At 62.5% G+C, this 56,831-nt stretch overlaps 3 protein-coding genes across 9 annotated transcripts; 2 read left to right on the top strand and 1 right to left on the bottom strand.

Moving 5' to 3' along the window:
• Positions 1-5,729: 5,729 nt before the first annotated feature.
• On the top strand, positions 5,730-23,744 carry GLB1L (galactosidase beta 1 like). 4 transcript variants are annotated; one of them, XM_074966981.1, is made up of 17 exons: positions 5,730-5,775; positions 6,213-6,284; positions 6,904-7,076; positions 7,777-7,927; positions 9,239-9,299; positions 9,658-9,752; positions 16,959-17,139; positions 18,196-18,254; positions 18,616-18,737; positions 19,619-19,659; positions 20,760-20,878; positions 21,232-21,306; positions 21,382-21,471; positions 21,651-21,764; positions 22,228-22,359; positions 22,588-22,803; positions 23,053-23,744. In XM_074966981.1, the coding sequence occupies exons 2-17, from the start codon at positions 6,231-6,233 to the stop codon at positions 23,278-23,280; spliced, it is 1,911 nt and encodes a 636-aa protein (XP_074823082.1). In that variant the 5' UTR covers positions 5,730-5,775; positions 6,213-6,230; the 3' UTR covers positions 23,281-23,744. The 4 variants fall into 4 exon arrangements, with proteins under 4 accessions (XP_074823082.1, XP_074823084.1, XP_074823083.1 ...); XM_074966982.1 differs by lacking the exon at positions 5,730-5,775 and having other exon boundaries at positions 6,150-6,284; positions 21,385-21,471; XM_074966983.1 differs by lacking the exons at positions 5,730-5,775; positions 21,651-21,764 and having other exon boundaries at positions 6,149-6,284.
• A 939-nt stretch (positions 23,745-24,683) lies between these two features.
• Positions 24,684-37,975, bottom strand: ANKZF1 (ankyrin repeat and zinc finger peptidyl tRNA hydrolase 1). Of its 2 annotated transcripts, none has more exons than XM_074966980.1 (16): positions 36,699-36,838; positions 35,009-35,151; positions 34,429-34,538; positions 33,625-33,727; positions 31,923-32,113; positions 31,252-31,367; positions 30,530-30,683; positions 28,901-29,123; positions 28,440-28,541; positions 27,903-28,061; positions 27,475-27,600; positions 26,256-26,580; positions 25,751-25,862; positions 25,242-25,376; positions 25,044-25,114; positions 24,684-24,866 (listed from the first exon to the last, which is right to left on the bottom strand). In XM_074966980.1, exons 2-16 carry the CDS (start codon positions 35,133-35,135, stop codon positions 24,746-24,748), a joined length of 2,175 nt encoding a protein of 724 aa, XP_074823081.1. In that variant the 5' UTR covers positions 35,136-35,151; positions 36,699-36,838; the 3' UTR covers positions 24,684-24,745. The 2 variants fall into 2 exon arrangements, with proteins under 2 accessions (XP_074823081.1, XP_074823080.1); XM_074966979.1 differs by lacking the exon at positions 36,699-36,838 and adding an exon at positions 37,960-37,975 and having other exon boundaries at positions 24,685-24,866.
• Positions 37,976-38,164: 189 nt separating this feature from the next.
• Positions 38,165-53,632, top strand: ATG9A (autophagy related 9A). Of its 3 annotated transcripts, XM_074966978.1 has the most exons (15): positions 38,165-38,238; positions 39,402-39,523; positions 39,916-39,959; positions 40,590-40,654; positions 41,068-41,229; positions 42,908-43,049; positions 44,139-44,887; positions 45,434-45,587; positions 46,028-46,207; positions 46,842-47,087; positions 47,476-47,693; positions 48,376-48,493; positions 48,967-49,189; positions 49,764-49,906; positions 50,586-53,632. In XM_074966978.1, exons 2-15 carry the CDS (start codon positions 39,421-39,423, stop codon positions 50,589-50,591), a joined length of 2,553 nt encoding a protein of 850 aa, XP_074823079.1. In that variant the 5' UTR covers positions 38,165-38,238; positions 39,402-39,420; the 3' UTR covers positions 50,592-53,632. The 3 variants fall into 3 exon arrangements, with proteins under 3 accessions (XP_074823079.1, XP_074823076.1, XP_074823078.1); XM_074966975.1 differs by lacking the exons at positions 38,165-38,238; positions 39,402-39,523; positions 39,916-39,959 and having other exon boundaries at positions 40,522-40,654; XM_074966977.1 differs by lacking the exons at positions 38,165-38,238; positions 39,402-39,523; positions 39,916-39,959 and having other exon boundaries at positions 40,522-40,654; positions 44,166-44,887.
• Positions 53,633-56,831: the final 3,199 nt, after the last annotated feature.

The raw sequence follows: 56,831 nt of genomic DNA on the forward strand, positions 1-56,831 counted from the left end.
ATGTCATTTAGATAAATGGGGGGTGGGGGTTTTCACATCTCTGAACGCTACAGCTTCACTCTAAGACCATACTACATTGCTTGGTGTTGGTTAGGTTTTCTTAGTGACCGTAAGAGCCAGAAAGTTTGTTTGTTTTGTTTTTAAATAAAATCTGGAATTTGGCAGGATCTCAGTCTGCTATGAGGACCTAATAATACATTACATAGGCCCAGTCTGGCCTGGCTACCCCAAACCTAGATCATACTTTTTTTTATATATGGGGTCGGCAACAACCTTTGGCCCATGGCCCGTCAGGGTAATCCGCTGGCGGGCCACAAGACAGTTTATTTACCGGACAGGCCGCGTGCCAAAAGTTGTTGCCGACCCCATTTTTTCAAAAATATATAATTGGATTTATTTTTGCGGGGCCAGGGCCCCCCTTTGCCTGAGGCCCTGGGCTGCAGCCCCTAGAGCCCCTGCATTAATCCGGCCTGATGTCAGTGTCCTCACAGAGACCAACATCTTCAGTGTTGAGGCCCTGACTAGCCAGCACCGTCTGAGCTGGAGCGGGCACTGTGTGCGCACGCCTGATGTACGCTTACCGGAACGACGGCTGTACGCCCAGCTCACCAAAGGAGAAAGGAAACGAGGAGGCCCAAAAACCCGCTATAAAGATAAACTTCACGAGACGTGGCATCGACACCACATACTGGGAGACAGCAGCCCAGGAGAGGGGTAACTGGCAAAGACTTGTCAGGGAGGGAACGTCCACCTTTGAGGAAAATCGCCTTGCCCCGGTCATGCCAGAAAAATGCCAGAAAAGAAAGGAAAGACAACAGTCACACAGCAATCACGGCCCGACCCTGTCTTCTAACACCACCTGCAGTGTCCGCCCACGAGCCTGCGGCCCAGGGATTGGACTCCTCAGTCCCCAAAGGACCCATAAAAAATAAAACCTGAGACAGAGACCCTCCTCGACCTCGAGGGATTGCCGACGACCATCGGCCCCCTCTCTTCCACAATCCCTGGAGTCCCTCCCAGTCCCAGGTGTTCTTATAGTTAACGAAAAGGAGGCAGAGGGGATGCAGAAACCCTCCCTGTCTGCCTTTGGCTCCAAACACCAGAGAGGCCTTTCGGGGAGGTGGGTGTTAGCCCTTTTGAATTCAGATCTCTTTTCTATGGCCTCAATTCCCTCCCCTGGGAAGGGAAATTCCCCCATGCTGCCAGGGAATCATTTACCTGCAGCAAAATAAGCTAGAAGACAGTGGGATCTGAGCCAAGTGCAGGGTCACCAGCCCCTAGCACTGACGAAATCCTCAGTCAGGCCCCCAAAATCTGGAGCATGGCTTAAAGATCACGAGATTGTTGTTAACAACGATCAACCTTGGGTTCTTTCTGTTTGTCTCCTGGTTTCTGAGCCATCGTGTGTGTGTGTGGGGGGGGGCATGTTTCTAAGCTTTTCTCCCCATTCAGGAGGGCTAGAAACATACTTATTTTTCAAATGGAAGCTGAGATTCTCCCATCATCACCTGACAAATTAGAGGATTGGGCCAAAAGAAATCTGGTGATGTTCAACAAGGACAAATGCAGAGTCCTGCACTTAGGACGGAAGAATCCCATGCACCGCTACAGACTAGGGACCAAATGGCTTGGCAGCAGTTCTGCAGAAAAGGACCTAGGGGTGACAGTGGACGAGAAGCTGGATATGAGTCAACAGTGTGCCCTTGTTGCCAAGAAGGCCAATGGCATTTTGGGATGTATAAGTAGGGGCATTGCCAGCAGATCGAGGGACGTGATCGTTCCCCTCTAGTCGACATTGGTGAGGCCTCATCTGGAGTACTGTGTCCAGTTTTGGGCCCCACACTACAAGAAGGATGTGGAAAAACTAGAAAGATTCCAGCGGAGGGCAACAAAAATGATTAGGGGACTGGAACACATGACTTATGAGGAGAGGCTGAGGGGACTGGGATCGTTTAGTCTGCAGAAGAGAAGAGTAATGGGGGATTTGATAGCTGCTTTCAACACCTGAAGGGGGGTTCCAAAGAGGATGGAGCTCGGCTGTTCTCAGTGGTGGCAGATGACAGAACGAGGAGCAATGGTCTCAAGTTGCAGTGGGGGAGGTCTAGGTTGGATATTAGGAAACAGTATTTCACTAGGAGGATGGTGATGCACTGGAATGGGTTCCCTAGGGAGGTGGTGGAATCTCCATCCTCAGAGGTTTTTAAGGCCCGGCTTGACAAAGCCCTGGCTGGGATGATTTAGTTGGGGTTGGTCCTGCTTTGAGCAGGGGGTTGGACTAGATACCTCCTGAGGTCTCTTCCAGCCCTGAGAGTCTGTGATTCTATGACTCTGAGAGCTGGGACTTTAAGAAAAACAACGACTGTTGCAAGACTCCTGCTAAAATCAGGAGAGTTGGCAGCCTGCAAGTGTCACCTCCTGCCCAGAGGAGCTCGGGGGACTCGTCGCATGAGTGAGGCCAGCTAGTGAGAGCCGATGGCACCGCAGGCCCCAGCGTAGAACCCTCTGTGTGAATACGGCGGCACCTGTCAGGCCTGCGGCACCCAAAGGGCCTGGCTCTCACATGAGCTCCCATTAGTGAGAATGGAATTACACCCACCTGTGCCGGGGAGGTCCTGAGAGCCCCGCCGGCGCTGCTCGTGTGCGGACGGGCCTGTCCCAGCCGAGCTGGGATTCTCCTCTCCTTGCTGGGGATGGCCACAGCCCCAGGTGCCTATTTCAGCCAGGCTCCGCTCTTGCCCCGCATGGGGCTGCAGCCAGTGGCCTTCTGAACATCACCAACTGGCTGCCTTCAGCGGCCTCCGGCTCTGCACCCGCACTGCCCTGGCTGGGCAGAGAGCTGTTTGCTGATGGAGGGGGAGGGGGAGGGGGAGGGGAGGGGGAGGGCAGCAGCCTGGCTCTGCACAATCAGGGCCGTGCATCAGCCCAAGGTGCTCTCCCAGGGGTGGCCCTATGTGGGGAGCCACTCTCTGCTGTGGCTTCATGACGGCAGGAGAGCTGTGTGCGAGGCTGGGAGGGGGCAGCTGCCGGGAGGGGTGTGAAAGGTGGGCTACCGGGATGCAAGGAGAATGCCTATTGTGTCAACATTCAGCATCTCTGGTCTCTGCTCCAGAAGGACCCTGCTCCCCCACCTCCTTCCCATCCCTTACAGTTCAGTGAGCAGCCGGCCTGTGCTTCACCGCAGGGCAGACCCCTCACAGTGGCAGCGTGCCCCACTCTGGCTGCGCATGTCTCCTGAAGGGCGCGTAAATTCGGTCTGGAGCCCCAGCCTTTTGCCAGCCCGCCCCGAGGCGCTGGGGCCCTGGAAGCAGAATGGTGGGTTACTTGCTGGTGAGAGCCAGCTCTCGGGGCCGGTTTTGGCGCCGTGGTTTAACCGCGTCCCAGACAGCAGCACGTTCCAGGCAAACGACGCAGGAGCGAAGAAGGGCGAGGCTGGCAGAGCGGGCAGTCCCGGCCATGGGCCCCACCGGCGATCGGCACTGCGGTAGCGCCCGCACACCCACCAGGAGCGTATGGTGCTCGGTGGCCAGCTGCCCCTGGCCTTGCCGCGGAGCCGGTCGCTACTTTCCAAAGGGAGCGCGAGGGAGGGGCGGGGGAGGGAGCAAAGGGGGGCAGAGACGGGCACAGAGCAATGTCCTGGGGGGATGGGAAGCTGCCCCGGCTGCGCCCTCATTGTGAGCTGTCATGGAACATGGTGATGTCCTGCTCTGGGGGGCGCCGGGGCCAAGGCAGCAGGCAGCGTCCAATGGAGTCATGGGCCTCCCGCTCTCCAGGGAGCTGGCCTCGACCTGGTGATAACGGGGCAGCTCAGCTGGCCAAGGGGCTGCCCTGCCCCAGCCGCTGGGACACAGGACTCCAGCGAGGGCAGCTGGGCTTCACCGGGCACTGCCCCAGAGGGACGAGTGTGCCTAGCGGGCACTGCCTGTGGCTGGCACCCGGTCAGCAGCCCTGCTCCTTGGGATGGTCCCGGGGGATGCCCAGCGGAGGGACCCCCCTCTCCGTCTGCCCCCAGCACAGACCCCCCTAGAGATTGCTGCTCCCCTGTCCCCCCTGTCTGCCCCCAGCACAGACCCCCCTAGAAATCGCAGCTCCCCAGGGCCCCCGTCTGCCCCCAGCACAGATCCCCCCTAGAAATCGCAGCTCCCCAGGGCCCCCGTCTGCCCCCAGCACAGACCCCCCCCAAGATCACTGCTCCCCTGTCCCCCATCTGCCCCCAGCACAGATACCCCCCTCCGAGATCTCTGCTCCCCTGGGCTCCCGTCTGCCCCCAGCACAGACCCCCCCAAGATCACTGCTCCCCTGTCCCCCCATCTGCCCCCAGCACAGATACCCCCCTCCGAGATCTCTGCTCCCCTGTGCTCCCGTCTGCCCCCAGCACAGACCCCCCCCACAAAATCGCTGCTCCCCTGGGCCCCTGTCTGCCCCCAGCACAGCCCCCCTAGAGATTGCTGCTCCCCTGTCCCCCCATCTGCCCCCAGCACAGACCCCCCCGCAGTGATCGCTGCTCCCCTGGGCCCCCCATTAGCCCCCATCACTGACCCCCTAGAGATCACTGCTCCCCTGGGCCCCCCCGTCTGCCCCAGCACCAACCCCCCAGAGACCTCTGCTCCCCCTGTCCCCCCCGTCTGCCCCCAGAACAGACACCCCCCCGCAAGATCACTGCTCTTCTGGCCCCCCATCTTCCCCCAGCACGGACCCCTCCCCAGAGATCTCTGCTCCCCTAGGCCCCCCATTAACCCCCAGCACAGACCCCCCTAGAGATTGCTGCTCCCCTGTCCCTCCCCATCTGCCCCCAGCACAGACCTCCCCCCAAAGATCGCTGCTCCCCGGACCCCTGTCTGCCCCCAGCACAGACCCCCCCGAAGATTGCTGCTCCCCTGGGCCCCTGTCTACCCCCAGCACAGGCCCCACCCCCAGAGATCAGGGGGGAGGGATAGCTCAGTGGTTTGAGCATTGGCCTGCTAAACCCAGGGTTGTGAGTTCAATCCCTGAGGGGGCCATTTAGGGATCTGGGGCAAAAATTGGGGATTGGTCCTGCTTTGAGCAGGGGGTGGGACTAGATGACCTCCTGAGGTCCCTTCCAACCCTGAGATTCTATGGTCCCTGGGCCCCCGTCTGCCACCAGCACAGGCCCCCCCCCCCGAGATCTCTGCTCCCCTGGGCCCCCCATTAACCCCCAGCACTGACCCCCTAGAGATTGCTACTCCCCTGGGCCCCCGTCTGCCCCCAGCACAGACCCCCCCCCCAGAGATCTCTGCTTCCCTGGGCCCCCCCATTAGCCCCCAGCGCAGACCCTGATGCTGGGGCCCTTCCCTCGGTTGGAGTCACCGGGGGCCCTGGTGCCGCAGCTGCGGGCCGGGGTCCCCGGCTCTCCTGGCTCTGGCCTGGCCAGTGCCGTGCGCAGATGGGACCCTCGGGTGCTGTCCGCACTGCGGGGCTCGCTGGAGGCGGAACTCCAGCGGTGCCTGGGCCGAGCCCGGCTCCGTCCGCACACGCAGGGCACGGCCCCAGCTCTCAGTGACTGCCCCGGCTGAGCCCAGCGGCCTGGCTCTGGCGCGGTGCGAGGACAAGGAACGGCCAGGGGCTGCCCCCGGGGAGGCCTCTCGTCCAGTGGCTCTCAGCCCGGGGTGCACGGGGGGGGACACCAAGGGGTCTGTTCTGGGGGGACACCAACCCCGCTGGGGATGTGCCGAGTTTCCCAGCAGGCTCCAGACAAGCCCTAGCGAAGTCGGTGCAAACGGACCCTTCTTGCCGCCAGGCTGGGTCGCAGGGCTCTGGGTAGGACGGACCCCCGGCCCCGGGAGGACCATCGCCCGCTTCCAATCGATTCCTTGCCCCGGGGCACTGCGCTGGGGTCCTCGTGTCTGGTTTTGTCAGCAAGTCGTTTCTACGTGAGGCGAAACGTGGGGTCCGCAAGACACAGGCGGCCCCTGCCAGGGGGCCAGGGTCTGGCCAGGCTGAGAGCCGGGGCGCTGGGCCCGGCTGGCACCGGGGGGGGCTGCTGTGGGGGTCGCTGGGGTCCAGGCTCGTGGGGGTGCGATGCTGGGGCTGGGGCGCTGCACAGAGCCCAGGACGGGGGAGCTCGGGGGCAGGGGGCGGTCGGGGGGGGTCCCTTTGCCGCCCCCCCCCGTGGGGCTGGTGTCCCTGGGAAGGGGCCTGTCTAGGGCCGGGAGGGGCCGAGCCCGGTCATGTGACGGCTCCTGCTTCCTTCCCAGCTGCGGGGGGCTGTGACCATGGGGCCCGGGCGCCGACTCCTGCTGCTGGCCGCGGCGCTCCTGCCGCTGGAGGTGAGTCGGGCCGAGCCGAGCCGGGCCGGGCCGAGAGCCCGGGGGCGCTGGATCCCCTTTGACAGAGCAGCTAAAAATCCTGAGACCCGAGCCTGGGTCTGTCTCCCCGCCCCACCCCCCGGGCTCTGGCGCCCCCCCCCGGCTGTCGCGCCCCCCCCGCCCCTCTTGGGGCTCGGCCCCGCCCCCGCCGGGGGCCCTTGGGGGCTCCGGGACTCGGAGCACTCCGCGCCCCCTGCCACTCCGGCCCCCAACCCGCCCGAGCCGGGGGCGGCAGCGGCCCGGGTGCCACAGTGGGGGGCGGGGGGGTGGCCCATGGCCAGTGCTGGGTAAATCCCGTGGCCATCGCCCAGCTCCGGCACCTGGCTGCGCCCCCCAGGCTAACCTGCCGGGCGTCGCGGAGAGCAGCCCCCCCCCCGGCTCGTCCCTGCCTTGACCCCCCAGCCATGGGGCAGCAAGAGGTGCCTGCACCTTCCCTTGGATCCGCCCCCCCAGGGCGCCCCCACCTTCCCTTCGATCCTGCCCCCCACTTTCCCTTCGATCCTGCCCCCCAGGGCGCCCCCCAGGGTGAGGCCAGCACCCCGGGTAGGGCAGCGTGTGCTCACAGCCCCCGTGGGGCCAGGCCTGCGCCGGCGCCCGCTCCTTCCAGGTGGATTACACCCACGACTGCTTCCGCAAGGACGGCGCCCCCTTCCGCTACGTCTCGGGCAGTGTCCACTACGCCCGCGTCCCGCGCCCCACCTGGCGCGACCGGCTCCGGAAGATGTACATGAGCGGCCTCAACGCCGTGCAGGTGTAGGTGACCCGCGTGCTCCGGCCGGGCCGACGGGGTTCCCACGGGGCGGGCTGCCCCCAGGGCCGGTCCTGCCGGGGCCACTCGCCCGCCCACGGGCTCTCCAGGTCACAGCTCTCGCCCGGGGGTCCCCGGTTCCTGCCCCAAAACCAGAGCCTCGTGTGGGGCCGAAGTGATCTCCGGTCCCTGAGCCTGGGGCTCGGATCCCAGCCCCGCCCCTGCAGCGTCCGGCGCAGCAGCCATGGCCCCCGGCGGCTGGTGACGGTGGCTCTGCGCTGGCTGGTGCGATGGCCAGGCCGGCTCACAGGAGACACGTGTCCCCCCCCCCACCCCAGCGCGGCCAGTCGGCCCTCTGGCATCCGAAGAGTTAATGCACCGATAACTGGGTCAGGGCCCTCGGTCCTGTGCCACACCCGGGACCCACACGTGTCGTTAGGGATCTCTCTGCCGTGCTGGGGTGCTCGGCCTTCTACCACGGGCTGAGCCCCCCCCGCCCGAGGGTGAGCAGACCCCAGCAGCTGTGCCCCCCCCAGGGAGTACAGACCCCGGTAGCTGTGCCCCCCACCCCGAGGGCGAGCAGACCCCAGCGGCTGTGCCCCCCCCAGGGAGTACAGACCCCGGCAGCTGTGCCCCCCCCCCCCCCCCGAGGGTGAGCAGACCCCGGCGGCCGCTCCCCTCACTGATCCTGACTCTCTTCCCCAGCTACGTCCCCTGGAATTACCACGAGCCACTGCCCGGGGTCTATGACTTCTCTGGGGACCGAGACCTGGGAAGCTTCCTGGACCTGACGGCAGAGCTGGGCCTCCTGGTGATCCTGCGGCCCGGGCCCTACATCTGCGCCGAGTGGGAGATGGTGAGGCCTGGGCAGGGGCTGCTCTGCCCTGAGTCTGACCCCAGCCCCTGTGTTCCCGGCCCAGCCTCCCACCCCACCCTGGCCCAGCCCCCAGCACCGCACCCCGGTCCAGCCCAGCCCCCTCCTCCCCCACATCCGGCCCAGCCCCCAGTGCCCCACCCCAGTCCGGCCCAGACCCCTCCTCCCCCCCATCCAGCGCAGCCCCCCACCCCAGTCCGGCACAGACCCCTCCTCCCCCGCATCCAGCCCAGCCCCCAGCACCCCACCCCGGTCCGGCCCAGACCCCTCCTCCCCCCCCATCTGGCCCAGCGCCCCACCCCGGTCCGGCCCAGACCCCTCCTCCCCCGCATCCGGCCCAGCCCCCAGCGCCCCACCCCGGTCCGGCCCAGACCCCTCCTCCCCCCCATCCGGCCCAGCCCCCAGCGCCCCACCCCGGTCTGGCCCAGACTCCTCCTCCCCCCCATCCGTCCCAGCCCCCAGCGCCCCACCCCGGTCCGGCCCAGCCCCCTCCTCCCCCCCCATCCGTCCCAGCCCCCAGCGCCCCACCCCGGTCCGGCCCAGACCCCTCCTCCCCCCCCATCTGGCCCAGCGCCCCACCCCGGTCCGGCCCAGACCCCTCCTCCCCCGCATCCGGCCCAGCCCCCAGCGCCCCACCCCGGTCCGGCCCAGACCCCTCCTCCCCCCCATCCGGCCCAGCCCCCAGCGCCCCACCCCGGTCTGGCCCAGACTCCTCCTCCCCCCCATCCGTCCCAGCCCCCAGCGCCCCACCCCGGTCCGGCCCAGCCCCCTCCTCCCCCCCCATCCGTCCCAGCCCCCAGCGCCCCACCCCGGTCTGGCCCAGACTCCTCCTCCCCCCATCCGTCCCAGCCCCCAGCGCCCCACCCCGGTCCGGCTCAGATCCCTGCTTGAGCTGAATTCAGGCCAATGTGGGGAAGCTCATCACAGAGGCACCTCGGAGACCCGCATGCGCCAACCAGTCTGGGAGCAGAGAATACGCGGCGTGGATGCCAGACGGGGCAGATGGAGCCGGGAACATCAGAGCGACCCCTTCCATCTGTGTGCTCACGAACGCCCCACACACGGCTCTGCTATTCCCTGCCCTGGGCTCTCCCCCCCCCACACCTCCGCTGGTGCCCCTCACTCCCGACCCACAGCCCCCTCCTAGCTCTGCTGCCGCCCGTGAGTTCTGACCCCTTCGTGGTGGGTCTGTGACGCAGGCCAATGAGACCTTCCTGCGCCTTCCACTTGGCCCAGAACCGCCATGTGTCTGGGGACTTACGAGTCTCTTTCTCCTCCGGGCTGTTTCTCTAGGGTGGCCTCCCTGCCTGGCTGCTGTGGAAACCAGACATTGTCCTTCGCTCCTCTGACCCAGGTAAGGGGCATCCCTTGGGGACCAGCCCACCGGGCTCCTGCCCTCAGCCACGCAGGGCCACTTAGTTGGTGCCAGGACGCTGTGGGGCTCTTGCGTTTACCTGCTAGGCCTCTCCCCATCCTTGGAGCCCCGAATGCAGAGCAGCTGGGCTCCTTCTCTTCCCCCTCCCTCCCCGCCGCCCCCTGGAGACGGGGGTCAGCCTCTCACCCCTGGGCGAGCCAGGAAAGGCTGGCAGGCTCTGCCAGTGCCCTGTGCCCTCCCCACAAACCACAGTGGGCTCCTGGCTCTCACACGAACCCTGCACCTGCCAGTGCAGTCAGAGATGGGCGCTGAGCCCAGCTGCTGTCTCTGCTCCCAGATTACCTGCAGGCCGTGGATTCCTGGCTGGACGTCCTGCTGCCCAGGATCAAGCCCCGGTTGTACCAGAATGGAGGGAACATCATCAGCATCCAGGTGGGGTGGGGTGGGGGGCTCAGGGTCCCTTCCCTGGCTCACTGCTTCTTTCCAAGCCTATCCCAGCAACCCAGAGCCCTCTGTGCTGTCCCCCCCGGAGCCCCCTGCCTAACCCTCCCACTAGAGTCTCCTACCCCTGCAACCCCCATTGCCCTGGAGTCCTCTTCCCATCACTCCTGTCCCCCACAGAGCCCCCTGACATGCCCCCGTAACCCTCACCCCACAGAGCCCCCTGCCCCAGTTGTTACCTGCACAAAATTCTCTGTTACTTGCACTCTCTAGGACATCCCACCTCTACCTAGTTCCTAGGGCTCAAGGCGTAACCCAGTTGATTTTAGCACCCCAACCCTTTCCCAGTTCCTAGGGCTCCCGGCAAAAGGCACCTAACTTTACCCCTCCATGGGCTCCGGGCTCTACTCCAGGCTCAGAGCAAACACCCATTCCCTGTGGACTCAGGGCTTAATCTTTTGTGGGTTTACGGGGTCTTTTACCAGTGAAAGAGCCTCACACAGTAATAGCCTCTTGACCTCTGTTTATTAACAGTCACCAAAACAGAACGCACAGGCTACACATACAACCCCCACCACTCCCAATAAGACAGATGAACTTTTCTTGATGGCCAGTCAGGATCAGGTCCGTCTGGGGGACTCCAGTTTCTGCCCAGTGTCATTGGCAGAGTGTTGAGGTCTGGCAGCTCTGGGGCTCTGTCCTGGAGTTGGTTCCCAAGAACTTCCTTTTGGACCCCAGTTTATATAGTGAAACTTGAATCTCACTTAGCTGTACCTTAACCAGTCATTTTACTAAAATTTTACTAACCAAGCCTAACATTGTAACAAAATTCTCTAACCAGTCCTACCCCACCACCTTAATTAATTTACACCTAGCAAAGTTAACTATGTAACAGACAGAAACAATAGGGAAGTGGGGACCATGCAGATAAAACAAGACATGAGGATTTCGCAACCCCAACTACTGAGAAGTGATTTCTTGCCAGACAGGATGCTATCAAACTACGTTGTCTTTAACCAGCTTAAGATCTGTTTCTTTATCCGGTGAGGGTGCATGCTATTCGGACGAGGTCTCCTTCTTATCAGCCCGATATTACATTGTTTTAAGGTCATTAGATGGAATGTGAGGATGTGACTTCCTGCTTCTCAGCGAACGGCTGCTGCTCTCCTAACATGGCTGCAGACAAAGGCCTCAGGCCTCACAACATGGCTACAGGAAAAGGCCTGAGGCCTTACAGTCCCTTCCTTAATGACGCTTTTACCAAAGCTGCCGTTACTATCCCATGAGTCTGACACTGCAGGCCAGCCTCCTGTGTTCTTCCAACCGTTTTCCTCCTCCAGCAAGCCAAAGCCACTGTGCTCACTAATAAAGCCAATTGGATTCCAATGATCACCACAATGGGGTGAACCGTAGAATATCAGGGTTGGAAGGGACCTCTTGAGGTGTCTAGTCCAACCCCCTGCTCAAAGCAGGACCAATCCCCAACTAAATCATCCCAGCCAGGGCTTTGTCAAGCCGGGCCTTAAAAACCTCTAAGGAAGGAGATCCCACCACCTCTCTAGGTAACGCATTCCAGTGCTTGACCACCCTCCTGGTGAAATAGTGTTTCCTAATATCCAACCTAGACCTCCCCCACTGCAACTTGAGACCATTACTCCTCGTTCTGTCATCCGCCACCACTGAGAACAGCCGAGCTCCATCCTCTTTGGAACCCCCTTCAGGTAGTTGAAAGTGATACAATTGTGGTTTAAACTTCAAAGTAGTTCACAGTCCATACTGATACGTAGTGTTCACAGTCACAACTTTTAACCTTTGTAATGTTGCAAAAACCTCCCTTAACTAAATAAGTCATAAAATACAATTCATTATTGTCTACTCCTGCCATTGGACAATGACTTCTAACACAAACACATCCCCTTCCTGCATATACAACAGCTGGCTTTTCTTCGGTGAATATATCAGACATGCAGCTTGGGTTCCTTTGTCTTTAACATAGACACGTCCATCTCTTTCTTGTAAATTTTGATCCTCACACACACACACCACGTTTTCATGGGCTGCCCGCTGAAACATGTCAATGGGTTTCCGCTGTTGGGTTTCTTTATGTGCCCAGGGATGGGGATATTTTGTTAGCCGGGTTCCCACAGGTACCACTGGATAAACACCAGTAACGAGAGGGGAGTAGAGTTACTGTATATGCTCATAGAACCCTTTGATCTTTATTTAGGGTAAAGTTCACCAATTTCCATCATGCCGTTAATTGTCTCTCCCCTTCTGTAACGTTTTCCCACAACAATTTTTATTTCCGAATTTCCTCGCATGCCTTCCCAGATTATCTGAATGACCAAGTGCTGACTTATTTCCTGGGCCCGCGTACAGGCGAATGCTCAGGACACGTTTCCTTGTACTGAGTCCATAGTCCCTGCCAACAATAACGAATCCTTTTCCCCTCGCTGTTGCCACACTGGCAGTATTTTGGAAAATCATTGTTGCCCCATCCCTCTATGTCAGCAGCACCCAGCACTCCAACTCCTAATCCAGTTCCACCCAAAGCAGTTTCCAATACAGCCCTTGGGAGCCTAGGCTACCCACCCCTCCTGGCTGCCAGGCAAATCCGGTAACCTTCAGTGGTTCACACTGAGGAAATGTTGGGGCAGTTCTACCTTCACTGGGCCTTTACCGTACTGCCCCTTCTAGTAATCAGGGAAGGTGTGGCAATGGCCTTCCTTCCCTTCCTTCCAACTTTATACAACACCCAGGTGCATTCAGCTGGGCTTGCGTGCTGGAAGTTGATTAAGGCATGCCGATTATTACTGATTTTCAGGGGCGGCGGGTCGCATAGGCTGGGGGAGGCTCAGCCTCCCAAAACAGCCAGGCGTGACCCCACTGCTTGCCGTGACCGCTCCCTGGGCTCCAGTTCTCTGGCTTCTTGAGCCCCCCAGTGCTCCAGTGGTGGGGCTGGGGCCACGCGCTGTCTGCCTTCCCGCGCTCCAGGGCAAGGGGGGCTGGGGCCACATGCCGCTCTCCCTCCTGGCGCTCCTTTGGGGTTGGGGGGCTCGTCATGGGACTGGGCCAGTAGCCACGGTGTGGGGGGTGGGGCTCTGGCAGGGTGTGGAAGGGGCGGGGCTGGGGGTTCGCCTCCCCCCGCTGTGGGTTCATGTGCCCCTGGTAACCAGTGGTTTCACATACTTTTCTTTCCCTTGGTAATTTCACTTTGAGCTTAAAATGTTTTATGTCCATCCTTCCGTTCCCACCAACAGATAAACCTTGTGTCTGAGGCATATTCTGCCTTTAAACGTGCCTTTACCACCTGGGGATGTTTCCCTGTTCACCTCTGCCATTCTGCAATACTGGTTTCTGTGAATACAGTTCAAATCCTTATTAATCCTATTCTGCCTAATGCAGTATTTAAAAAAAAAACAAAAAAACACAATACACAGCAATGCTAGCACAAGACAAACAACAACACAACACAAAATATAAAGCACAAAACACGCTATCCGCCGTGGCAGTGGATCCGCGGTATTCTGGGTTGCTCTTCAGCTGGTAGCAGCTTTCCCTGAAGTTCTGAAAGACAAAGAACATTTTTCTACCCCCTTTGGGGGGCGGCAGATTATGGCTTAAAATATCTCTTCCTTTTACACATCTCCTTGCGGATTGCAGGCAAAACAGAGGAATTACCCCACATTCTTTCCTTTGGTTTTGTTCTATAGGCAGGCCAGGATTTAATGGCATCTACCTTTTAAGGGTTTAGGGTGAATTATCTCACTGTTCAGTCATTAAATTCATGAGGTGGTGTGCCTCAGTTTCCCTTTCCATACAGCAAACCAAGTTTGTAATCGATTTTTGTTAGGTTGCTTTTTTGCTGTGCTAAGTGTTAAGTTTATTCCCAGGTCATAGCTGAGAAGCATCATTATCATAATGCTTTTTTCTTCCTTTTTTTTTTTTTTTTTTTTAAAAAAAACACGAGGTGTGTTTCCAATTACCATTTCTAGCAGACTTAAAAGTTTTTTCCCAAAAAATCATATACATTGTTACAGGGTTACTCGTTAACATTACATTTATCCCAGTGTTTAATATTAACAATAACATTTGCATCAAATGTATTACAAGTGGGCATTTAAACATATCTTGTTATGCCTCTTACTTAGACAATTTGTCAGTGAGGCCAGTGTGTTCAATGTCCTCTTGAATCTTTGCATAGGCTTTAATTTAATTATATCCTTGGGATTTAGGTGAATTACACGGTAGGGGGATCATGCATGTCAGCAGACCCCTTTTGTATCCGTCTGTAGATTTCAGCACTGTGCATACACACACACACACACACACACACACACACACAAAATTCTACTTAGGGTTAACCTGTCCCTCTTATTCTCGGGCTTGACTCCTTTTTCCTTCCTTCCTTTCCAAAGGGTCATAATTTGAGCCTTTCGGTTTCAGGTAGTTTGTTTGCTGACCAGGTATGTCCTTTATCTGTGGCTCCTTTGTGCTGCCATTTATGGGCAGTTCTCTCCTTCCTCTATCAGTTAGGTAATTTGCATCAACACAGACGCTTTCTGGCTTGCTTTTGGCTCCAAAGCCATCAGCAGCTCAGAGACTCTGTCTTAAAAGAGACACAATTAACTTCCACCAGAGTTTTGATTACTTTCCACTTTCAGCTCCTGCTTCCAAAAGACACACAGTGATCTGAAAAAGAAAACACAACTGTCAAGGCTGATTCCCCACTCTGGCACTTCGAGTGCAGAAGGTGGGGGCCTGCAAGGATTCTAAAAATTAATGCTGGCCGCTCCAGGCTTGTATTAACTCCCAAGGTTACAGCTTCTCTCTGGCCTTGGCTTGGTAAACGCTGCCACCACCCAAATGCAAAAAAACCCCTTTGAACCCAGGAAGGAGCACTTGGGAATTCCTCCCTGTGGGGTACCCTCAAGCCCTTTCACCCCCCTCCAGGGAAGAGCTGAGAAAGAAAACAAAGGAAATTAGCTGTGGCTATCAGCTACTCAAACAGCATAGGTACAAACCTCTTAGGACACCAAAAATCCAACACTGTTCTTAAAAAGGTAAATTTTATTAGAAACCAAAAGGAAAAAAATACATCTGGAACTTAGGCTTTTTGCTAGAACTTAAAAGAAACAATTACAAAAATTAAGCACCCAAAATAGCTTTCTTGGGGGTTCAGCTTAAAGGTTACAAGCAAACTAAGGCTTCTGGGGTTAGCCCAGAGGAGATCCACAAGCCAAAATAAAATAAAAAAACCTAATCGCGGCTATTTAAACATGCCCTGTCCAATAATTTCTTCTAGGTATGGAAGATGCATTTTTATACCTGGTTCAAGCCTTACACAGCATTCCTGCTGCCCTCTGTTGCCCTCTTTCCCGGAGAGACACAACACACAAACCAAGGGAAGTTCCCCCCCCCCGCCCCCCATTTTAAAAAGTTCTAGCCCTCCCATTGGCTCTTTTGGTCCGGTGCTCACTCCTTTTCCTTTACCTGGGGAACTTTGTTAACACTTTACAGGTTAAGCAAGCAGAGAACAGCCACCAAGAGGGACTTTTTAGCTAACTGGCTGGCTGGGTGTCCATAAAAGGAAACTACCCCCCCCCCCCGCCCCTTCATTTATCACAACAACCTATTGTGGCTCCTTTTGGAGCCCTAATAGGATTTTAATTAAGTAGCATGTTTTGTTTGTATTTCTTTACCCCTTCTACAATAGACACTGCACGTGTCCTGGGGAAAATGCACCTTCAGTGAGCTGTAGCTCATGAAAGCTTATGCTCAAATTGGTTAGTCTCTAAGGTGCCACAAGTCCTCCTTTTCTTTTTGCGAATACAGACTAACACGGCTGCTACTCTGAAACCTTCCTTCCCTAGTTTAACTTCTAGAACGTTAGCCATACCAATTTTTACATACAGTGTAACTGTTTCTTTTGAGCTCACAGAGTTTTCGTGTGCCCTTATCACAGGGACAGTCTGGTTACGCAGAGCCACCTGATCAGTGTTCCTGACGTTGCTTCTTTGTGCACCTCACCTCTGCTGTCGCTCCAGAGGGCACCGTCTGTTCGTTAACAAGAAAAAGTTAGAATCTCTCTCCATTCTCCCGGTTCTGGCTGCCCCTTACTACAGCCCCGACTTTGGTCTATAAAAAAATACTGAACTTTATAAAGCATTGGGGTGTCTTAAGGGTTAAATGCTAACTACCAAAGCCGAACACCACTAGTTACCTGTGTCTGGCAAAAAGCCTCCCTCAGTTTTGCAGCTTTGAATGAAAGATTCAAATGGATTTTTAGTGGTATTATTTAAAACAAACAAACAAACAAACAAAAAACCAATTCATCTTAAACCTACAAAACAGGGTTTTACAAACCAGGAATGTTGTAAAATACACGTTTACACAATATATTTACACCCCCCCACACAGATATGTACCTACAGTCTCTTTTTCCTTAGCAGCCCTTGCACTGCTTTAATTTTCACACAGCTGTGCAGCCTTTTATACACTTGGGGCAGGTAAATTCCAATAGAAACCCCTTCTTCTTTTAGCAAATTTGACTAAATTGTCGATAGTCCAATTATTTAAATCAGATTGTCTCTTTGCCTGGATTATTTACAGACATTTCTTTGGAAAAGGGCCCATTTTTCCTTCAGAATCGCTGCAAAGAAACCAAGAATTCTCTTTCTGTAACACTTTCCCATCTTTCAGCTGTTCAGTTCCCTCCAGCCTCTGCATAGTTAACTTCTCACTCTCTGTCCTTACATCACTTGTTCATCTCCCAAAATGACACCTTCATCAACTCAGATTTCACCATTCCAAGTATTGTCCCAGGGATCTGAAATCCCCATGCCTGGACTTACTCCTTCCCTTACTCCTGCCACTATGCCCCTCAGGGCTCCTAACCTGTTTTCCAATCTCTTTATCTGTTGCCTGCCTGCTTGTCTGGGCCTGATCCTGCTTTCCTCGCTGAACTGCTCCTGCCCATGGGCACAGGCCCTTGTCCCACTACCCATTTAGCAAGGAGGGTGGGCTCCTCAACTAGCCCCCACCCCTCCTGGTCCCTTTTCTTTGTTCCCTTTCTCTCGTGTTGCTCTGGGGGGGTCATTCTGCCAGGTAGGTGGCGACCCTTTCTGACAGCAGGCACGGGGGGGGGCAGCCCAGGGTCCCGCAGTGCCCCCCCCTCACGGCTGCCCGGCCCCGCAGGTGGAGAACGAATACGGGAGCTACTCCGCCTGCGACTACGACTACCTGCGTCACCTGCTGGCCGCCTTCCGCGCCCGGCTGGGGCCCGACGTGCTGCTCTTCACCACCGACGGCAACAGCGCCCCCGAGCTGCGCTGCGGCACCCTGCAGGGGCTCTACGCCACCGTGGACTTCGGGCCAGGTGCCCCTGGGCGGGGGTGGGGCAGGACGGTGGGGGGCTGGCTCGGACGGGGGGCAGGACAGTGGAGGGCTTGCCTCAGACGGGGCAGGACCGCAGGGGGAGCTGGCTCAGACGGGGGCAGGATGGCAGGGGAGCTGGTTCGGATGGGGGGCAGGACAGAGTGGGGGCAGGACGGTGCGGGGAGCTGGCTCAGATGGGGGCAGGACGGTGGAGGGAGCTGGCTCGGATGGGAGGCAGGACAGAGTCGGGGCAGGACAGTGCGGGGAGCTGGCTCAGATGGGGGCAGGACGGCGGGGGGAGCTGGCTTGGATAGGGGGCAGGACAGAGTGGGGGCAGGACGGCGGGGGGAGCTGGCTTGGATGGGGGGCAGGACAGAGTGGGGGCAGGACAGCAGGGGGAGCTGGCTCAGATGGGGGCAGGACGGCGGGGGGAGCTGGCTTGGATAGGGGGCAGGACAGAGTGGGGGCAGGACAGCAGGGGGAGCTGGCTCAGATGGGGGCAGGACGGCGGGGGGAGCTGGCTTGGATAGGGGGCAGGACAGAGTGGGGGCAGGACAGCAGGGGGAGCTGGCTCAGACGGGGGCAGGATGGCAGGGGAGCTGGTTCGGATGGGGGGCAGGACAGAGTGGGGGCAGGACGGTGCGGGGAGCTGGCTCAGATGGGGGCAGGACGGTGGAGGGAGCTGGCTCGGATGGGAGGCAGGACAGAGTCGGGGCAGGACAGTGCGGGGAGCTGGCTCAGATGGGGGCAGGACGGCGGGGGGAGCTGGCTTGGATAGGGGGCAGGACAGAGTGGGGGCAGGACGGCGGGGGGAGCTGGCTTGGATGGGGGGCAGGACAGAGTGGGGGCAGGACAGCAGGGGGAGCTGGCTCAGATGGGGGCAGGACGGTGGGGGGAGCTGGCTCGGATGGGGGCAGGACAGAGTGGGGGCAGGACGGTGCGGGGAGCTGGCTCGGATGCGGGGCAAGATGATGGGGGGTATAAGGGAGGGGGGCTGGCAGACAAGCCCGATGGGGGCCCAGAGCCCTGCACTGACCTGCCCCCTTCTGTCCCCCAGGCCCCAATGTCACGGCCGCTTTTGCCCCTCAGCGACTCTATGAACCCAAGGGACCTCTGGTGAGAGTGGGCCCCGTGGGCAGGGGGGGCGGGTGCTGCCTCGGCCTTTGTGGGTTGTAGGAGTTGGGGGTTGGTTGTGGCAGGAGCTCTGTGTTCAGAAGGGCTCTGGGGGATGTTGCTCTGGGGCATGGGGAGGCTCTGTGGGGCATGGGGGGGGCTCTGTGGGGCACAGGGGGCCTGGGCAGGGGGCTCTGGACTCCCTTGTCTCAGAAGCGACTCCTGCAGGCTCAGTGCTGGGGGGCGGGGAGTGGGGGGGCGGCCCGGTGCCTGGAGCGACTCCCTCTGGTGGCTGCTGGGAGCTGGGGGCTTGGGGGGCCCTGGCTGGCTGCCAGGGCTGTGGGTAACGGCCCGTCTGCCCCAGGTGAACTCGGAGTACTACACGGGCTGGCTGGACTACTGGGGAGAGCCGCATGCCAGCAGCAGCCCCGCGCAGGTGGCTCAGGGTCTCCAGGACATGCTGCAGCTGGGAGCCAACGTCAACATGTGACTGTCCGGCCGCGGGGGGGGGGGGGGGGGGGCTGGGCCGGGGGGGGGGCCTGGGCGGGGCAGAGGAACCCCTGGCCGTGGGGCACCTGCTGCCGGATCCCAGCGGGCCCCCAAGGCTCGGGGGTTCCTCTGCCCCAGGCTGCCTGGGGAGGTTCTGCCGGGTCCGTGTCGTGCCAGGGCTGTGTCGTGCGGGAGGGAGGGGGATTGGTGCTGCCGGCGCTGGAGGGCCAGGGCCACCCTCTGCTGGGGTCTGGCCAGCCCCGCAGGAGCCGCCCTCGGCAGCAGGGTGCGGCTGGCCCTGCCCCAGGGAGCCCCGTGCGGCTGGTTCCTTTGTCCCTGGTTCCCCATCTCCGCGCCACCCCCAGCACCCAGGGGTCCCCGGGCTGAGCCAGGTGCCAGCCCTGCCATGCGGGTCGGTGCCGCGGCCCTGGCACGATTCTGGGCCACGCTGCACTCCCTGCACGGGGACTGGTAGCAAAGGGCCCCAGGGGCTTCCCCTTCCCTGCTCCAGGCAGGAGGCCCCAGTGCAGCCCTGGGTCAATGCAACCTGCCCTCTCCTTCCTGCCTCCCCTCCCCTCCCCTCCCCCCTGGGTCTCTCTCGGTCCCTCTCCCCCCTCCTGGGGTCTCTCTCTGTCCCATGCTCCCCAGGGGCTCTGGCCCTTTCCCTTGGGCAGTAGCCGGTTTACACGGCTGGCTGCATTTGGTGATTTCCAGCCCATGGTGCTGGCTGGGTCCCTCTTTGGGAATTGGGGGGTCAGGAAGGAGGGAGGTGATGGGGGGTAGCTGAAGGGAGGGTGGCGGCCCAGCCCTCGGGCCTGTCTGGGCTAGCTGGTGGGGCCACGCTGGGCGCTGATGGCCCCCTCTGGGTTATCACGTAGGTACATGTTCCAGGGAGGCACCAACTTTGGCTACTGGAGCGGTGAGTCCCCCCCGCCCCTGCCCCTGGGGAGCAGAGGAGCCAGGGAGGGCACATGGCTGGGGGGGCTGTCCCGGCATCCCCAGGCGATGCTCTGGGACTGCTCCCTACGAAGCCAGGCAGGACTCTGGGGACGTCTCCTCTCGGGGAGCAGCCTGTCTGCAGGACACACAGCTCACCCGGCTTCCACCTTCCTGGGTCTGACCTCGGAGCCTTCAGCCTCCTCTGCCCCTCCGTGCGCTTCCCCCAGCGAGTCCGCCCAGGTGGGGTCCTGGGGGAGCCAGAGGGTCCTGCCCCCCAACTCCACAGTCAGACGGGACTCTCAGCCAGCCAGTAACACAGAAAGTTTATTAGACGACAGGAACATGGTCTAACACAGAGCTTGTAGGTGCAGAGAACAGGACCCCTCAGCCGGGTCCATGTTGGGGGGCAGTGAGCCAGACAACCCCGTCTGCCCTTCACTCCATGTCTCCAGCCAGCCCCAAACTGAAACTCCCTCCAGCCCCTCCTCCTCTGGGCTTTGTCCCTTTCCTGGGCCAGGAGGGCACCGGATTCCTTTGTTCTCCAGCCCTTTAGTTCTCACCTTGCAGGGGGGAAGGGCCAGGCCATCAGTGACCAGGAGACAGAGTGTCGGCCATTTATGGACCCTGGCCCTTTGCTCTGCAACAATTACACCCCCCTAACCCACCCCCTAGAGATGTAAGAAATGCCTAGGGGAAACTGAGGCACCCCACCGTATTCAGAGGAAACATTAAGAACAGTCCCACTTCGTCACAGCGGCTGCCTGGCGGGTCCCTGCAGGGCTGTGGTACCTAGGCATTGGCCCATCCTACTGGGGCCTGGTGCAGCGAGCCCCTTCTCTGCCCTGTAGCCCATGCCAGCACCGGCCCTCATCCTCCAGTAACGTGCCAGGCCATGGTCCATGTGGTTTCCTTGCCACGGGCCAGGCCCCATTCCCATGGGGCTCCCGGAGCCCAGTGGCCCCTGGCCCTTGCCCCCGTCTCCCTCGGCTTGCCAGGCTCCGAGCCAGTGGGGGCACGGCAGGGCCCAGGAACGGGCACCGTTGGGGCCCAGCCGTGGCTCACTGCGCCTGCCTTGGCCAGGTGCCGACTACAAGGGCCAATACAAGCCAGTCACCACCAGCTACGACTACGATGCGCCGCTCTCGGAGGCCGGCGACCCCACCGAGAAGCTGTTTGCCATCCGGACGGTCATCAGCAAGGTACCGAGCCCAGCGGGCCGGCAGGGAACCAGCCCTCGCCACCGCCAGGCACCTGGCAGAGCCCCGGGCACAGCGCAAAGCCGGTGCGGCTGCCTGTGTCTGGGGGCAGGGCTCTGTCCTGCCAGCACCAGCGGTGCCCGCACCGTAACGCCCTGCTCTCTGCGGGGACAGCTGGGGGCGAGGGTGGCTCGCAGGGCGGGGGGGGCGCCCCCAGCGCGCACCCTGGGTTGATGACTCTGAGCCCAAAGAGCCAGGCATGGCTCCGGCCCCCTGCCCCACTTCCATGGCATCAGGAGGGGGCACCGTGCCCCTGACCCAGCCTGGCCGGCTCCTAATGGGGTTTTGCTGTTCAGTTCCAGCCCCTGCCTGAGGGTCCGATGCCGCCCGCCACCCCCAAGTACGCCTACGGCTCCGTGGCCCTGCGGAAGGTGAGCGGCTGCCCTGGGAGCTCCCCCCCACCCGGCCCCAGGAGGCGGCCACCCACCCACTCTCCTCTCTTGCAGCAGGGCGAGGTGCTGGAGCTGCTGGACGTGCTGTGCCCCAGCGGGCCCATCCGGAGCCAGTTCCCCCTCACCTTCGAGGCCGTGAAGCAGGTGAGGGGGCAGGGGTGGGCACGGGGTCCTGGCGCCAGGCTCCTCGCCTCTGCCAAGGCTCTACCTGGGAAGGAAGGAGCTGGGCCTGCTGCAGCCGGGAGGCCCTGGGGAGGGTTTCCCATGGGCAGCGCCTCGGCCCCCTGCTCCCACGGGGCTCTCACCCCTCCACTCTGCTGCAGGCTCACGGCTTCGTCCTCTACCGGACTCACCTGCCCCGGGACGTCTGGGATCCAGCCCCTCTGAGCTCCCCTCCCAACAGCGTCTGCGACCGTGCCTACGTGTTGCTCGACGGGGTGCGTACCGGCCCGCTCCAGGGCCCTGAGCTCTGTGGGGCGATGCCCAGCCCCTCTCTCTACAGCAGAAGGGGGGTTAGTGCCCATGGGGCAGAGGGGCTGGCAGTGCTGGAGACAGCCTGGGGTGGGGGCTGTGCAGGGGTCCCTGCTTCTGGGCACATCTGCGGCGCTTGCTTGTCTGTGGGCCTTTGCCCTGGTCCCCGTCTCTGCTGTGGGGGCGGATCTGTGGGGGGTGGGGGGTTTGCTTTGGCGTTCACCCCCCCCGGGGTATCCATATGGGAGGGAGACCTGGGAGCTGGTTCCGCCTGCCCCCCGCTGGGGAGAGTCCGTCTGGTCGCTCGCCTGTCCCAGTGTGTGCAGGGAGTGGGGGCGCCCAGACCGGACCTGGAAGGCCTGGCACCAAGGGGCCTCTGGGGAGGGGAGGCTGGTGCTGACCCAATTCCCCACGCCTGCCTGGCACCAGGAGTACCAGGGGAGGCTGGAGCGCGACGGGCAGACAACACTGAACCTCACGGGCCAGGCTGGCGCCACGCTGGACCTGCTGGTGGAGAACATGGGCAGGATCAACTTTGGTGTGAACACCAGCGACTTCAAGGTGAGGGGCGGGAGGTGGGCGCGCTGATGCCTGCTGCCCCTGCGGACATAGGGGAGGGGGTGGGCAGGGACGGGGCAGCAGCTGGTGCAGCCGGGGCGCAGAGCAGGGCTGGGCACCCTCCCCAGGCGGAAGGAGCAGGGTTCGCCCTGTGTGGGGAGCCCGTGGGCGGAGCCGTCAGTGCCCGGGACGTTGCTCCTCCCCACCGGTCTCCCGTCCCCGTGTTGGCAGGGCTTGCTCCGGAATCTCTCCCTGGACTCGGCTCTGCTCAGCAACTGGCTGATTTACCCCCTGGACGTGGATGCGGCCGTGGCGCGGGGCTGGCCCCTGCCCACCCCCCAGGCTGAGGGGAGCAGGGCCACGCTGGGGCCGGCTCTCTACACGGGGACCTTCCAGACCCCTGGCATCGCCTGGGACACCTTCGTGAAGTTCCCAGGCTGGAGCAAGGTACCGAGGCAGAGGGAGAGCTGGGGGCGGGGGGCCGGCTTGGGGCCTGGCTGCGATGGCACAGCTGCTCACTCCTCTCTGCCCACTGCTGGGGGGGTCAGGGGAGAGGGCACCGGGTGGGTGTGTTGGGTGGAGGCAGTGGGCAGGCAGGGTGCGGGGGGACAGTGGGCAGGGGTGGCAGGGTGCCAGGCTGAGAATGCCCCCCCCCACACACACACACACTCTCAGGCCCTCTCTCTGCCCCTCCAGGGCCAGCTCTGGATAAATGGCTTCAACCTGGGCCGGTACTGGCCGGCACGGGGGCCCCAGCAGACGCTCTTCGTGCCCGGCTCCCTGCTGCACGCCTCGGCCCCCAACAACATCACCCTGCTGGAGCTGGAGGGGGCCCCCCCCAGGCCCTTCCTGCTGTTCCTGGACCGGCCCCTGCTCAACCGGACCGCCAGCCCCAGCGCTGGGGCCAAGCTGCTGACTCCCTAATGCCCCCCCCAGTGTCTCCTGGGCCCCAGAGGGCTCACCCTGGCCCAGCTGTGCGGAGGGCAGGGCCTGGGGGCCCCTTGCAGCCGCAGAGGAGGGGGGCAGCGTTGCTCCCGGTGAAATAGCAGGTACTGGCTGGGGCAGGGCTGCCCAGAACCTCATCATGGCCCCCCACGGCTGGGCCGGCCCCTGGCGGGCAGAGTCTGTCCCTCCACCAGTGGCAGACCCCGAGTGCCGGCCCAGCTGCCTGCAGCAGGACGAGCCGAGGGCCCCCTGTGCCCCGCAGAATGGAGACACAGCGTTCGCGGCCTGCGGCTTTGGCTTGCCCTTTATTGCCGGTGCGGGGTGCGTTGCGGCCACGTGCCGCGGGGGCTACTCCTGCGGTGCTGGTTTCCCGCCTGCCGACTCGCCCCCCAGGCTGGGCACCAGGGGTTACATTTTATTACCTGGTAAAGCAAAGAAAATCTCGTGCCTTCCCTGCCGTGTCTGGCGTGTTCTGTCACCCTGGCGCCATGCCCGCCCCAGTGTGGTTCACCGCAAACCTCACAGGCCATGAACAGCTCTGAGTGACCACGGGGGCACCAGCCGAGCCACCCTGAGCCAGAGCCCAGGTTCAGAGCCCCGGGGGGCACTCAAGGGCCATTGGGGGCTTGCTCAGGGTACTAGGGTCAAGGTACTGCACCCTGGGGAAAAACCGGGCACCCGTCCACAACATGGCCCCCAGCACACAGGGGGTGACTAGGACCTTGGGCACTGGCGTGGGGGGTGGGGGGGCAGGTTCCTCTCCCACCTCTGCAGGGCAAGGGGGAAGCGGTGGGGGGGCTATATCACCTTCCCCCCCCTTCCCCAGATCCAGCAGCAAGGGCAGGCGCGTGCTGGGCTGAGCTTTAGGGGCAGCGTCCTGAGTCAGTCACCACTTGGGCTACCCCGGGCCAGCCAGCTCAGCCCCTGGGTAAAGGGGAGGATTCACGGGTGCCGGACAGGGCCCAGGGTGCTGCAGGGAGCTCCCCCCCAAGGCAAGGGGCTGCTGCCCTGAGCCAAGCTGCCCGTCATTAACCACCCTCAGCCCGGCTTGTGGGGCACACTCAGGTGGATCGCACAGCACCAGCGTTGGGCCCTCTGGTCCCTCCTCCATCGATCCACCAGCCACGCTGCCCCTTCAGCACCCCCTGCCCCAAAACAGGACCCTGACCCCTGTGTGACGGTGACGCTCCTGCCCAGGGGTCAGTGCTCGCCCCCCACCCAACCCATCCTGCGCCATGATCCCCTTCCCCTTGAGGCAGGGGCATGGGCAGAGGGCTGCCCCCCGTGCTGGGAAGGAGGCCTTGAGCTGCGACAGGGATTTGCACTCGGGCTGAGCCCCCAGGGAGCTCCCAGCGCCTCCCCCCAGCACCCGGCAGGCGACTGTCCATTTCCACACAACCCCCGTTGCGCTCGGCAGCTGCCTGCCCTCCCGGCAGCGTGGGCGCTAGGTGGGGCCGGCGCGGCCCCGGCGATGAGCCTGCAGGCAGCCCGTGGAGCAGAAGGAGAAGTCGAGGTAGTGGAAGGGGATCCGGCCCAGCAGGGACTCGCCGCACTGCCAGCAGCGCCTGCACAAACCAGAAGGTACGGCATGGGCCAGCGTCTGGGGGCCAGGCCTGCTCCCTGCCAGCAACTGGACAGGGGAGCTGCCAGCCCCACAGGGGAACAGTGCCTCCCCAGTGCCCCCCAGTACCTCCTGCCCCCCAGTACCACCCCGGGCCTGCAGCAGGTTCAGTGCCCGTTACCTGGTGTTGGCGAGAGCCGCGCCCGTGTCCGGCAGCTGGGCAGCCAGTCTCCGCTCGGCAGCGAGGGCCCTCTGAGGAGCAGAGAGCCAGAGCCCCAGTGAGTGGGGTGAGACCTGCCCCCCTGCCTGAGCAGCCCCTGAGAGCCGGGGCAGGGAGCCCCCCATGGGGGTTGGGGTGTCTGGGCCCCCCAGGCCTCACCTTCTCCCGGTCTGGCAGGGCCGCAAAGCGCCGCTTCTCCTCCTGCTCCTGCGCCCGCTGCTTCCGCTGTGCTTTCTGCGCCCGCTGCTTCTCCAGCCGCCCGGCCTCCATTTCCGCCGTCAGGGGCCCGGGCACCTGGGGAGGATGAGCTCCGTCAGCCGGGGGGGGGGGGGGGTCCTGGCTGCCCCGCCCGTCTCTGCGGACAGCCCCCACAGCTGGCTCGCAGTGGGCCGGGGGTTGGGTTCCTCGATTGTACGCAGGGGCCTTAACACTACGGCCCCTCCTGGCTCCTCACACGGCTCCCCCCCCCCCCCCCAACTCAGAGCGGGGCAGGTGCAGCCTAGGGGCAGGGCCCCCCAGCGTGGGTGAGGGGGCCAGCAGCCTGGAGCCGGATTGGTGCTCCCCAGGGAGGGCTCAGGCTCCCCGGGGTGGGAGGATTTGAGCTCCCCCAGCTGTCCGAGGGCGCCAGGGAGGGATCTCAGGGCTGAAGGGCAGCGGGAGGCACGCACCTTGGCCCGCCTGTAGTCGTACTTGGCTGGGTGATCCACCATGAACCTGCGGAAGACGTTGCGTGTCGACTTGTCGGCAGAGACGCAATACGGGGGTCGCTCCTGCCAGTCCCTGGGAGCCAAGCAGAGAGCGGCTCAGGGCCAGGATAGGCCAGGGCTTGCTGCTTCCCTTTGGCAGGCTGCCCTCCCCCCCAGCCCCTGCAGGACGGGCAGCCCCACGAGCCAGCCAGGCCCCGGGGAGAACTGGGAAGGGGACCCCGCCCCGCCCCTGGCCAGCCCACCCACCCAGCTGGCTAGATGTCCTGGGGCAGGGGAGAGGGAGCAGGCTGGGGGGCCCAGCAGCTGGAGCGGTGCAGGCGGAGGGCACCTTCCCGCAGGCCCCCGGGACCAGACCAGACAGAGCACTGAAGGGCGAACGAGGAAGCTGCAGACCCCCGGGCCCACAGGCAGGGCCAGCCTTGGGGGGGTGACTGCCCAGAGCGCTGGCCTCAGGGGGTCGCTGTACCTGAGCGCAGGGTCGGCACCAGCCTCCAGCAGCAGTCGCACGGCCGCCCCCTTCCCTGCCGCAGCCGCCACGTGCAGCAGGGTGAAGCCGGTCCCGTCGATGGGCTCGCCGAGCAGCGAGAGGAGCCCAGGGGCCGCGCAGGTGGGCTCTGACCCCTCACTCTGCACCCTGCCAGGGTGGCCTTGGGGCTGCCCCACAGCACCATCCTCGCTGCCCGCAGGGGGGGTCCCGCTCTCCGCCGCACCCAGGAGGCGCTGCAGCGTCCCCGCGTCCCCCGTCTTGCAGGCCGTGAACAGGGCGTCACGGAGCTGGCCCAGCAGCGTTTCTGGCAGGGAAGGACAGAGCAGCTCAGAGCCGGCCCCAGGGGCCCCCCAGCCCGAGCAGCACAGGGGTCTGACCCCTGTGCGGCATACACCAGAGTGCGCCCCCGGCCCATCACCCCTGGCTGTGGCTAAAGCATGGGCCAGGATGGCACCAGGCCAGATACAAAGCCAGCCAGACAGGAGATGCCATGTTTACGACCCGCAGGGTTAGCGAGGTGCACCAGCTTCTTGTTTGTCTGGCTCTGGCTCTGCCTGTCTCGGCCGGCCTGAGGAGCCGTTGGCCCCCGCTGGGCTCTCCCGCAAGGAGTGATGCACCGCGATCACCACCGCTCCAGAAGGGATGCAGACAGTGCTCCCCACAGGTCTCAGTGCAAGGGGCCACCGATCATTTCTGGGGCTCTTCTCTGCACCTCTCCGTTTTTTCAAACATCCTACTTAAACTGTGGAGCCCAGAACTGGATGCAGGACCAGGGGCGGTCTCCCCAGGGCTGTGTACAGAGGTAAAATCCCCCGTTCACACCCCACGGCTCACGTTAGCCCTTTGCCACAGCACCACCCTGGGAGCTCATGCTAAGCCATTTACCACTGACCCCCGAGTCCTTTCCAGAGGCCCCCACTCCACGGTGTGGCCTGCAGCCTCGCTGCTAGGGGTGGGCCTTTCCACCTGCCCATATTACAGCGCAGCCTGGGCGATCCGGATCGCTCTGTATGGCCACCACTCTGCTGATCTGCCTCTTTGGCCCCCGCTCGCACACAGCAGCACATGGGAGGGGTGAGCTGGGGGGGGGTCTGACAGGGCAAATGGGGTGCAGGGGAGGAGCGGCCTGAGCCCACAGAGCCCCGACGTGGCACACGTGGGCAGGGCAGAGACAGCAGCATGGCCCAGCCCGACTTACCTCCATTCTCCCAGGGAGCAGGCTCTGCCCCAGGCCCGTCCTGGGGCTCCGCCACCAACCCTGCTCCTGGCTGCGGTGCTGAGCCCTCGGGCTCTTCGTGGCCTCCTGGCCCCTCGGCGCAGGCCCCTGCTCCGGGAAGGACCAGGAGAGGGATAAACACGGTCCGGGGCCAACACCTTCCCCCCATCCCGGGGGCATGCAGCTTCCCCCAGCCCCTGCCAGCAAAGGCCAGGTGCCAGCTGCCCCCAGCGCCAGAGGCAAAGGCAGGGAAGCCAGCAGCTTCCACCTGCTCATGCACACACACACCCCCCCCGAAACACACACCAAAGGACACCCTGTTAGCTCCTTGTGCCGCGAGGGCTTTGCCCTTGAGTGGGGCTGGCAGGGCCACCAGCAGCGCCCGCCCCAGGGGAACCCCCCGTTCTCACCTCTCCCCACTTTGTTTTTCTTCTTCCTCCTCTTGCGGCTTCGCTTAGGCATCACCTCAAACTCCTGGAGCTGCAGCGTGCTCAGCGTCACCTCCACCGTCTCCAGCTCCCCAGCCTGGCTCAGCTCCCCAGCCTGGCTCTCCTCCTCCTCCGACGGGGCTTTGGGGGAAGACAGGTGGGATTGGGGCTGGTGGGCCCGCCCAGTGCGCTCGGCCAGAGGAGGCCCCACCCCTTCTCTGCAGGTGAGTTGGGGGAAGGGCCCGCTGGGAAGGACTGTGCCTGGATCAGAGCAGTCCAGGAGCGCCCCCCACGCCCAGACGGTGCCCTGCGGCAGCGTGCTCTTACGGGGTGCCCAGATGCCTGGAACCTGCTGTCCCAAGGGGACCACAAGGCTGGGGCACAAACAAGAGGCAGCTGCTGCAACACAGGGTCCAGTGCTGGGCACCCTCCCTCCCCCATCCAGGAAACACTCTTGGGGGTGGGAGGGGAGTCAGCCAGTGCCCTCCCCACATGCTGGCGCCCTTCCCCCTCACTCACTGCTGGCGTCACCCTGCTGGGGCTCTTCCACCGGCGCACACGGCACTTTCCTCCAGCCCTTCCGGGGGGAGCCAGCGAGATCCGCCACCGCTGTGTCCTTCCCTGCGGGACAGGAGCCTTGGGGCTGCGGGCCACCAGCTGAGCCCCACAGAGACCATCCCCAGACAGAGGGCAGAGCAGGGAGCCAGCCCACCCCCCTTCCACAGAGCGTGGAGCAGGGCAGGTGCTGCAGACAGAGCGGGATGGGGCACTGCAGCCAACCACCATCCCTGGGGGAGGAACCCACTGTCCCCCACCCAGGAGGATTCCTCTGAAGTAGGCAGCTTGGCACTGCCACCCTGGCCTGGGCAGAGTCTAGAAGCAATGCCATCCCAGCCGGGTGGCCAGGGGAACAGGCAGCAGGGAAGCAGACCACTCACACCTGGCCCCCAGCACCACTGTTCCCGCACCCCAGTATTCACCATACACCTGCAGGGTGGCCAGGGCCACGTGCACCCGCAGCACCTCCCTGAAGGTGGCTCTGCGGGTGCTGAAGGGGATGTTGTAGACGCGGGGGTCGTCCTTGTGCAGAGGGGGGTTCCTGCCGCCAAAGAGCAGTGCCCGGTTGGCACGGGGGGCACGCAGGAAGATGCGCTGGGCTCCCTGCAGATGCTGTGCCCAGCTGGCCAGTAGGTCCTGGATGTCCTGGGGGTGGAAGGGGAGGGATCAACGCTCGCTCCTGGGCCCCACCTGCCAGCCCTCCTCTGGACTGGGGTATGGCCAAGCACAGCCAGCCCTGTGCAGCTGGGGGTGCCAGGGCAGGGGGGACGGGGACTCAGAGGTTGTGGCCGTACAGCTTAGTGGTTCTGCTATTATCAAGGCATCAGTATGGTGCTCGCTGCAGGATCCCCCGTGTGCTGCCTGCCGGCCGCGCCCCCCAGCCTAGGGACAATGGGGACTCGTTAACCTTAACGACTGCTCTGATGCGTAAAGGGTACGCGAAGGGGCTTGGCTGAAGACGAAGGCTTTCGCCACAGCTGGTTGGAGAGTGGGCACTTCCCGGAGGCGGAGGTGACAAAGCAGGGTTAAAGGCCTCCTGGGGAGAAGCTTTGGAGAGAGACCCAGGAAGACCGGGCACGAGAGGCACAGGGACAGGCAGGCTTTGCAGCAGGGGGCCCGGGGCAGCGGTGGGACCACCCGAGGACCGAGAAAGCAAGTGGGCCATGGTGGAGAGAGGGTGCCGGCCTGGAAGTCAAGCCAAGCTCTGCAGCCGGAAGATCCTGGACCCCCAAGGACCAGGGCCCTGCAGAGCACGCTGCAGCGGGGAGGAAGCTGGGGCAGGGAGATGCGTGTAGGGATTATCGGTTAGGTCTAGATCTGGGCATTTCTCGTGCTGTGAAGTGAAGAGCAGTGGTGGGTAGGATTCTGTGCGGGGATGTGACCCCAGAGCGCCCGGCCGGTGGAGGTCTGCCAGGGGCTGAGTTTAAGTGATGGGGCCAGTCTGAGGGGCCAGCAGCAGTCCCCCGGGGCTGGGCAGGGGCCCGTGAGGTCTCAGCTCTCGGGAGGAGGAGCTAGAGAGGGGTCTGCATTTCCACTGTGCGCCGGACACCCCGAGCCAGGGCAGCGCCTGGACTGTTCAGATGCCAGCCAATAAGGGGCACTCAACTAGATCTGACAGGGCGCCCAGCAGGCTGGCCTGGGATCCTGGGATGGGGGGGGCGTTATCCCTAAATGCCTCTCTCAGGGACTGCCAGAAGCCTGGGGAGGGAGCCCAAAGGCCTGGCCCTGGGGTAGGAGACAGGGCATCCCAAGCACAGGGGTGCCTCTCTCATGTCCCAGCCCCTAAGCAGGGGGACTGAAACCCAGGGTGGCATCCCAGTGGGGAGCATGGCACTGTCCTAGCCTCCCTGCCAGGCCTCGATCCCCACTCCCGGGCACTCCAGCCATAGCACACACCCTGTCCAGCCTCTGCCCACGGAGCCACCTGCAGCCAAGGCCTTGGAGGGGCTGCTCATGGCCTAGGCAGCCCCCACCCAGAGGCTGCCCCAGAACAGTGGCGTGGCCAGCAGCGAGGGCCCAATCCTGAACTGGGCCCGTGCACTCGCCCCTACCTTGAGCAGAGCCGCCTCGTTGTAACGCCGCAGCGAGGCGCCAGCCGATTTGGGCATGGAGGCCTGGCCCTGGGCATCGCGCACTCCCTGCAACGTGCCGCGGCGGGCACGCACTGTGTACCGATGGAAGGTCTTGTGATCCAGCACCTCAGGCCTGGGGGAGAGAAACCTCAGAGTGGGCCAGGGCAGCAGGACCCAGACCGTTGTTGCCATGGGGGAACAGGGCCTAAGGCCCACTCCATGAGGGCAGGCCTGGCCATGGGTCTGTGCGGCACACACTGGGTGGGTGTCAGGACTCCTGGGGTTTCTTCCCAGCTCCGGCACTGACTCACTCTGGGACCCGGGTGAGCTCCTGCCCCTGTTGGGGCCTCCATACAGAAGGGAAATGAACACTCCTCTTCCAGCCAGAGCACACTGCCAGCTTTGGGGGACAGACGGGCAGAAGAAGGGTATCCCAGGAGCTGCTGCTGCTAGGGGCCCGTGAAGGCTCTGGGAGTGCCACATGTCCCTGGGGAGAGGAGAGACGCCTTCTGGGCCAGCCCCACAAGCAGACGGGGCAAGGGCCCATCTCACCACGTCCCCTCTGCCAGGGGAAAACAGCCCCAAACCACCCACAAGCTACAGAGCTCTCCTTCCCACCCCAAGGCCCTCACAGGATTCTGCCCACTGGAGCAGCAGACCCTGCCCCAGCCCCATGCTCAGGGCCAGACTGGGACACTCACCCCCTGAAGACGGCTCCTGCAAAGTGTCCACCGCCTGTCATCAGGATAACCCAACAGGTGCCTGCGCCCAGGCTCTGCAGAGATGCCACCAGCTCCGCCTGCTGCTCACCACCACCCTGGCACAAGGAAACCCTCCTGTTAGAAGCCTGGTGGCACAGGCCCTCCCTCTGTTGGAGCCGATGACCCAGCGGGGTTTGCCAGCTGGGAGCCATTAGCCAGGGGCTCTGCAGGCAGTCAGGGAAGGGGCAGTCTGGGGGCTGACCCATGTGGCAGGGGTTGCCCCTTCCTGCTGAGGCCAAACAGGTGATCATGGCAGCAGCAGCTCCCATCTGAACAGGGCTCATCATGCACCAAGTAAAGCCTTGGTTCCAGCCGGATGAGCTGGGCCTGGCCACCCCCCTGCACTTGGGCAAGGATCCTCTGGCAAGCACCGCTCTAGCTAAACCCCGACCACTTGTATAATGGAACAGCCAGATCCCGACAGAGCTGGCGCTCGGCTCCCCTGCACACGCGTCCAGCTGCCCGCAGGATCGTAGGGGGCAAAGAGGGGTCAGGGGTCCCAGCCAAACCCCGCTTGCTGGCCCGTCAGGGCTATCCCGGACCATGACCTGCTCCAGGACCTCTGGCAGGTCACCGGGGATGGGGCTCAGCACTGCTGGGCTGTCGCTTGCCTTCTTACTGCCCAGCACACAGCGGTAGGCGGAGAGCAGCTGGCCCTGGGAGTTGCGGAACAGAACCTTAGCCGAGCGGTGGCTCTGCTGGCCGCTCCCTGGGTCTGCATGGCCTCGGGGAGGGAGCAGGTCGGTCTCGCTGCCCGAATCGGAGTTGTAAGAATCGGACCCGGAGATGCTGGAGACATCACCTGCAAACGGGGCAGGAGGGGGACAGGGCTGTCAGATGCTAAGGTGCCCGAGGAAGGCACGAGTCCTAAAATGAAGAGGAGGGAACAATTCCCAGTCCACTAGGATCACAGCGCCACCTCCTCCACGTCCCACCTGGAGACCTAGAGATCCCGCGAATGTCCACTGCCCTCCCCCCCTCCTCCCCCCAGCCTTCTAGGTCATGTGCGATGGCCTCTCACAGCCCAGCCAATGTGAACAGTGTGGAGACAACCCATCTGACGCTCCTGGGGTAGCGAACCAGGCAGACGCTGTGGAAGGAGTGCACCACATTCTCGGGTGCAGCAGGATCCTGGGGTGGGGGGGAGCGAGTGTTTGAGGAGGGAGGCATCCGCAGAACATACAGTCCTCACTGAGATACCCATCTATGGCCTGGTCCCACTTGACAGGTCAGAGCCAGCCAGCTCCAGGGGGCAGAGGAGGGGCTAGAACAAACCTCACCACAAAGAGCAGAAGAGAGGCCAGCCTGGGTCAGACCAAAGGTCCATCTAGCCCAGTCTCCTGTCTGCCGACAAAAAGAACAGGAGTACTTGTGGCACCTTATTCTTTTGCAGATACAGACTAACAGGGCTGCGACTCTGAAACCTGTCTGCCGACAGTGGCCAGAGCCAGGTGCCCCAGAGGGAATGAACAGCACAGGGAATCGCCCAGTGATCAACCATCCTGTTGTCCACTCCCAGCTTCTGGCAAATCTTTTTTGAGATGGGGCTACATCTACATCTACATGCAGTCTTCAAGATGTGGGCATACTATGGATTTATATAGCGGTAATGTATGACATGTCAGGACCTGAACTCATCTCAGAGGAGCCTCCCACATGGGGCAGGAAAACAAAGGGATCCAGGAAGCAGGCAGCTACTAGGGAGAAGGTAAGTGGGACTGGTGCTCAGAGCTTCTCCACACAGTCAGGTGCCAGCAGAAAGGCTTCCTGCTTCCTATGGGCCCTGCTGAAGAGTTGCTGTGATGGGGTGTACCAGACATTTGATGCCCCTGCCACATTGTCACCTCTCCATCCAAAGAATGCATGCTCTCTGGGGAGAAAAAAGTAGTGAGTTTAGACCTCCAAGAGCTGCCTAGAAAGGCCACCCCTAGGATCAGCTGCTAGTGGAACCAACAAGAATTGATCCTCCAGCAGGTAGAAAGGCCAGGAGTGGGCAAAACCCAGTCAGGGCCCAGCAGCCAAGATAAAAACACGTAGCTGCCTCCTCCAGTGGCCAGTTGCAGGTGAAGCTAGGATGGGGAGGAAGGATTGCTCCAGCTGATCCCAAAAGCCAGTCTAGTCAGGGGCCTAACCCCAGGCGCACCTTTGGATTGAGCCAGTGACAGATTGTTTTATGTTGCAGAATTTGCAGCGCAAGGGACACCTAGGGTTGGATATCAACTGATAATTAATTAAAGGGTGCTTGCTTCGTGCGGCACTCCACCAGCTCAAGCAAGCCTGTGACAGCAGCCCTTCCTGTCTGTCCCCCCTCACCTGCACGGGTCTTCTCCTCAAACTCCTCTGCTGCAAGTGCCCGGCGCCCCAGCAAACGCTGCTTCAGGTTAAAGCGGTGCCAGTCCAGGCGGTAATGCTCAGTCTGGGAAGGAAACGGAGTGAGAAGGGGCCTCCCATACTGATAATCCCCCAGGTCGGATGAATGGAAGCGCACCAACCCATGCCCCGGGACTGGCCAGTGCGGAGGTCCCCTCAGCCAGATGCCAGCCTGCCGGGGACTTGGGAATCAGCAGAAGCTGCCTTGCTTTATTGGCACGTCATGGTCACTTGGTTAGCTAATGCCCTCAGTGCCAAGTTCCCACCCTGCCCCCAGGGTTGCAGAGCCTTGGCACCAGCTTGCTGGCCCAGGGCTTTGCAGCATGTGGAAACTGGTAATGTGGCTATGCCAGAGCTCCCAGACCCTGCCCAGCTGAGAGATGCAGCCGCAGTTTACCAGGGGCCTGAGGAATGCACTTGACTGGCTTAAAATAGAATCAATTGCAGCCTCCCTCGTTCTGTGGGTGCGGCTGATGGAGACTACAAATCCCAGCGTGAAATACTCCACCTTGTGCCAAGTGGGTAAGCCCAAAATGGAGCACTGCATTTCAAGACCAATAGTCTCTGGGCTGCATCTCCGCGTACCAGGCCACAATTGCGGATCTCCATGGTCCACACTTCGGCCATTCACATACCCATTTCACACAACCCGGCTTCCCCAGCTGCCTGCTCGCTCACAGCACTGCCTGCTGGGGGCAATGGCAAACACACCACCCCTCTGCCTCCACCCCCGAGGCTGCTGCCTACCTGCTCCTCCCTGCTGTCAAACACCCGGGAGCAGGCTGAGCAGCACATCCGGTCCGATATCTCTGGGACCCCTCGGGCTCTCTCCTCCCCATTGGCCACCACTAGCTTCTCTGAAAGAGGGAGAGGAGCTCAGGGAAGATATGCCACTTCCATTGGAGAGGGACAGAGGGCTACAGGACAGACAGATCACTCCAAAGTGTGGCTAGAGCAAAGAGTGAAGAGTCAGTTTGACTGTTCCTGACTCTGACACTCACTTGATGCATGGCCCTGGGCAAGTTACTGCACCTCTGTGCCTCAGTTTCCCCACATGTAACATGGGGATGATACCAACCCACCAAACAGGATTAGTTTCAGTGTGTGCGTGAAGTGTTTTGCGCTCCTCAGGCTGAAGGTTCTTGACTGGGGTAAAGCAGCTCAAACCAGAGCCCATCTCCCCACCAAGCCCCAGAGAGTGGGATACCTCTTAGTATTGGACTGCAGCAAAATCCCCCCACTGGACACTCTCCCACCCTCCCCCACAGGAAGCCCCTCCGCTGGCTCCACTGCCCCTCTAGCCAGCTCACTGGCTTTTATGCACTACCTTGCGTTATGGCATTAGAGTCTGTGGACCGCACGTCCTCTGAAAAGCCATTGACGAGGGAGAGTCCATGCAGGAAGGTGGGGTCCTGGGCACCCTCAAACACAGACCTGACCTCGAGGGGCTGCATTGTTTCCAGCAGGAGTCTGAAGAAGGAATGAGAGTGAGGTAGAGAGAACCATCGACAGGCTCCCGTGCCCTGTGACTTGGCACCCGTGCCCTGGCAGGGATGGGCAGTCGTGCCACCCCATTAGCTGGAAGAAAAGGAGGACTTGTGGCACCTTAGAGACTAACCAATTTATTAGAGCATAAGCTTTCGTGAGCTACAGCTCACTTCATCAGATGCATACTGTGGAAAGTACAGAAGACGTTTTTATACACACAAACCATGAAAAAATGGGTGATTATCACTACAAAAGGCTGAGGGCTGCCGGGAGGAGTGGGAGGGCTGACGGGGGGGGGGAGGGCTGTATTGATGGGGGTTCTGGGCAGATGGGGTGAGTGCTGGGAGGGTGAACTGAGGGTAGTGGGAGGCAATGGGGGAGGGGGACTGAACTGAGGGGCGCTGAAGGGGGGGTTGGGTGAGGAGAGAACTGGTGGGGGGCTGGGGGACAGGATAAAGTGCTGGGCAGGAGACTGCAGATGTGGGGGTGAGAGCTCATTAGCTGGGGGACATGTGGCAAAGAGCCCGCAGTGCTGCTCTTGGCGATGGAGGTTCCCCTCCAGGACAGGGCTGCTGGCTTTGGAGCAAAAGGTCCCAAGTTCTATCACTGCGGCCATGTGACCGCCGAGTGCCTGGGGAGCCTGCCACGGGCTGCGCCACGGACACCAGGCACCAACCGCATCGTGACCCCGCCGCAGACGTGCCAACTCTTGGGGAAGAGAACGCTCACATGGCAGGATGGTTCTTTCCAGTCAAACAGGAGTTACCCGCCCTGGACAAAGGAATGCGGTTTCTCCACCAGGTAGCTAATTACAAAGTACTTTGAAAGACAATGAGAATTCATTTACACCTGATAAACAAAGCTGTCAAGCTAACAAGAGACAGGAGCCGACACTCCAGCAGGGAAGAGAAAATTCACCTGGGGGGGGGTCCCCTACAACCCTCAAATAAGCAATTGAATCAACTAGAAAAAAAATGAGAGTTCTAAAAGTGAGGCTTAATTTTATTTAGAAATCCTGTCAGCCACCCAGGGCCTGAGCGGGGCTTTGGCTGTCAGCCCAGGCGGCTGCTCCCCTGCTAGCCTGGGAAGTGGGAGAGGGGACCCCACTGCAGCCCTGCCCCCCTCCCCGAGGTCTGGAGAGGGTGAAGAACCCTAAGGAGCAGAGGTGAGGCTGGGGACTGCCACGAGGAGGGGGAGGGCTGACGGGGGGGGAGGGCTGTATTGATGGGGGTTCTGGGCAGATGGGGTGAGTGCTGAGAGGGTGAATTGAGGGTAGTGGGAGGCAATGGGAGAGGGGGACTGAACTGAGGGGCGCTGAAGCGGGGGTTGGGTGAGGAGAGAACTGGTGGGGGGCTAGGGGACAGGATAAAGTGCTGGGCAGGAGACTGCAGATGTGGGGGTGAGAGCTCCTGCAGCTGGGTTTCGGGGCGAGCCGTGTCAGTCTGTATCCACAAAAACAACGAGGAGTCCGGCGGCCATATCTAGCCCATGTGGGGGAGCGGGCGACACTAATTGCCCCACACACGCACCTTGGGAAGGGTTGCGGGGGGGGTTTCAAACGCCACGAGACTGGCCGAAAACACACAATTAAATCTGGGTTTAAATGTCGCGATTTGGGGGCCGATCTCCGGGTTCCCGAGGGTCCGACGCACGATTGTCGATCTCCTGAAGGCGGCAATGCGGTTAGAGGGGTCAGCGCAGGCCAGGGACGGGCCACAGGGACCTTGTGCCCTGACTGCCCAGCAGAGCCTGGGGGATCCCGCCCCCCCCATTGGCCAGGGGGACCCAGGGAACCCCGCCCCCCCCATTGGCCAGGGGGACCCAGGGAACCCCGCCCCCCCCATGGGCCAGGGGGACCCCGCCCCCCCATTGGCCAGGGCACCCAGGGGATCCCGCTCCCCCCATTGGCCAGGGGATCCCGCCCCCCCATTGGCCAGGGCACCCAGGGGATCCCGCCCCCCCCATGGGCCAGGGGGACCCAGGGAACCCCGCCCCCCCCATGGGCCAGGGGGACCCCGCCCCCCCATTGGCCAGGGCACCCAGGGGATCCCGCTCCCCCCATTGGCCAGGGGATCCCGCCCCCCCATTGGCCAGGGCACCCAGGGGATCCCGCTCCCCCCATTGGCCAGGGGATCCCGCCCCCCCATTGGCCAGGGCACCCAGGGGATCCCGCCCCCCCCATGGGCCAGGGGGACCCAGGGAACCCCGCCCCCCCCATGGGCCAGGGGGACCCCGCCCCCCCATTGGCCAGGGCACCCAGGGGATCCCGCTCCCCCCATTGGCCAGGGGATCCCGCCCCCCCATTGGCCAGGGCACCCAGGGGATCCCGCTCCCCCCATTGGCCAGGGGATCCCGCCCCCCCATTGGCCAGGGCACCCAGGGGATCCCGCCCCCCCCATGGGCCAGGGGGACCCAGGGAACCCCGCCCCCCCCATGGGCCAGGGGATCCCGCCCCCCCATTGGCCAGGGCACCCAGGGGATCCCGCCCCCCCCATGGGCCAGGGGGACCCAGGGAACCCCGCCCCCCCCATGGGCCAGGGGATCCCGCCCCCCCATTGGCCAGGGCACCCAGGGGATCCCGCCCCCCCCATGGGCCAGGGGGACCCAGGGAACCCCGCCCCCCCCATGGGCCAGGGGACCCCGCCCCCCCATTGGCCAGGGCACCCAGGGGATCCCGCTCCCCCCATTGGCCAGGGGACCCCGCCCCCCCATTGGCCAGCACTTCCCGGCCGTGCCCCGCGCGGGGCCAGAGGGGCCCTGCCCCCCGAAGGCCGCGAGGGCGGCGCTCACCTGTCCGGGGGGAAGCGAAGCGGGTAGCACCTCACCCGGAAGCCAACGGCAGACGCGCAGGACGTCACATCCGCCCCACGACGGAACGCCGTCGGGGACAACCCTGTAGCCCCGCACCCGCCGCCTCTCACCCGCCCTCGGATTGGCCCCCGCGGTCCCGCCCACAGGCGCCGATTGGCCGCCGGAGCCGCCCGTTCGGAGGTAGTGACACAGGAGGCGGCGGCCCGGCCTGGTGCAGGGAGGGGGCGGCTGGGGCCGGTTACCGGGGAGACCGGGCAGGTGAGGGGGGGTCCCCGCCCGCCGAGAACCCAGGAGTCCGGCCGGGCTGGGCCCGGGGCCGCTCGGCTTCGAGGGGCCCCAAGCAGGAGGGTCCCGGCCCGAATGTCCCCCGCTACGACCTGCCCCCCCCCGAGGGGCGGCCCCGGGCCGGGGGGGCTGGTCCTGCTCTCCCCCCCCCGAGGGGCGGCCCCGGGCCGGGGGGGGGCTGGTCCTGCTCTCCCCCCCCCCGAGGGGCGGCCCCGGGCCGGGGGGGGGGGCTGGTCCTGCTCTCCCCCCCCCCCGAGGGGCGGCCCCGGGCCGGGGGGGGGGCTGGTCCTGCTCTCCCCCCCCCCCCCCGAGGGGCGGCCCCGGGCCGGGGGGGGGGCTGGTCCTGCTCTCCCCCCCCCCCCGAGGGGCGGCCCCGGGCCGGGGGGGGGGGCTGGTCCTGCTCTCCCCCCCCCCCCGAGGGGCGGCCCCGGGCCGGGGGGGGGGCTGGTCCTGCTCTCCCCCCCCCCCCCGAGGGGCGGCCCCGGGCCGGGGGGGGGGCTGGTCCTGCTCTCCCCCCCCCCCCGAGGGGCGGCCCCGGGCCGGGGGGGGGGCTGGTCCTGCTCTCCCCCCCCCCCCCGAGGGGCGGCCCCGGGCCGGGGGGGGGGCTGGTCCTGCTCTCCCCCCCCCCCCCGAGGGGCGGCCCCGGGCCGGGGGGGGGGCTGGTCCTGCTCTCCCCCCCCCCCCCGAGGGGCGGCCCCGGGCCGGGGGGGGGGCTGGTCCTGCTCTCCCCCCCCCCCCCGAGGGGCGGCCCCGGGCCGGGGGGGGGGGCTGGTCCTGCTCTCCCCCCCCCCCCGAGGGGCGGCCCCGGGCCGGGGGGGGGGCTGGTCCTGCTCTCCCCCCCCCCCCGAGGGGCGGCCCCGGGCCGGGGGGGGGGCTGGTCCTGCTCTCCCCCCCCCCCGAGGGGCGGCCCCGGGCCGGGGGGGGGGCTGGTCCTGCTCTCCCCCCCCCCCCCGAGGGGCGGCCCCGGGCCGGGGGGGGGCTGGTCCTGCTCTCCCCCCCCCCCCGAGGGGCGGCCCCGGGCCGGGGGGGGGGCTGGTCCTGCTCTCCCCCCCCCCCCCGAGGGGCGGCCCCGGGCCGGGGGGGGGGCTGGTCCTGCTCTCCCCCCCCCCCCCCCTGACCCTGCCTCCTCCCCTCAGGGCCCGGCGGGCCGGCGCCATGGCGCACTTCGACACGGAGTACCAGCGCCTGGAGGCCTCCTACAGCGACTCGCCGCCGGGGGAGGAGGATCTGCTGGTGCACGTCCCCGAGGGCAGCAAATGTGAGCGGGGCCCTGGGCCTGGTCTCCGACACGCCCGGCAGGGCAGCTCCCCTGGGCTGGGGCGAGGGGCAGGGTGCAACCCCCCCGTCTCCCAAGCCCTTCCGTGGGGCGGGGGATCCTCTCGATGCCCCTAGCTATGGGCCACTGCTGCAGGCCAGACGCCGGGTCTGATCCAGAGTGGGGACTCCTATTCCTTGCCCTGTGTAAATGCAGTAGCCGCCCTTTTGAGCCTGGGCCCCAGTCGGGGGCGACTGTGGGGTCCCAGCCCGCTCCGTGCCCTGGGTTGTGTCACGAGAATAACTAGCCAGTGGCAACCAACTGACCCCCCTCGCTGGGCAAACCGCCACGTAGCGAGCCCCAGTCACCCCCTTTGCCTCCTCTCTCTGCTGCAGCTCCTTGGCATCACATAGAGAACCTGGACCTCTTCTTCTCTCGCATATCCTTGCTGCATGCCGGGGGGTGGCTGCTCCAGCCCTAGCAGGATGGTCAGGCCAGCATCAGCTTGACACAGCGTGTCCATCTGGCACAGATCGGAGTTGGAATAGTCGGCGCAGGTCCCGTCTCCTCCGGGTTGGGTTGCTCCCTGCCCTGTGGAGTCCAAACGGGCCAAGCAGAGGCGTTGCCACCCCTTCCCTTGTGGGAGAGGGTTGTAGGGGACAGAAACGGGTCTCTCCAGCCCTTTGATGATGGCTTCCTGGCCATTCTTTGTCGCTCTGATTGTTAGGCTCTGGATATGTCTTTACCTCCCTCTGTGCTGGCCAGGTCCTGCCCTTGCAGACTTTAGAGAGGGCTCTGGGGGGTGGTCTGTGACTGGAGTGTTCACAATCCCCTGCTGGGGTGTGGTGGGGGGTTGGATTTCTGTGACAGGCTAGCATTACCCTCAGCCTGGGACAGGCATGGAGGCTGAACCCACCAGCATTTTGTAGCTAAGCAGAGAGTACACTTGCTTGGCAGCCTCTGTCCTGACTGGTGGCTAGGGGGTGGCTTGGCGTGGGAGAGGTTTTCTCTCGGCTGGTGGCCGGAGAGGAGGGGTTGCCAGGCTGTTCTCCTTGACTGCAGCTCCCACGTCTATAACCTGCATCAGAAGAACGGCTTCACCTGCATGCTGATTGGCGAGATCTTTGAGCTCATGTACGTCTGGAGTCCCCCTGCTCTGGGGGTAGGGATGCCGGGGAGGGGGCAGGTTCTCTCCATGCTCTCGCTGCCGTTGGGGTGAAGGGCCTTGTTCCCTTGGGCCCCAGCATTACCGCTATCCCTGCACAGCCATGGCTGAGAGTTGGGTTTCAGGGGGTGAGGTGGGAGGTTGTCAGGCCACTCCCCTTTCAATCAGGACCTGTCTCCCTCTCTCCCCCCACTCTTTTTTGGCCATCTCCATCCCCAGGAATCTGCCCCCATCATGCCACTGAGGTGTAACCCAGTGAGGTGTAACCCAGGACAGTGAGGTGTAACCCAGTAGCCACTCCTGGCTGTGGTATATTAGGAGTTGGGGGCAGGAGGAGCATTCCTCTCTGGGCTGCCCTTCATGGCTGCTGCCTTTCCCACAGGCAGTTCATTTTCGTGGTGGCCTTCACCACCTTCCTCGTCAGCTGCGTTGACTACGACATCCTGTTTGCCAACAAGATGGTGAATCACAGCCAGCTCTCCAGCGAGCTTGTCAAGGTGACGCTGCCAGATGCCTTTCTGCCTCCCAGCATGTGCAGCGCAAGGTAAGGGCAGCAGCCACACCTCTGCCCCCAGCCCTGGCAGCCTGCCACCCTCCAAAGGCCATGTTAGTGCGAGCTCCCTCTTTGCCCATTTCCAGACGGGAGCTAAAGATCCAGTGGGAATGGCCAAACCTCACCCATGGCAGCCCTTGCCCTCATCATCGGTAGAGGCATGTAGCCTGCCAGGATTGCAAGTCACTGGTTTGTCTTGGTCTGAGTGGCCAAGCTGCATTGTATTCTGGGTCATGTAATCGCCAGGAGTTGCGTCTCTGGGTATGTGCTTAATGGCAGGGTTGCTGTGTGCTATTACACAGCTGGTTCATCCCTCCCCAGATGTGGCTACATTCTGGTGGTGGGTGAAGCGATCCCTTGACAGTGTGTATAGCTTGGGCTCCTGTGGGATGAGGCTCTGCTGTGGGGCATGCCTTCTAATTGCCTTCTATGCCTAATTGCCTTCTATGACGAGATAACTGGCTCTGTGGATGAGGAGAAAGCAGTGGATGTGTTGTTCCTTGACTTTAGAAAAGCTTTTGATATGGTCTCTCACAGTATTCTTGCCAGCAAGTTAAAGAAGTATGGGCTGGATGAATGGACTATAAGGTGGATAGAAAGCTGGCTAGATCGTCGGACTCAACAGGTAGTGATCAATGCCTCCATGTCTAGTTGGCAGCCGGTATGAAGCGGAGTGCCCCAAGGGTCGGTCCTGGGGCTGGTTTTGTTCAATATCTTCATTAATGATCTGGAGGCTGTCTGTACTGACACTAAACTGGGAGGAGTGGTAGATATGCTGGAGGGTAGGAATAGGATACAGAGGGACCAAGACAAATTAGAGGATTGGGCCAAAAGAAACCTGATGAGGTTCAATAAGGATAAGTGCAGGGTCCTGCACTTAGGACGGAAGAACCCAATGCACAGCTACAGACTAGGGACCGAATGGCTCGGCAGCAGTTCTGCAGAAAAGGACCTGGGGGTTACAGTGGACGAGAAGCTGGGTATGAGTCAACAGTGTGCCCTTGTTGCCAAGAAGGCCAATGGCATTTTGGGATGTATAAGTAGGGGAATAGAGAGCAGATCGAGGGACGTGATCGTTCCCCTCTATTCGACATTGGTGAGGCCTCATCTGGAGTACTGTGTCCAGTTTTGGGCCCCACACTACAAGAAGGATGTGGAAAAATTGGAAACCAGACTCCAGCGGAGGGCAACAAAAGTGATTAGGGGGCTGGAATACATGACTTATGAGGAGAGGCTGAGGGAACTGGGACTGTTTAGTCTGCAGAAGAGAAGAATGGGGGAATTTGATAGCTGCTTTCAACTACCTGAAATGGGGGTTCCAAAGAGGATGGATCTAGACTGTTCTCAGTGGTAGCAGACGACAGAACAAGGAGTAATGGTCTCAAGTTGCAGTGGGGGAGGTTTAGGTTGGATATTAGGAAAAACTTTTTCACTAGGAGGGTGGTGAAGCACTGGAATGGATTACCTAGGGAGGTGGTGGAATCTCCTTCCTTAGAGGTTTTTAAGGACAGGCTTGACAAAGCCCTGGCTGGGATGATTTAGTTGGGGATTGATCCTGCTTTGAGCAGGGGATTGGACTAGATGACCTCCTGAGGTCCCTTCCAACCTTGATATTCTATGATTCCATGCCAAAAGGCAAGCATTGCTGTGAGTCTCTTCTCCCTTGCAGAATCCAGCAGAATGGATTTCTCATTTCCATCCTGCTGATAGCGGGGGTTTTCTGGATCCATCGACTCATCAAATTTATCTACAACATTTGCTGCTACTGGGAGATTCACTCCTTCTACATCAACGCTCTCAAAATCCCCATGGTGAGTGACCCTGGGGCTGGAGAAGTGGGCTGTTGTGGCTAAGCAGGGAGCTCCCGCTGCATTCGCCCCCCAGCTCAGGGCTGCCTTGCTGAAGCTGTAGGAGAGGGGTTCACCCACCCATTGCCCTCAAGGGTTTTGGTCTCTCCCTCTTTCGGACCTCCTTTGGGAGTTAAGTAATCCTGTGTATCTCCTTACAGCTTGTTTTCAGGCAAACCCGCCCCTGCACGCTGTGTGTGTCTGGGTGTGTCGTGGGACAGCTCTGTTCTGCTGACTATCTGCCAGCCAATCACTTTGCTTTATAACCTCTAGGCTTTTCTTTGCCACGCTCACAGCAGTGTCACAGCCTCAGAGGTGTAAAGCAGTTTATTCTCATGTCTTCCCCAGGAGGTGGGGCAGGATCTCTCTCCCCATGTACAGGTAGGGAAACTGAGGCATGGAGCAGCTAGGCGTTGCCCAAGGCCATGGGGGAGTCTGGCAGAGCTGGGTATTGAGCCCCAAGTCCCAGCCCAGGGTCTCTCTCAGAGAGAACTTGGATAAGTTGAGTAACAGCAGGATCCTTTACATTAATTTTTGAGAGGCTATGAGCCTGTGGAATAGGCAAGGGCCTGGGACTCGAACACCTGGGTTCTCCTCCCAGACAGCTGCAAGCTTCCCATGGGGCACTGGGCATGTCCCATCACTTCTCCGTCTGGGAAGGGGGAAGCTATGAAGGGCTCGGAGCTCTCAGTGGGACGAGTGCCTCGGCAGGAACGGAGACATCAGAACGCCACCCTTTGCGTGCGTGTGGCGATGACACGTGTAGTTCTCTAGCTCTTTCCTGCCAGCCCGGGTGGGGTGAATGAGGCTCCCCGCCCCCCCAAGGGCTGCGTTTATCCCTCACTGGGAACCCCAGAGCAGCACGCAACAAGCATCCTGCTGAGCAGGGTGCAGCATTGATGTGAGACGGAAACACCCAGCATGCAGCGTGGCCCGTGTCTGTGGCCCGTTGGAGCAGTGCCTGCTTTGTAGCGCTCCCCGTACAGCACTTACCCTGCGGGCCCCAGTTGATCTCCCCCAGGTTCTAACACTGCCTCCTCTCCTCCCGGCCAGTCCAACCTGCCCTATTACACCTGGCAGGAGGTGCAGGCTCGCATTGTGCAGATCCAGAAGGAGCATCAGATCTGCATCCACAAGAAGGAGCTGACAGAGCTGGACATCTACCACCGCATCTTGCGCTTCAAGAACTACATGGTGGCCATGGTGAACAAATCGCTGCTGCCCATCCGCTTCCACCTGCCCGGGCTGGGCGACACCATCTTCTACACCCGCGGCCTCAAGTACAACTTTGAGCTCATCTTCTTCTGGGGGCCCGGCTCGCTCTTTGAGAACGAGTGGAGCCTCAAGGCGGAGTACAAGCGGGGCGGCAACCGCCTGGAGCTGGCCGACAAGCTGAGCGCCCGCATCCTCTGGATCGGCATCGCCAACTTCATCCTCTGCCCCCTCATCCTCATCTGGCAGATCCTCTATGCCTTCTTCAGCTACACCGAGATCCTGAAGCGGGAGCCGGGCAGCCTGGGCGCCCGCTGCTGGTCGCTCTACGGCCGCTGTTACCTGCGCCACTTCAACGAGCTGGACCACGAGCTGCATTCGCGCCTCAGCAAGGGCTACAAGCCAGCCTCCAAGTACATGAACTGCTTCATCTCCCCCCTGCTCACCATCGTGGCCAAGAACGTGGCCTTCTTCGCTGGCTCCATCCTGGCCGTGCTCATCGCTCTCACCATCTACGATGAGGACGTGCTGGCCGTGGAGCACGTCCTCACCACCGTCACCCTGCTGGGCGTGGGCGTCACCATCTGCAGGTGAGACGGGCCGGCGCGGCCCGCCTGCCCTGGGGGGAAGGGGGAGGCCCTCTGCTCCCAGCCCCCCGAGGCTGCAGATCTGTCCTGGGCCACAAGTGAACATAAGTCTGCTTAGGGAGGCCCAGGACTGGAAATGGGGAGCAGTGGGTCAGGCCAGGAGTGAGAGGCACTGGCAAAAATCTTTGGGGCGGGGGGGGGGGGAAAAGGCTGGGGCCAAAATCCTGGTGGCGGAGGGGGGGTTGCATATCAGGACTGAGGGGCATTGGCAGAGCTAGTGTGGGGCCTGTCTGGGGTGGCAGGGGGCTGCAGGTCGGGACTGAGAGGCACTGGCAGGGCTGGGAGTAAGCAGAGCTGGAGTAGCAGGAGGCTGCAGGTTAGGGCTGGGGTAGCAGGGGGCTGCGGATCGGGACTGAGGGGCACCGGCAGGGCTGTTGGAGAAGCTCTCGCAGCCCTTCTCTAGGCGTGATCTCCCCCCAGCATGAGACTCCAGGCTGGGGTTCTCTGGGAAGTGCTGTCCTTCCTATCCTTGTCCTGCTCCCCCTATAGGTCCTTCATCCCCGACCAGCACCTGGTGTTCTGCCCAGAGCAGCTGCTGCGGGTGATCCTGGCACACATCCACTACATGCCTGACCACTGGCAGGCCAACGCCCACCGCTACGAGACCCGGGACGAGTTTTCTCAGCTCTTCCAGTACAAAGCGGTGAGCCCGGCCGCTCTGGCTAGCTCGGAACCGGGACAGGATTGGACTGGCTCTGGCGCTCAGCTAGGGGCACTTGTGGCGCCCGGGGGGGCAGGGCTGGGGTCTCTGACACACGGGTGCCACCTCAGGGCCGCTGTCTGTCGGGCTGCGATGCCCGGAGAGAGGCTGGTGCATGCGAAGGGGCGGGGCTGGGGCCGTGGGCCGTGTGTGTGTTGGCTCAGCAGCTCCTGTGTGGTTCCCCAGAGCAAGGGATGTGGGTGCGTGGGTGGGGGACCATTGGTCAGCTGGGGGCAGAACACTGCGGGGGCGATGCTGACGTGGGGCTGCTGTTCCAGGAACGTTCCCTGGGCGGCCCCTCCCAGTCACCGTGCAGCAGCCCCCTCGGCCTGCCCGGGCTGCTCTTGTCGCTGCCTGCTGAGCACCCACCTCTCCCTTCCCAGGTGTTCATCCTGGAGGAGCTGCTGAGCCCCATCGTTACCCCCTTGATCCTCATCTTCTGCCTGCGGCCCAAGTCCCTGGAGATCATCGACTTCTTCCGGAACTTCACCGTGGAGGTGGTGGGTGTGGGCGACACCTGCTCCTTCGCACAGATGGACGTGCGCCAGCATGGGCACCCGGCGGTAGGGCCCGCCTGCAGCATGGCGTGTGCTGGCGCGTTCCCTTCCCCCTCCCCCTGCACGTGGGGGGTCCTGCCTGTGGCTGGAACCGAGGCGTGGGCTGACATCACCCATGGAGTTCTGCCAAGCAGCCTGTAGTGAGAGAGCCCTTACACGCTGCACCTCTGCAGCGGCTGCCAGCCCCAGAATACTTGAGGCCAGGCTGCGCCAATCAAGCTGAAGCGTTGCATGGTGGGACCTGTAGTCTCAGTGGGCTGTGTTGTTGCAATCTCATATCTAACATCCAGGCACGCTCTGTGGGGTGCCCTGTCCCTTGGGTGCATGAGCCCAGCTGGCCAGGTGAGGGCTCGTGCTCTGGAGTGGGGGCACGTGATGCTGCCCCTGGGTCTTGGAAGGCCCTGGAGCTGGGCGTGCTTGGCTATGGTGCGCTTCTCCTCCAGCGAGCCGTGTCCCAGCGTCTGCGTGAGGCCGAGCTGCAGCTGCTGGGGGGGGGTTCCTGGTTTTGTGCGTTGATGGGTTTTGTGCAGCCTGGCCCTTTGGGGCTCCCCAGGCCCCCCGGTGGGTGTATAGCAGGCCCTGGACGGGTCCAAGGCTGGGTGTGGAGTGGACCCCCTCACCCCACCTGTGTGCTTTGCAGTGGATGTCAGCGGGAAAGACCGAGGCCTCCATCTACCAGCAGGCCGAGGATGGCAAGACTGAGCTGTCCCTCATGCACTTCGCCATCACCAACCCCAAGTGGCAGCCGCCCCGCGAGAGCACGGCCTTCATCGGCTTCCTCAAGGAGCGCGTCCTGCGCGACAGCAGCGTGGCGCTGGCCCAGCAGGCCGTGCTGCCTGACAACGCCCTCTTCACCTCCATCCAGTCCCTGCAGTCAGAGTCCGAGGTGCCCCAGCTGCGGCGGTCGTGCGTGGGCGGGAGAGGAAGGGCTCTGGTGCTCCAAGGCTGCCTGGAGGGCAGGGGTCTTGCAGTTGCCCAGCATTGTCTAGCTAGCCCAGCGGGGCTGGCTCAGGTGGCTGGTGCAGTGAGTTTGCTGGGTCTGAACTGGGGTTGGGTTTCCAGGGAGAGCTGGGCCCGTCTCCGAGGGTGTCAGCATGTTCTGGCCTGTGATCAGGCAGAAGGGGCTGCCGTGGAGGGTGGGGTGTTCTGGGGTTCTGCCCGGCAGCATGGGGGGCTATAGGATCTGGAGTGCCCCAGGGAGCTGGGTTGGGGCCCTGTCCTGTTGTCTGGTGGCTGCCTGTCCAGGGCTGTGACTCCCCCACTTCTCACTGCAGCCTCACAGCCTGATTGCCAACGTGATCGCGGGCTCCTCGGCCCTGGGGTACGCAAGCCACGAGCTGCAGGCCTCCCGCCAGCTCTCCGAGGTGGCTTCTGCCCTGCGCTCCTTCTCCCCACTGCAGTCAGCCCAGCAAAGTCACAGCGGCTTCCAGACGTCCGGGTCCCATGTGGAGGGGGCACCGCCCCGGGCCCACAGCACCATGACGGCTTCCGGGTAAGAGTCTGCTGAGCTGCGCCAGGGACCTTGCGAAGCCCAGGCCCTGCTCCTGAGGTGCTGGGTGCCCCTCGTGTGCCTGAGACCGAAGGGATTGCTCCCCTGGGCCCATGCTGCCCCTGGGCACTGCTGGGAGCAGCTCACAGCGCCTCCTGCTGGCACGCTCTGCGGTCTGTTCCTCGCCCACGTGCCTGGGGATTAGTCCCTGCAAGGGCGGGGAAACTGGGCTTCTCTGAGCCCTCCCCTGCAATGGAGCAGGTTACACAGATGACTAGAACAGGAATTGCCCCGAGGGCTGGCTCCTTAGGTGACTGCTCCGCCCCAGGAGGGGGTGCTGGAGTGCTCCTGACCCCCTGCAATGGGACACTGCCGCAGCCTCGGACACTGGCTGTCAGTCCCCTGCTTTGGAATCTGTGGCCCTTGGGGGGGTCCTGTGTTGGGGCTGGACCCCACTGAGCGAAGCCTACATGTCTGGGCAGAGGGGGCCCTTTCTGAACCAGTGCAGGGAGTGGGTGAGGTGTCACCATGGGACACCCCGTAGCCAGCAGTGCAGTGGGGCTGGGCCAGGGTACATCCCTGATCGGCTCGAGAAGGGCTGTGCTGGATCCCATGGGCCTGCTAGGGCCTCGCCCCTGGGCAGCAGACCCCACCCCTACAGCCCTTCTCTGTGTCCCGGCTGCAGCACAGATGCCAGAACAGCGAGCTCAGGGAGCAGTGCCTGGGAGGCCCAGCTACAGAGCCTGATCCTGTCGGAATACGCCTCCACGGAGATGAGCCTCCATGCGCTCTACATGCACGAGGTGAGCGGCCTGCGCCCCAGGCCAGGGCCCAGACACCGGGGGCCAGGGTGGGAGAGGGCAGCTCGCGTGGGGTCTGTCTGCCGAGGCAGGCTCGCAGCACTGGGGGTGCAGGGCGGCCTGACAGCTGGAGAGAGGTGTGCTGTACCCGGGGGGAAGGGAGGTCCAGCAGAGACAGCCAGGTACATATCCTTCTTTGCAGTGCTCCCCGGCGCTGGCTGGCTCTGCAGGGCCCCACATGCCACCCCGGAGCGCGGGAGGGCGAGGGCTAGTGCAGAACAGCCCCCATCCTGCACTGGAGTCGCAGAGGGAGCGGCGGGACCTGGCAGTGCAGGGGGAGAGGGAAGGAGCCAGCACCACCGTGGGGCTGCCGCGGGGCCGCTTTGCCCTGGGCTCCTGCGGGCTGGATGTGGGGTGGGGCCGTGGCTCTGTCCCGCTCCCTGCTTGCCTGACCCGCCCCGTCGTGTTGTGCACAGTTGCACAAGCAGCAGACCCAGCGCGAGCCCGAGCGGCACGTCTGGCACCGGCGGGAGAGCGACGAGAGCGGGGAGAGTGCCCCGGAGGAGCCGGACGCTCAGAAGGGCGCCCCCGCCGCCATCCCCCGCTCTGCCAGCTACCCCTTCTCCTCGCCGCGCCAGGCCCTGGAGGAGTCGGCCACCCTGCAGACGGGCTTCCAGCGCCGGTACGGCGGCATCACAGGTACGTGCTGGGGCCGCTGGGCGGCACGGCTGGGGCGGCCTCGTGCTGTGGGACCCCCCTCCAGACGGGTCCCTCACTCCAGGCGGAGCCTGGGAACCTCTCAACATATTCCCTGTCCCCCTGGCCAAGGGGCGCTGGCAGCGCGGCCTTCGGAACGTGCCGTGGGTCCACGCGCTGGCTTGTCGTTGTCGGGGCGCTGGGTCGTTGTTTAAATGCTAGCGGAGTGTTGGAGATTTCCCCCCCCCCCCCCCCGTGCCAGGAGATCGGCTGGGGCTGGTGGCTGGCACGTGCCACTGCGCGGTAGCCCTGGGAGCCCTGCTTATCCCTGGTTGGCAGTGTGTGTGTTGAGGAGAGTGCCATGGGCTCCTGCCGTGATGTTCCCATGTCACCCTGCGTGCTTTGGGGAGGAGCCTCTACCGGGGAGCTGTTGGCTCCCACCCAGGAACAGCCCCTCCCTCACTCGGGGGGGTTGGAGAGATTGGCGTAGAGCCCCCGGACTGGTGTCCTGCTGGCACCAGAGCCTGTCTGACCCGCATCTACACGTTCTGCTGACTCTTCTGTGCCCGTGCCGCAGATCCGGGCACAGTGCACAGAGCCCCGTCGCACTTCTCCCGCCTGCCTCTCGGGGGCTGGGCTGAGGACGGACAGTCGGTGCGACACCCGGAGCCGGTTCCAGAGGAGAGCTCAGAGGATGAGCTTCCGCCTCAGATACACAAGGTACGGCCCAGGTGCCCGCCCTGTGCCCGGCTCTGCTGGGGGCGGGGAGTGGTGTGTGCAGGGCATTGCTTACCCGGGTAGTGAATGCTGCCCTGACTGGGTGGGGCTGGGACTGCTGGCAGGCCGGTGGCGGTAACTCTCTCCCCAGGAGAAATTAAAAAGACGGACTTTTCAGCCTGAAAAAGAGCCAGCTAAGGGTGGCTCTGGTAGAGGTCTATAAGATCGTGACTGGTGTGAGGAAGGTGAATAAGGCAGTGTTGTTTACCCCTTCCCATAACACTAGAGCCAGGGGTCACCCAGTGACATTAACAGGCAGCAGGTTTAAAACAAACAGAAGGAAGTGTTTCTTCACACAACACACAGACAACCTGGGGAACTCCTTGCCAGGGGATGTTGTGAAGGCCTAAAGTATAACTGGGTTCAAAAAAGAACTAGATACGTTCCTGGAGAATAGGTCCAGCAATGGCTACTAGCCAGGATGGGCAGGGTCACAACCCCCTGCTCTGGGTCTCCCTAAACCTCTGACTGCCAGAAGCTGGGAATGGGTGACAGGCTGGATCATTCAATAATTGCTGAGTTCTGTTCATTCCCTCTGAAGCACCTGGTCCCGGCCCCTGTCAGAGGCAGGGCGCAGGGCTGGATGGCCACTGGCCTGACCCAGCATGGCTCTCTCCTCCAGGTGTAGCTCTGGGGGCTGAGGATCGCATGGGATTCTGGACTCTGGAGCAGCCTGGGCAGCAGGACCTGGGGTCCCGACCCCCTCGCCTGTCCCCCAGAGGTGGGGCGGGCAGAGGTGCCTAGCGCTGACGTTCATGCCCAAGGGACAGAACCACCACGTCAGCGCCTTGCAGTGGAAGCTTCTGTACAGACGTGTGTCAAACCAACGTCACTCTGGCTCGCGTTGGGTGAATGCGTGTGTGAGTACATACGTGTGTCCGTGTCCGCATATGTGTTGTCCGTGTGGGAGGGAATCGGCAAGAGCTGCACGGAGCACCGCAGAGCCTGCGAGAGGCCAGCGACCTGCAGCTGGCAGGGGGAGCTCCGAGTTCCGGCTGCCGGCAGGAGAGGCTGCTGTGGAGTCCCTGAGCAGAGCCAGCGATGCCTCTTCCACAGTCCAAATAAAGACCCACTTTGAGCTGCAGACGGCCCAGCCCAGCCCAGGTTCCCACGGGGGGAGGGACGCATCTGAATCTATTTTTGTAAGAAGGGTGGAGAGTTGGTTTCCCCCGAGGCCGAGCAGGCTGGAGTCCGACCCTGCTGGGAGAGGGACTGGCTCAGGCTTTACAAGGCCGCGCCCTCCGCCAAAGCCCATGCAGCTGCGTGTGTTCTGGCCCCGAGCTGTCCTGTCTGTGGTGCAGGGGGCGCCACGGCTCCCGGCTCAGTGCTCCCCCCAAGTGATCCCCCGCCCCATTTGCTGCTGCTATTGTCCATGAGTCAAGGCGGCTGAACTCCTCTAGCCTCAGAGCGCAGACAGCCTGGCCAGCAGCAAAGTGAACCCCCCACGCTGCCCTTCCAGCATGCCAAAGCCCTGCTGTCTCGGGGCTAGAGGGGAGCTCCATCTCCAGGGCCTCTCTGCTGAACCTGCCGGCCAGCGGGCTGCTTCTCGTACTGGCCCTGGCCCTCTGGGAACTACACCGAGCCCCCCTCCAGCAGCCTCCAGGGCGGGGAGAGGCACACTCCTCTGCCCCACCCCCTCAGTCAACACTAACCTAGCAAGTCAAAGGAAAGAATCAGGTGACTAAAGTAGCTTTGTTCCCCCTTTTCCCCCCTCCCTGGTGCTATGGGGAAGCCCAGCCCAAGGGGAAGTCTGGCCTGGGCCTCTATCACCTGACAGGACCCCTTGCTGGTTAGCTGGGGCCACACTGTGCCTCTGAATGGTCCCTGGGCCAGGATCACTTCCCCTCAGCAGGGTCCCATCCCTGCTGCAGGCCACTAGCAGGGCCCTGTTGCAGTGCCAAACAACGGCTCCCATCCTGCTGCCAGGAGATCTCCTCCGGGCCGTCTCAGCTTTTCAGCTAGTCCCCCCTGGCCCTGAGAGATCCTGAGCCCACGGGGCAACTCCAGTTCCATCTCCCCTTCCCCGACTCGGAGCCGGGAGCCTCTGCCCAGTGCACTCGGCCTTCAGGTTCAGGGGAGGTTCTGCTACACCTGCTCTGTCTGCCCCGTGTGGCCATCGCTGTGATTTCAGGGCTGCTCTCCAGCCCCAGGTCCTGCTGGCGCCCTCCCGGCTGGGGGCCCTGCAGACGCTATCCCGAGCTGGAGCTGACTGCGGGAGCTGGCAGGCACCAGGCATCCAGTCTCCATGGCAGAACTGGGGCCAGGGGGGAGAGGCAAACCAGACCCCCCCCATCATAGGTGGCCAGTGGGGTTGGGGGGGCTGTGCTGCTGCCTCCCTGCATGACCTCAGAGGTCCAGGGGACCCCCCCCCCCCCAAACTACTGGAGTTCATTATAAATTATTAGCACAGGGGCGGCCAATCACGGCACGGGGAGTGGGAGGCTTCAGCCAATCAGAGTACAGCTCTCCTAGGTTTTGTGAGTGACAGCGGCAGCTCCAGGCTGATTGCTAACCCCTTCTCCCTGCATCCACAACTGACAATCGCCCGCATGGCCCCCCCAGCCCCGCTCCTTTGGCCTCAGACCAGGGGCGCCCTGCTCCCCCAGCGCTGACCCCTCCTAAGAGCCCAACCGCTGCGCTCCCTGCCCGAGCCAGTGCTCGGGCTCGGCCCCATGGTGCTCTGCACTGTACCGCTGGGGGGCAGGACTCCTGGGTTCTCTCCCCAGCTCTGCCACTGGCTTTCTGTGTGATGTTGGGGCGGATCACTTGGCTGACTCTCTGTAAAGCAGGGCTGAGGAGGCTCCCCTGCGGCCCAGGCTGCTCTGGCATCCTGCCTGTTGGGCAGAGCACTGACTTCTGGCCGTGGGGGGGCTCTGCTGCCTGTTCCTTCAATACCCTCACCCGGTTCCTCTGATGGGGCTTGGGACCCCCTGCCTCTCTGTGGTGCAAGCCCTGAGCTTTACTAGCCCAGCGTACTGGTGCTTTACAGGTTTGATGAGGGACAAGGTGCTTCAGTGGCCTTTGAAACAGGGCAAGTCTCCAGCACACCATTGCCAGGCCGGCCCCTCTCTGCCCTGGGGCCTAGACCAGCCAGACCTCAGGCTCCCGGCTGGGTATGGACCCCTTCACAGCAGGGAACGCTCTCCCTCGGCCAGGCATGGCCAGAGCGCAGCCCGCAGCGGTCTCCGGCCAGTGTGGCCCTGGCAGGGGCTGTGCACTCTGGGAAATGTAGTCTCCATAGGTCGCACCCCCGCATTAGTGGCTGCCCTCGGCCGTGCTCTGTACGTAGTAGCTGGGCGGAGCTTGTCCCCCCTGCCGCTGCGCTCAGCCCAGAGCTCCTGTTCTTAGAGCATCTCCAAGCCTGAGCTGCAGCCTCCCCCAGGAGAGCTCTGTGCCCCAGGGAAGGCTGGGCCTTTCTGAAGGGGGGCTGGCAGCTGCGGCTCCTAGAGGCGGGGGCAGGGAGGCAAGGCCTGGAGCAGCCGGAGAACCTTGCCATGTGCTGTGCTTGTATCTGTCCGTCTCCTGTGTGCCCGTGTGCATGGCAAGTTGCCCCCCCACCCCCCGTTCCACTTGTGACCCCAGCGGGGGGTGTGCGGGCGCGGAGCTCTTTGGGAATGTGCTGGCTAGACAAGCTCGCGCCCCTTGCTGTAGAGCCATTTAATAAAGAGGGGGCATTTCATTCACGCCGGTGTCTGGGCCTGTGTTAAAGGGGAAGCTGCTCACCCTGTGTCCTGGGAATCCAGCTGGGGTGCTCACGGGGTGTGTGCCCCAGCGCTGGAGCCCTGATCAAGCCCTGTGCCCCTGCAGGAACAGCCGAGAGCTGCAGCAACAGGGAGCAAAGGGTGGCTCTGACCTGCTGCCCTGGGCGGAAGAGCTAGAAACCCTGGCCCAGTCTGTGCCCTGGAGCCCAGCTTGGCTGCGGCCTGTCCCGTTCTCTCAGCCTGCTGCTTAGGGAAGGTCAGCGGGGCCTGGTTTGCCGCTGGCCCTGGGCCAGGCCGGACCACTTCCTGGGGACAAACCAGTGCTCGGTACGCAGGCTGAGGCTGCTCTGCCAGACGATTAAAACTGCAGCCCCCTCCCTCTTCCACTGCCTGACAGCCTAGGCGTGCCCTAGTCCCTGCCAGGACACAAGCCGAGCCTGGATCATAGCACCTGCAGGGAGGAGCACTGCTGTGGGGAAGGGGAGGGGGAAGGGCAGCCTCAGGGAGGCCATGTGGGGAAGGGAAGCCTGGCCCGGCCCAGCCTGGGGGCTCAAGGTACTGGGCTGGGTGCACTGGAAGTGGGTGCAGGGCACAACGGTCCCACTGAGGTGATGGGAGCCACTCCCAGGAGGCTCTTGGGAACCCGGGTACTCTTGAGAGCCCTGTTAGTGCCTTCCTCACAGGCTGGCTGAGCTGGGTCCAGTGTGAGTCAGTGGGGCGGGGGTGGGGGGGCTGCCGCTGGACTCCTGCAAAGGCCTGGCCTGGCGGAGGTGCTCTCAAGTAGGTTATTTTCTCGTTGGTCGAGCCAGCTGCTCTTGGAGGCAGAGATCTGTGTACCAGCAGCCTCCCTTCACTTGGGAAGCAATAGTGAGGATTGCAGGTTGTCGCCGACCCGCATGAGCAGGCCACAGCCCCAGCTTTGGAAGGGCTCAAGGAGACCCCATTCAGTGGGCCAGACCCCCTGGGGGACTCTCCTCCAGGGGAAGCCACACAGCTTCATCGCCCCCTGGGGCTGGACCTCTGGGTACTGCAGGCCCCCTGCTCCCCCCTGTGAGCTCCGGCCAGGGCATCGAGTCCCACCGTGACAGACCCCACCGGAGACTTGTCTGCTCTTCAGGGCCTAATGCACCTTGCCCGGGGTCTGCAGGGGGGTCAGCCGTTTCCCGGACCCAGCACAGGGAGGCCTTGGGTAGCCCCCTGGAATGAAGGCTAAAGCAGGATCCATGCTGGTCGCCCTGAGCCCAGCCACACTGTAGTGAACCCCATTGTTCAAGCTCCGTCTGTCTCTGTCTGACCTCCTTGGCCAGACACCAGGTGAGTCCCGACTCCTGCCAGCAGCCAGCTCTGATCTCCTCCCTCTCCCGGCCTCTTCTCCAGCTGGGGCCTGTTGCTCAGCCTCCCTGGGGAGCGGTGGGGAAACCTGCCCCCTGGTCCTTGGTTGCCAGGTGTCAATGTCAGGGCAATTGGACTTACCATGGTCTTTTCAAATGCTCCATTGCTGGGGGGACCTAGCCCCAGACACCCACACCCCTGGTTCTTGGCCTGCCCTCAGAGCAAACAATAGTAATGCAGCATAGGAGGGAAACTGAGGCACAAACGGGACTCATACAAATATTCCCACTTCCTCACAGGTGGGTGTCTTTAAACCTCCTCCCTTTCCTCAGAGGTAAGTGTGATTTTTTATGGCCAGTACCATGAGCCTTGTATCTTCAAAGGAGGAGAGATGGGTCTTTGTCTGTCTGTCCAGCTCTGAGGGCCAGTGCAGCACCCAGATCTCTTGCACGCTAAGCTGCTTCAACACCAAATGATTCTTTACTTCATAACGAGACAGCTCCGAGGTGCTTGCTGGCCATTTAGCGCTGGAGAGCAGGAGGCTGGGCTCATGGGGGCAGCTCTGGGAGGCCAGAGAGCTACCTTCTAGTCTCTGCTCTTATGGGCCTGTCCCTTGATCCCTCGGTGCTAATGGGCCCCTGGCAAGGCGTCTGGGGGACTCAGCTCGCAGAGTGACGAGCACCAGCCAGGAGCCACAAGCTAACTAAGAGACATACCAATGACCTGCCCTCCTGCGAGGAGGCATACGGCTGCTGCCTCCTGTCACGGAGTCCCCGGGCGATGCTCTGGAACTGCTCCTCACGAAGCCAGGCAGGACTCTGGGGGAGTCTCCTCTCTGGGAGCAGCCTGTCTGCAGGACACACAGCTCACCCGGCTTCCACCTTCCTGGGTCTGACCTCGGAGCATTCAGCCTCCTCTGCCCCTCCGTGCGCTTCCCACAGCCAGTTGGCCCAGGCGGGGTCCTGGGGAAGCCAGAGGGTCCTGCCCCCCAACTCCGCAGTCAGACGGGACTCTCAGCAAGCCAGTAAAACAGAAGGTTTATTAGACGACGGGAACATGGTCTAACACAGAGCTTGTAGGTGCAGAGAACAGGACCCCTGAGCCAGGTCCATTTTGGGGGGCCGTGAGCCAGACAACCACATCTGCCCTTCACTCCATGTCCCTAGCCAGCCCCAAACTGAAACTCCCTCCAGCCCTTCCTCCTCTGGGCTTTGTCCCCTTCCCCGGCCAGGAGGGCACCGGATTCCTTTGTTCTCCAACCCTTTAGCTCTCACCTTGCAGGGGGGAAGGGCCCAGGCCATCCATGGCCAGGAAACAGGGTGTCGGCCATTCTCTGTGTCCAGACCCCTGCACACACCTGCTGTCTAGGGCTCTGCAAGGATCATACACCCTTACCCCACCACCTAGATACTTAAGAACTGCCTAGGGGAAACTGAGGCCCCCCCACACTATTCAGAGGAAACATTAAGAACAGTCCTGCTTCGTCACACCTCCTTTTGCTCTTGTTTTTATTACACAGCCAATGCAGAGGCATTAACCCACCCGCGTTCTCCACCCTGCCCCCTCAGCCGCCACAGCAAGGGCGGTGTCATGGTTAAAAACATACCCACACAAAGCTGCCACGAACAGCACATTCGGTGCATGTCAAGGTCAAGCCCTCGAAAGTGAGGAGATGGCAGAGAAGCAGCTGCCCACACAGTCGTAAGTCCCCTTGTGTGTCCCACCTGTGCACGGAATGGGGCAGGGCCTACAGACCAAATATGAACTGCTGGGGGCGTTAGACAATGTCCGGGTGCTTCTGCACCAGGGCAGTTCTCCGTAAGGGAAAGGATCGG

The sequence above is a fragment of the Natator depressus genome, chromosome 11 (assembly GCF_965152275.1).
Source record: "Natator depressus isolate rNatDep1 chromosome 11, rNatDep2.hap1, whole genome shotgun sequence".
Taxonomy (NCBI): domain Eukaryota; kingdom Metazoa; phylum Chordata; order Testudines; family Cheloniidae; genus Natator; species Natator depressus.

Bases quoted from the DNA above. Each gene is read 5' to 3' on its own strand.
- GLB1L (XM_074966981.1), top strand. From the start codon at position 6,231: ATGGGGCCCGGGCGCCGACTCCTGCTGCTGGCCGCGGCGCTCCTGCCG. The intron at 6,285-6,903 runs GTGAGTCGGGCC...CCGTGGGGCCAG, and splicing joins CGGCGCTCCTGCCGCTGGAG to GCCTGCGCCGGCGCCCGCTC. The intron at 21,307-21,381 runs GTGAGCGGCTGC...CCTCTCTTGCAG, and splicing joins GCTCCGTGGCCCTGCGGAAG to CAGGGCGAGGTGCTGGAGCT.
- ANKZF1 (XM_074966980.1), bottom strand. From the start codon at position 35,135: ATGCAGCCCCTCGAGGTCAGGTCTGTGTTTGAGGGTGCCCAGGACCCC. The intron at 26,581-27,474 runs GTAAGTCGGGCT...CTTCCCTGCCAG, and splicing joins TGCTCCCTGGGAGAATGGAG to AAACGCTGCTGGGCCAGCTC. The intron at 25,115-25,241 runs GTGAGGCCTGGG...TCTGCTCCTCAG, and splicing joins CCCTGCCAGACCGGGAGAAG to AGGGCCCTCGCTGCCGAGCG.
- ATG9A (XM_074966978.1), top strand. From the start codon at position 39,421: ATGGCGCACTTCGACACGGAGTACCAGCGCCTGGAGGCCTCCTACAGC. The intron at 39,524-39,915 runs GTGAGCGGGGCC...TCTCTGCTGCAG, and splicing joins CGTCCCCGAGGGCAGCAAAT to CTCCTTGGCATCACATAGAG. The intron at 40,655-41,067 runs GTACGTCTGGAG...CCTTTCCCACAG, and splicing joins GGCGAGATCTTTGAGCTCAT to GCAGTTCATTTTCGTGGTGG.